The sequence below is a fragment of the Hyperolius riggenbachi genome, chromosome 5 (assembly GCF_040937935.1).
Source record: "Hyperolius riggenbachi isolate aHypRig1 chromosome 5, aHypRig1.pri, whole genome shotgun sequence".
NCBI classification, from domain to species: Eukaryota; Metazoa; Chordata; class Amphibia; order Anura; family Hyperoliidae; genus Hyperolius; species Hyperolius riggenbachi.
In genome coordinates this window covers 276,189,205-276,261,293 of record NC_090650.1, presented here as the reverse complement: position 1 = coordinate 276,261,293, position 72,089 = coordinate 276,189,205, and the positions used below count along the sequence as shown (strand labels likewise).

Here is a 72,089-nt window from a genome sequence, read left to right as displayed (position 1 = left end):
TGTTCCGGCTACGCTGGGCTCAGGCGGCTGGGGGGACCCTCTTTCGCCGCTGCATGCGGCGGATCGCCGCGCTGCAGCGGCGATCAGGTAGCACACGCGGCTGGCAAAGTGCTGGCTGCGTGTGCTGCTTTTTATTTGAGCCAAATCGGCCCAGCAGGGCCTGAGCGGCAGGCTCCGGCGGTACTGGACGAGCTGAGCTCGTCCAGACCGCCCAGCAGGTTAAAGGGAACCAGAGACGAACGATCTCTGAAAAAAAATGTTAGACATACCTGGGGCTTCCTCCAGCCCCATAAGCCTGGATTGTTCCCACGCCGCCGTCCTCCGCCTTTGTCGCCGGTACCGGGTCCCGTCACTACTGCCGGACGCGACCAGTCTTCCGCATGCACAGGGGCTCCCTCCAGCTCTGTACGCATGCACCTGCGCAGTACCGAGGGAGCGCACTGCACTTGCGTCGACTGGCCGAAATGATGGGACCCGGTACCGGCGGACAGAGGCAGCGGAGAAAGGCGGCGTGGGAGCGATCCAGGCTGATGGGGCTGGGGGAAGCCCCTGGTATTTTTTCTTTTGTCTCTGGTTCTCTTTACCATTACCATTGCCCCGGCTGCTGTGGGCTGTGGCATAAGATGTAATTCAGCTGCTAGCAATGCTGGCGGACTAATTACACTTTTTAGCATAATTTGGGCTCAGTCTCTTGACCGCACCATTACTGCCTGAGTGCCCCCTATAGCCGTAATTCCCATAACGACGCCTGGTGCGCCCAAATTTACTGTGCCATTTTTACTGGACTCGCACTGCAGAAACAAGAGGATTATAGGAACCTACAGTGTCTGTTCTTATTAGGCTGTATTCTGTGTACATTATTGCACTTCTGTTATCTTTTGTGTGGCTGGGGACAAGCAACGCAATACTGATGGGAGCTCTAGCATAAGTATGGAGCTTTCCATTGGATTGAAAGATTAGTAGAAATACTTTTCTAGGAAAAATTTTCAATGGTCCACCAGTCCGGCCTTTTGGAGGGAGGAAGCCTTCACCCCTTGCAGGGAATGTAAGTCTGGTAAGGGAGACCTATGGCCACAAGGTCACCACACCAAATGGAAATACATTTGAAGAACTTTTAGGACATCATCTTTACTACTGGAAGACATGGGGGAAAAAAGACAGCACTAACTGCCATTACTTATGTGAGGGCTGGTTCACACTGCGAGAGCTTTTTAAGCACAAGTGATTTGAAAAAAAATCTTGCTAATGTAACAATATGGGTGATTTCTATAAAATCACATGGCTCAAGTGAAAAAGCACACACACACCCAGTATTATATTAGCAAGAGCCTGCTAAAATTATCCTAACGTCACCCTGTGACGTTAGGATATGACCCCCCCCCCCCCCCCCCCGCATATGATCTATTTGAGAAACAGTAAAGATTTCTCATGGGAAGGGGGTTGGGGGGGTTCGGTATCAGCTACTGATTGGGATAAAGAACAATCCTGGGTTAAATATCCTCCTTAAAGTGCTTCCAAGATGAACTTTTACTCATTGCATAATTGTGTTCCTTTCTTATTGCCCTATTGTTTATAGGGCATTTCTTAAGCCAAATACTTTTGTTTTAATATTCTAATTCACTATAAACTAAACAAGCCACGCCCACAAATTTTCAGAGAGCCAAGGCACTTTCAGACAGTAGCAAGGGCTCATGGGAGCTCAGTCTGGGCAGGAGGTATTACTAGCCAGAGATTTCAGATGCAAGGGGGGGGGGGGGGGGGTAGAATTAGGTTTGTTTTGCTCAAGATGCAGACAAGCCTGCCTCTGTGTAATGTTTACAAACAACATAGCTGCTGTCGTATCACAGGAAGAAATAATCATACTCTATTAAAGCTGTTTGCAGCTAGATGTGCTGTGTAAACTATCTAACCTTCAGATAAGATATATAGACACATTACTTGTTACAGTTAGTTTTTCATCTCGGATCCGCTTTAAAGATAATCTGTATTGTTAAAATCGCACAAAAGTAAACATACCAGTGCGTTAGGGGACATCTATTACCCTCTGTCACAATTTCGCTGCTCCCCGCCGCATTAAAAGTATAAACAAACTTTTTAAAACTGTTTTTAACCAAACAAACAAAATGGCCACCAAAACAGGAAGTAGGTTGATGTACAGTATGTCCACACATAGAAAATACATCCATACACAAGCAGGCTGTATACAGCCTTCCTTTTTAATCTCAAGATATCATTTGTGTGTTTCTTTCCCTGTGCAGCTATCTTCCACTGAAGTGTCAGGCTGTTTCTTCCTGCAGAGTGCAGACAGCTGTGCCTGTATGTAATTCCTCAGTATGTGAAAGCCCAGCCAGCTCAGAGGAGGATTTATCCAGCTTGTAAAAGATAATAGAGCAGAGAGAAGCTGCACTAATCTAAATAACACACAGGCAGTGTGCATAGAGGGGCCTGGAGGGGGGAGATGCATCACAGAACACTGAAGAACTTGGCAGCCTTCCAGACACAGGCCGACAAGTCTGACAGGAGAGAGATAAGTTGATTTATTACAGAGATGGTGATAGTAGAACGTGCTGCAGTAAGCCAAAACACATTAGAATAGATTTTGGAACTTGTAGGATGGAAGAAAACCGGATGAAATTTTTGTTATGGAGTCTCTTTAAGATTAAGCAGACTATAAACTGTTGTGGCAAGGATGTGGAATGTAGTATGGGTAGGGCAACTAGATGCCTCAAGCTAAGAATAGAGGAGCAAGTTAGAAATCCTGCCAATGAACTCAAAGGCCACAATATATCAGAACACTTTTTGGAACCGTCGTAATTGTGACCCTCAGCAATTACATTTTTGTGCCTTGCAAAAGGTAAAACATCCATGGAGGAGTTGCAATAAGATCTGATATTTAAAGAGAATCTGAGGTGGGGTTCTAAGAATATCTGCACACAGAGGCTGGGTCTGCCTATACTGCCCAGCCTCTGTTGCTACATCAATCCCCCCTAAGTTCCCCATGCGCTCTGCTATGCTCTCAAATCACAGCTGCGCTGTAGACACACAGCGGGCTGTGTTTACCTCTGTACTGTCACTCTCGGCGCTCCCCTCACCTCCTGCATAGCTCTGGTCCCTGCCCACATCCCTTCCCTCCAATCAGCAGGGATGGAAGGGACCAGAGCTATGCAGGAGGCGGGGCTGCAGCGAGAGTAATAGTACATAAGTAAACAGCCCGCTGTGACACACTGCGTGTCGACAGCACGGCTGTGATTTATGGGGGACAGCAGAGCGCAATGGGAACTTAGGGGAGATTCAGATAGCAATAGAGGCTGGGTAATATAAGCAGACCCAGCCTCTGTGTGCAGATATACTTAGAACCCCACTTCGGGTTATCTTTAAGACTGAATTGATCTGTAATAGTACACTAAATCTAGGAATTTATTTTGAATGTTTGAAATAAGGGTCTTCCAGGGTGTGACTGCAATGTAGACAAGCAAGTAGCCCCCTGTGAGAACAAGCGTGCCCTTATAAGCAATGTATCTGATGTAAGTGCTGTGTGCATAACAAAAGCTACCCATCTATCCAGCTGAAGGTACGGAAGAACAGTTTACCCCCAACTACACCAACCCCCTCTGAAATACTCATCTAGCTTGCATTGTGGATGTGAACATATAGAATGGGGAGGAGTCTAGCTCCCGATCAAGAAACTAGGAAACAAGCCATAGTACCTGGAGGCGGGTGGATGGTTTTTGAGTATCCGCATGTATCCATCTGGGAGGCACATGGGAGAGGCAGTTGCCAAACTTTATGCATTTTATGAATAAATGTCATTTTTAAACTATTACACTATGAAAGGAATTCTTTTACCATTAGGTATTTGATATACTGGAAGCAGTCAGCTTAAAGAGGAACTTCAGCGTAAACAAACATACTGTCATTACGTTACATTAGTTATGCTAATTAAAATAGGTAATATAATCTCTTACCCACCCTGTTTTAAAAGAACAGGCAAAGGTTTGTGATTTCATGGAGCAGCCAGCTTTTTTGGTAGAAAGAAGGTGACAGGGAGCATGAGACAGTTCCAACTGTCATGTGTCCTGATCACCCCTCCCAGTTGCTAGGCAACATGAACAATATAGAAAATACCATCATGCTTTGCACAGCATCAGGGGAAAAAAGCCCAGGCAGTTTTCTTTGATGGGGCGGAGCTTAACTAAAAATGATGCTGTGGTAAGAAAAACAAAGTTTTGATGCTGTGAAACTGTTAAAGAAACACCAAGCCTTTTCAGTTCTGCTGAGTAGATTTTTAGTCTGAAGGTCCACTTTAAGCTTTTGACATGGTTGGGGATGCCTACAAGATCCCGCATACATTGTTTGACTGATGTCATACAGGTCAGATAAAGCAGAAGTCTCTTCCCTTAATTACCTGAAGATCGCCTAACACCAGCGGGCGTGACCGCAGCAGCAGCCCCAGGACTGCCTACCCCAATTGGTGTCAAGTCCTGGGGCGGGAAAGAAAATAGGGAAATTTAATAGAAAAATAATTTATAATAAACATTGGGGAGAGATCAGACCCCAACAGAGCTCCATTGGTGGGGAGAAAAGGGGGGGGGGGGTCACTTGTGTGCATAGTTGTGCGGCCCTGCAGCGAGGCCTTAGAGCTGCAGTGGCCCATTTTGTAAAAAGTGGCCTGGTCTTTAGGGAAGGGGAGGGGGGGGGGAGGGTTAAGCCTATTGTCCTCAAGTGGTAAAGGTAACCTTAACTGAGAGGGATATGGATGTTTCCTTTTAAACAATACCAGTTGCCTGGCTGTCCTGCTGATCTCTTTGCCAGCTGTGGTGGCTGGATCACAGACCTGAAACAAGCATGCAGCTAACCCAGTCTGACTTCAGTCAGAGCACCTGATCTGCATGCTTGTTGAGGGGCTGTGGCTAACAGTATTAGAGAGACACAGGATCAGCAGGAGAGAGTCAGGCAACTGGTATAATTGTAAGAGGAAAAATCCATATCCTTCTCAGTTTAGGTTCCCTTTAAGCCATGTATACTTGCTGGATTGAATTCAGCTGTGGCAGCCGATAAAGACCACCTTAGCAAAGAATAGAGTCCATCAAGTGTGTATAATGCCGCCAGTGATGCTCACCGGACGCTTTCACAAGTGATTATTCGTGCTTCAAATGAGGTTTAATTGGTGCAGGTGTGCGGCGAGGATACAAGGTATTACTGTATTTTTGGACTATAAGACTCACTTTTTCTCTCCCAAAAGTTGGGCAAAAAAAGTCACTGAGTATTACAGTCTAAATGTAAGGAGTTCTTGAATTATGAACGTCTGCTATGCAGGACGACACGGGGACAAACTGAGGACACATAGGGGCATAGAGGACACAAAGGGACACCGAAGGGGCATAGGAGGAGGATACATAGGGAGACAGATGAGACCACAAGATACAAGGGGGCATGAAGATTATAGGGGGCATAATCCACAAGATGCCCCTTCACCATAGCTGCAACAGGTTTAGCAAACATTTTTCCCCCTGGTTTTTGTCCTCTAAACCTAGGTGCATCTTATGGTCAGGAGCGTCTTACAGTCCGAAAAATACAGTATTTACCCATAATTCCACCATCTGCCCTGAGTTCCAAAGAGCTAGCAAGCGTCTTATTGGTCGTATTGCAAGCCTCACACCAGTGCACTTCCACCTTCAAACCCGTGTTAAACCAACCAGCATTATTGTGTGCATAAAAGCATTTATGTGTTTTTGCCTAGATTTGTATTAACTACAACTGCTTGGAAAATTTACAGGTACCACATTTTGAACACTCCTCACAAAGTGGACCTCAAAAAACCAAACAAATGCACCCTGTATGTATTTAAAGAGTTTAGCCTGTGTAATTCCCCCTCATTTGTGTAATCACTAGCTGTTTTTGATCTCCCCCTGTCACATGACTGCCTATGGCAGATAAGCCCATTTGAAAGTACAGGCTGTAAACAATAGGTCTGCTTCCATGAATCAGAGAGTAGAAACTGCAGATTTTAAGATTTGTATCAGCTGCACCAAATCAGCAGAATAACCTTTAACCACTTAAAGGGATATTGTAGGAGAGGGGGGGGGGGGGGAGGAAAATGAGTTGAACTTACCCGGGGCTTCTAATAGTCCCCCGCAGGCATCCTGTGCCTGCGCAGCCGCTCACTGATGCTCCGGCCCCACCTCCGGTTCACTTCTGTAATTTCTGACTTTAAAAGTCAGAAAACCCCTGCGCCTGCGTTGCCGTGTCCTCGCTTCCCCTGATGTCACCAGAAGCGTACTGCGCAGGCACAGACCATACTGGGCTTGTGCTATACACTCCTGGTGACATCAGCGGGAACGAGGACACAGCAACGCAGGCGCAGGGGTTTTCTGACTTTAAAGTCAGAAATTACAGAAGTGAACCGGAGGTGGGGCCGGAGCATCGGTGAGTGGCTGCGCGGGCACAGGATGTCTGCGGGGGACCATTACAAGCCACGGGTAAGTTCAACTCATTTTCCCCGACCCCCCTACAGTATTCCTTTAACCCTCCTGGCGGTATAAAAAATTCCGCCAGGAGACAGCGCAGCTGGTTTTTTTTTTTTTTTTTTTTTAAATCATGTAGCGAGCCCAGGGCTTGCTACATGATAGCCGCTGCTCAGCGGCATCCCCCCACCCTCTTCGATCGCCTTCGGCGATCTCCGATCAGGAAATCCCGTTCAAAGAACGGGACTTCCTAGAGGGCTTCCCCCGTCGCCATGGCGACGGGGCGGGATGACGTCACCGACGTCATTGGGAGTCCCGGCCCACCCCTCAGCGCTGCCTGGCACTGATTGGCCAGGCAGCGCAGGGGGTCTAGAGGGGGGCGGCACGACAGATAGCGGCGATCGAGCGCGGGGCGGCAGCGATCGGTATACTGATGCAGCTAGCAAAGTGCTAGCTGCGTCCAGCAAAAAAAAAATTACACGAATCAGCCCAGCAGGGCCTGAGAAAACCTCCTGCGCGCCAGGAAGGTTAAGGACCACAGTCTTTTCACCCCTTAGAGTGGATCAGAGGTGAACTTTTGCTCATTGCATAATTGTGTTCCTTTCTTATTGTTTATAGGGCATTCCTCAAGCCAAATACATTTTTGTTTTAATACTCTAATTTCCTATAAACTAAATAAACCACGCCCACAGGTTTTCAGAGAGCCTTGGAAGTAGCAAGGGCTAATGGGAGCGCAGTCTGGGCAAGAGGAGGTGTTACTAGTTATTGATTTCAGAGGCAGAGGGGAGGAGGGAGGATTAGTTTTTTTTTCACAGGCTTAGTGATTAACCTTTTCGGGACCATGTGAATGAGATCCTACGCCGCACTTGTGGCTGTTCTAGCCTGATGCGGCGTAGGATCTACGCCGGCCCGCAATTTCCGCTCCCGACGCGATCGTGCGCACCCGGAGGGGGGAGATTAAGCTGTCATATGACAGCCGACATCTCCCCCGAGTGATCAGCAGCCATCGCGTATGGCTGCTGATCACATGATCACTAAGATCGCCGTCGGATCGTAGTGATCTGTTTGACAGCTGCGGCGGCAGGGGGGGAAAGAAGAGGATCCACTCACCTCCCTGCCGTTCCAGCGACGATCGGCGCCCCCCTCCGCTCTGGCCGGCATCTCCGCTTCATCTGACGTCAGCGCCGGGTCCCGGCTTGATGACGTCATCAAGCCGCGACCCGGAACTGCTCGTCAGACAAAACGGAGATGCCGGCCGGAGAAGAGGGTACCGTGCGGCTCATCGCTGGAGCCTGGAAGGTAAGTGAAGGCTGCGGGCAGAAGGGGGAGGCACAGGCCACCATGGGGGACACCACTCTAGCCAGCCACACACGGGATCCGGCCGCCTGACCCCCCCAAACGCGCGCACCCCCTTCCCGCGCAAAATGCCTGGTCCTTAAGGGGGGGGGTAGGTGGCCGGTCCCGAAAAGGTTAAGATACAGATAAGCCTGCCTCTGTGTAATGTTTACAAACAACATGGCTGTTATTGTATCACAGGAAGCAATAATAATTTTCTATTAACCTTCCTGGTGTTATGGACGAGCACAGCTCGTCCATTACCGCCGGAGGCTGGCGCTCAGGCCCTGCTGGGCCGATTTACATGAATTAAAAAGCAGCACACGCAGCCGGCACTTTGCCAGCCGCGTGTGCTGCCTGATCGCGATCCGCCGCGTGCAGCAGTGAAAGAAGGTCCCCCCAGCCGCCTGAGCCCAGCGTAGCCAGAACAAACAGTTCCAGCCAGCGCTAAGGGCTGGATCGGAGGCGGCTGACATCCATGACGTCACTCCGCTCGTCGCCATGGCGACGAGGTAAGCGAAACAAGGAAGGCTGCTCATTGTAGCCTTCCTTGTTTCTTCTGGTCGCCGGAGGCAATCAGAAGAACGCATCCGGAGCACCCTCTAGTGGGCTTTCATGCAGCCAACTTTTAGTAGGCTGCATGAAATAGTTTTTTTTTATAAAAAAAAACCCTCCCGCAGCCGCCCTGGCGATCTTAATAGAATGCCAGGGTGGTTAAAGCTGTTTGCAGCTAGATTTGCTATGTAAACTATCTAAACTTTAGATCAGATATATAGACAAGTTACTTGTTATAGTTTATATCTCGGATCCTCTAAGGACCAGAGCTTTTATTTTTCCATTCAGACCACTGCAGCTTTAACGGTTTATTGCTCGGTCATACAACCTACCATCTAAATGAATTTTACCTCCTTTTATAGTCACTAATACAATTTTCTTTTGGTGCCATTTGATTGCTGCTGCGATTTTTATTATATTCATCAAAAAAGACGAACTTTGACAAAATTTTACTTTTCGTTATAAAGTTTGCCAAATAAAGTAAAATTTCTGTATACATTTGTCTAAATTTATTGTGCTACATGTCTTTGTAAACTCTATAACTTTTACCCAAACTAATAAATATACACGGCTTTTTTTATCAAACTATGGTGCAAAAAGTAAATTTTTCTATTTTGAAGCATCTCTGACTTTCTGACCACCTGTCATGTTTCATGAGGGGCTAGACTTCCAGGATAGTATAAATACCCCTTTTGGAAAGACAGCCTAAATTATTCACAAAGAGGCATGGTGAGTTCATAAAAGATTGTATTTATTGGCACAAGTTAACGGAAAATGACACTTTGTGACCAAAAAAAAAAAGTTTCCATTTCTGCTAACTTATGACAAAAAAAAAAAATGAAATCTGCCACAGACTCACCATACCCCTCTGAATACCTTGAAGTGTCTACTTTCCAAAATGGGGTCATTTGTGGGGTGTGTTTACTGTCCTGGCATTTTGAGGGGTGCTAAATTGCAAGCACCTCTGTAAAGCCTAAAGATAGAGATCAACCTACGAAAACAGTATTTTCCACAATAGATTTACATAATATGAGTCCCAAAAGTCCAGCTAGACCAGGAAAAATAAGATAAAGAAGAAGAAAACCACTCCGTGATATTAGTATTTATGTACTATGTCCACATAACCATCACATAGTCCGCGATCGTTTTACTGGATTCTTGATCCCAATTTGTATATTCATCACTCAAATGTATCAGCTGAAATACTCTTACCATCAGATGTGGCTGACTATCACAGATCAGCAAACAGGGCATACACGTACTAGTAGTTCCTTGGGGTCAAAACCACCTTCTTCCTGGGTAGTACTCAGAAAAACAGGGACAACATAGCGTAATCCAGTTTCAGATAGACCAATATATCACCATTAGTGCTCCCAGCGTGACTTACAAATTGTGCAACGCCACAGTGGTATATATAAGAGAAATGCATGCTCACCAACTACAGTGGCTGATCCTGCATTGACCAGCTATAATCGCTTCCTTGTATATTGAATCCTCAGAGGGAAGCCAAACCTTTAAAATCAAAAAGTCATGACGAAACCGGTGATAATGGTGATATATTGGTCTATCTGAAACTGGATTACGCTATGTTGTCCCTGTTTTTCTGAGTACTACCCAGGAAGAAGGTTGTTTTGACCACAAGAAACTACTAGTACGTGTATGCCCTGTTTGCTGATCTGTGATAGAGTCAGCCACATCTGATGGTAAGAGTATTTCAGCTGATACATTTGAGTGATGAATATACAAACTGGGATCAAAAATCCAGTAAACCGATCACGGACTATGTGATGGTTATGTGGACATAGTACATAAATACTAATATCACGGAGTGGTTTTCTTTTTTTCCTGGTCTAGCTGGACTTTTTGGACTCATTATGTAAATCTATTGTGGAAAATACTGTGTTTTTGTAGGTTGATGATCTCTACTTCAAATGTTGCACAATTCCTGTATTGCTGCATACAAGTGATGTTGTACAATTTATATATTGTTGCATGCAAGTGATTTAGAACGTGGATCTGCTGTTGAGCGCTTCACCTTTTCCATACATTTTTTTTTCAGGGTGGTGACACCCCCCATGGTGCAGCGATCCAGCATTTCATACGTTATAGCCTGAAGTACTTAAAGAGAACCAGAGATGAAGCACCCTCATGTATTTTACCTTATAAATCAGTGGGAACATGACAGTAAACACCTAATCTGCTCTTTGTTACATTGTTCTCTGTTTAATTTGCCTGTTATCACCTCTAAGATAAGAATCCCGACTAAGCAGTCGGCTGGCTTTGCTACAGAAAGATTATAGCTGAGACTGTGTTCTTTTGTGTCTTTTCAAGTCCAAGCCTGCCCCCTGCTGGCTTTGCTCAGAAATCATTATAGCTGAGTCATTATAGCAAAGCCAGACTCAATGCACAGTCCGGGATTCTTATCTCAGCTAGATAACAGACACTTTTAGCAGTGAGGATGAAACAGAGGGCAGGGTAGGTGTTTTCTCTAATGTTCCCACTGATTTCTATGGTAAAATACATGAGGGTGCTTCGTCTCTGGTTCACTTTAAGATTGGTGTAGTGAGGAAGGTGTTTAGTAGAGGAGCGCATTAGCCACTTAATTGTAAAGCCTAAAGATGCTCATTGGACTTTGGGCCCCTTAGCGCAGTTAGGCTGCAAAAAAGTGCCACACGTGGTATTGCCATACTCAGGAGAAGTAGTATAATGTGTTTTGGGGTGTATTTTTACACATACCCATGCTGGGTGGGAGAAAGCTTTGTAAATGACAATTTGATTTTTTTTTTTTTTTTTTTTACACACCATTGTCCATTTCCAGAGAGTTTTCTCCCACCCAGCATGGGTATGTGTAAAAATACACGCCAAAACACATACTACTTCTGAGTACAGCAATACTACACATGTGGCACTTTTGCAGCTTAACTGCGCTAAGGGGCCCAAAGTTCAATGAGTACCTTTAGGATTTCACAGGTCATTTTGACACATTTGGTTTCAAGACTACTCCTCACGGTTTAGGGCCCCTAAAATGCCAGAGCAGTATAGGAACCCCACAAGTGACCCCATTTTAGAAAGAAGACACCCCAAGGTATTCTGTTAGGAGTATGGCGAGTTCATAGATTTATTTCTGTCACAAGTTAGCGGAAATTGATTTGTATTTTTTTTTTCAGTGTCATTTTCCGCTAACTTGTGACAAAAAAAAAAATCTATAAACTCACCATACACCTAACAAAATACCTTGGGGTGTCTTCTTTCTAAAATGGGGTCATTTGTGGGGTTCCTATACTGCTCTGGCATTTTAGGGGCCCTAAACCGTGAGGAGTCGTCTTGAAACCAAATGTCTCAAAATGACCTGTAAAATCCTAAAGGTACTCATTGGACTTTGGGCCCCTTAGCGCAGTTAAGCTGCAAAAAAAGTGCCACATGTGTGGTACCGCCGTACTCAGGAGAAGTAGTATGTGTTTTGTGGTGTATTCTTACATATACCCATGCTGGGTGGGAGAAAGATCCCCAAATGGCTTTTTTTTAATTTATTTTATTTTTTTTTACACACAATTGTCCATTTATAGAAATAGGTCTCCCACCCAGCATGGGTATGGGTAAAAATACACGCCAAAACACATTATACTACTTCTGAGTACGGCAATACCATGTGTGGCACTTTTTTGCACCCTAACTGTGCTAAGGGGCCCAACGTCCTAAGAGTACCTTTAGGATTTCATGGGTCATTTTGAGGCATTTGGTTTCTAGACTACTCCTCACAGTTTTGGTCCCCTAAAATGCCAGGGCAGTATAGGAACCCCACAAGTGACCCCATTTTAGAAAGAAGACACCCCAAGGTATTCCGTTACGAGTATGGGGAGTTCATAGAAGATTTTATTTTGTCACAAGTTAGCGTAAATTTTTTTTTATTTTTTTTCAAAGTGTCATTTTCCACTAACTTGTGACAAAAAAAAAAAAAACAATGAACTCACCATACTCCTAACTAAATACCTTGGGGTGTTTGCTTTCTAAAATCGGGTCACTTGGTGGGGTTCCTATACTGCCCTGGCATTTTAGGGGCCCAAAACCGTGAGGAGTAGTCTGGAAACAAAATGCCTCAAAATGACTGTTCAGGGATATATGCATCTGCAAAAGTTGATGACAGGTGGTCTGAGGGGCCAAATTTTGTGGAACCGGTCATAAGTAGGGTGGCCTCTTAGATGACAGGTTGTATTGGCACTGAAGTGCAGGAAGCACAGGATGTTCTCAAATCGTGACCTGGACATGGCCGCAGAGAACATGGGCATGTGATGTATTGCGTAGACCAATAAGACCGCAATACATTCTTTTTGACTAGATCCATGTTGAGAAGGCCCCAAAAAAAAATGTTACGTTTGGAAACTTGGGAGTGGTTTCCACCGAAAAGGCTGGGCATGGTAGCTTCTTGGATTGGCGGTTGCGTATTATGTGGCATAACTGTTGGTCTCAGCCACAATTAAGTCATAGAGACTAGCAGTGATCAGGAAAAAAAAAAAATCTGTCACTGCGGTGGGCCGGGTGAGGGTTTGGCTGGGTGATCAGAAGCCCGCAGGGGGAAGATTAGGGCCTGATCTGATGGATAGGAGTGCTGGGGGGAGGAGGGGTGACAGGAAGTAATTGATGGGTGTCTAGGAGGGGAGAATAGATGAATCAATGCACTGGGGAGTTAATCGGAAGGGGGTCTGAGGGTTTGGCCGAGTGATCAGGAGCCCACACTGGGCAAATTAGGGCCTGATCTGATGGGTAGGTGTGCTAGGGGGTGATGGGTGGTGACAGGAGGCGATTGATGGGTGTCTCAAGGTGTGATTAGAAGGGGGAATAGATACAAGCAATGCACTGGCGAGGTGATCAGGGCTGGGGTCTGAGGGCATTCTGAGGGTGTGGGCGGGTGATTGGGTGCCCAAGGGGCAGTTTAGGGTCTAATCTGATGGGTAGCAGCAACAGGTGGCGACGGGGTGATAGATAGGTGATCAGGGTGTGATTAGAAGGGAGAACAGATGTAAATAATGCAGTTTGGAGGTGATCTGAGGGTGGGTCTGTTGGGCGATCTGATGGTGTGGGTGATCAGATGCCCATAAGAGGCAGGTTAGGGTCTGATCTGATGGGTGGCTGTGACAGGGGGTGATTGACAGGTGATCAGTGGGTGAGTACCGGGGAGGTTAGATGTATACAGTACACAGGGGAGGGGGGGGGTGTCTGGAGGATCTGAGGGTGTGGGCTGTGATCAGGAGCACCCAGGGGGCAGTTGAGGACCTGATCTGAAATATAGCATTGACAGCGACAGGGAGTGATAGGGTGCAAACTGGTCTGAGGGGAGGGCAGGGGGGGGGTGGGGGTCTGTGGGCGATCAGGGGGCAGGATCAGTGTGCTTGGGTGCATACTAGGGGGGCTGCAGCCTGCCCTGGTGGTCCCTCGATCACTGGGACCACCAGGGCAGGAGGCAGCCTGTGTAAAACGCTTTGTATACATTACAAAGCGTATTATACGCTTTACTTGCAGCGATCGAGGGGTTAACAACCCGCCGGTGCTTCCGAACGGCTGGCGAGTTAGAGCGTCAGGTGGGCAGAGCCTATTGGCGGCGGCAGATCGCGTCACCAGCGCCGCATAACCACGCCCCCTGCAGCCTCCGCCGATTGGCTGATGGCGGTCGTTTAGGCCCAGCCATTGCGTCCGCCCATCGGCTGTGGGCGGGCATTGTGGTTAAAGGACCACTATTGCAAAAATCAAAATTTAAAATGCATGTAAAAACAAACATTCAAATAAGTGCATTTCTTGCAGAGTAAAATGAGCTATAAATTACATTTGTCCTATGTTGCTGTGTCTTACAGTAGGTAGTAGAAATCTGACATTACCAACAGGTTTTGGGGTAGCCCATCTCCTCATCAAGGGGGGGGGGGGATTCTCAGGGGTTTCTTTATTTTCAAAAGCACTTAGCGAATGGTGGTTGCTCCGTCCAACCGGCAAAAAAAAGTTTGAAGCCAGCAGGGATGCTGGGTAGCATCTTTGTACAAGTCCTTTTCAGGTAGGGTCTTTATAAAATAAAGGTCATGCTGAGAATCCCACATGGAGATGGATTAGCCCAAAACCTGTCGATAATGTCAGATTTCTACTGCTTACTGTAAGTGACAGCAAAATAGGAAAAAGTAATTTATGGTTCATTTTACTCTGGAAGAAATGTTTTTATTTGTATTACATGCATTTTAAATTTTCCATTTTTCACGACAGTGGTCCTTTAAACAAAAATACATCTTTTAGAGCAGGGAGGATTTCTGAGTTCAGGTCCACTTTAAATGCAAACTTGCCATAGACTCTTGCCAATTGTGTATGTATGGGTGTGCACACAACATTTTAACAGATCACATTCAGGACTGGTTCACACTTGGGTGATTCTTAAGCTCTTTGGTGATCGCTGGCGATCAGCAAAGTGCTGCTACAATGCATCCCATGGAAACAGTCGCACTGCAGCGGTTGCAATTTCAATTAATCGCAAACACGCCGCATGCAGCATTTTGGGGCGATTACTGTGATTCTCGTTATATTGAACAAAAATCAAAAGCGCAAATTGCAGCAGAATCATGAGATTTTAGTTAAAAATTGCAATCAACTCCACGATCTGCTAAGCACAGAGTGTGAACTAGCCCTCAAACCTACTTACAGCACATTTCTCAACATGCAGCAAGCCAATGTACAGCAATTCATAATGGCACAGTCAGACATTTAAGCTCCTGTATATACTATGAAATTAGGCGGGGAATTAAAGGGAGTCTGAAGCAAAAACAGATACTCGCCTAAGGAGAGGGACGGTCCTATAGAGCCATCCCATTCTCAAAGGCTCCTGTTAGATCGGTTGTAGACAGCTCTCTTCCACTGGGCTTCGGAAGCACTCAGGCTCCCAAAGACCTGCTGCTCATTACTGGCGGGTGCACAGTACAGAGCCGCCAGTCTTCGGAAGCCCGAGTGCTTCCAAACTCTCCCACAGCGGGAGATTCAAATGGAGGAGCCTGCAGGGGAGGACACAGCGAGGAGAACATGAAGGCTCTATAGGACCCAAAGTCTTTCCTTTCAAAGCGGAATATAACCCAGCATTTCAACTTTGCTCTAAAACATTTACAGTATATTATATGCAACCAGCATTTTTTTTTTACTAGACCAGCATTGGAAGGGTTACACAGAGCTTTAAAGTTCTTGGAGAGAACTGCAGACGCATCCGAAGCTTACATAGATACATTTTGTTTACATAAATGTATCCAAGTGTGGAATGTGACTCACTCTCTGACTGAGAAGGAGCTGGAGGACAGCCAAAGAGTGTAACATTTCTCACTTGTTACATTCTATTTAGTTAAATGTGTCTATCTGAACTTCTGCACATCTCTCCACAGAACTTTAAACCTCTGTGTTTAACCCTTCCAATGCTGGTCTTAGTAAAAAAAGAATGCTGGTTGCATATAATATGCTGTAAATAAATGTTTTAGAGCAAAGTTGAAATGCAGGGATATATTCCGCTTTAAAGTGGACCCAAATTAAAAATACAAAATTTTAGAAATAAAATAGATTTTCTAATTTAAAAATAGCAGCCTTTTTTCAGCTGCATGATAAATATAACATTTTACATTTATTGGAGGAACCTCTCCCATCCTTTCATATTGCTGGGGCAGAATCTGGCAGACTGATGGAGATTAAAAAAAAAAAAACAGGCTGCTACTGATGTCACAGGGGAGGGGATCTCAGCTTGTGTGAGATTTCACATAGACGACCCTGTGAGGGAGGGTAGCTGATAAACACACCCATGATCTAAAATCTCCTACTAAGCTTAGAAGTAATGGCTGCCACCTGTATAACCCTAGTTATATAAAAGAGAAGGGTGAAAAGCAAGCACTGAAATGCTCATAGGCTTAAAGGAGTGTTTACCTTTTTATGTGTCAGAGTGGTGCAACTAAATATTTTTAATTAAAAAAAGTTTGGGTCCGCTTTAAGTATTGGTTCTTTGAATTTCGCTTCAGACTTACTTTATAAGACCGAGGCAATAACGGTCACCTTAATGATATAGCACTCATATGGAGGATCAGAACACACCATTATTACACAACTTAGAAATTAGAAAAAAAATTCATTTATTGATTTTACAAAAAAAAGCCTTTAAAGGACAAAAACTTCTAAATTACACTTCCTGTATTTACAAATCGCATTTAAAATAGGTTTTTGTTTTTTACATTTTTACAATCTAATACCACAAAACTCAAGTGTTTGTCCTTGCAAAAAGACCATCAGGAAAGGTTTCATTAAGTTCACACACATTTCCCCCCCATCCCTTCAAAAATAAGCCCCAAACAAAAATGTCAAGCTCACACACACAAACACACGTTTAGCTTAAGACCAAAGTTAAATAACATTAAGATTAATTTAATTCCTGCCCTTCCAATACAATAGAAATATGCCACCAAGCTTTTCTAGTTTTTCAAGTTTTCAAGTCGCATGACTGAAAAAATAAGGTTAAAATAAAATTAAAATAAAAACCAAAAACACACAATTACATATGCACATTTAACACTGTTATCACTCCACTATGTTCCCAAAAATTAAAGAAAATTTCTATTCCTGTAATTTTCCCTATAAGAACGCTTATATAGCAGCTCAAATGGTGGCAACCTTAAAAATAGGTTACAGGCAACCTATACCAAGGCCATTTACAAAATGCAGTAAAATCGCACACTCGATGGGGGACAATAGCATTAAAAAAAAAAAAAAAAAAAAATTTGAGCGAGCCAATGTCCACCAATTGTTATACATAAGCATTTAATAACTTACAAAAAGTTAAGAGCACTAGTGAGAAAGCAGCAGGATTCATTTCAGAGCATCAATAATGAATGATTAACCATTCACAAACAGCACATAGGGCTCCAAATATCACTCGTTTCTGAATCTACATTTTGTAAACTGTAGATGGATATCTATGAATTGCAAATATTTTCCCCATTTAGGCCTCATTCACACTTCGTGCACTTCTGTCCTTTTTTCAAGCACATAGTATTAACAGATACAGGTTGCTGAAAAAGGCGCACAGAAGCAGACATAAGCGCATTGGTGTGAATGAGCCCTTAAAGTAAATTTAGTTGCAAAGAGTCTTGGAAATTAGCCAAGAAAGAAATGTCTGACCCAACTGTAAACCTTTGGCACTTTATTCTTCTGCTAGCATGCCTTTCAAGCCAGGCTTTGAAGAAAGTACCGTATTTTTCGGACCATAAGACGCACCTAGATTTAGAGGGCAAAATCCAGGAAAAAAATATATACACTAAACCTGGTGCATCCATGGTGCAGGAGCCTCTTGTGGATCTTCTCCCTCCCCCAAATACTGTGTCCCCTTAGTTCTTTTTGTGTCTCCTTTGTGTCCTCTTCTGCCCTGCTTGTGTCCTCTGTCCTCAGAGTATGTGCTCCGTGTCTTTATCCCTGCCCCATGTGTCCTTATATATGCCCCATGTGTCCTTATCGCTGTCTCTTATGTCGGCTTTCCGAGCCCAGTTCCTAATCCCCTCTGTCCCGCCTGCCTCTTGAGTAGCGTGAGGCTTACCCCATAATGCCGCTAGGAGTAACGGTAATCGTAAAGCCGCTGAGGGGTTCGCGCTCGCAGGCAAAGTATTTCCCTCTTCACTTCCGCATACGTCACCAATGCGGAAGTGAAGAGGGACAGAGGGTGTTAGGAATGGGGCTCGGAAAGCCGACATGGACAGCGATAAGGACACCGGGGGCAACTATAAAGACAGGGGACAGCTATATGGACACCGGGGCAAATAAGAACACAGGACAGGATAAGGACACAGGTTTTACAATTAGGATTTACTGCTACTCCTATCCACATAAGCCACCAGGAGGACCCAGGGAAAGCAAAAGAAATGCCTGGGGACATTGCCCACAAGCAGATCGGAATGTTCCATTACCACTTATTTAGGGAAGGCAGGCGCAGCAACAGTCACGACAAATCAGATCTTTACGATTCCCGACGACTCTCCGCAAAGTACCACAATCGCTATAAGTCTCATTCGCGCCTGTCGTGCATACCCGCCACTAAGTAGATGGATCGGGGAGCAATCATGGGACATCGCTGGGATCCATATCTTTATAGGTCACGCGGAGAGTATGTAGCTTAAAGGACCACTGAAGTGAGAGGTATGTGGAGTCTGGTATTTCTTTAAAGGAAACAAACATGGCAGTTGCCTGGCTATCCTGCTGATCCTCTCCCTCGAATACTTTTAGCCCTAGACCTTGAACAAGCATGTGCTGATCAGGTGTCTGACATTGTCAGATCGGACAAGATTAGCTGCATGCTTGTTTCTGGTATTTTTCAAAAACAACTGAAGCTAAATGGATCAGCAAGGCTGCCAAGTCCGTGTGCATGGTTTAAAAGAAAATATGTCAGCCTCCATATCCCTCACATCAGTTGTCCATTAAGAAATGGTGAAAATCAAAAATGTAATCTACTGTAGTCTGTCCAATTCCATGTTGCATTAAAACTAACATTTACCTCAACTTGAAAATTATTGGCATTTTACTGACCATCTATTCAGCCATATATGGAGATCTTACAGGGTCAGGCTGCAGTTTTAGTACTGGTCACAGCATAACATTTGGATTATGAATTGAGACAAAAGCTTAAAGGACAACTGAAGTGAGGAGAATATGGAAGCTGCCATATTTATTTCCATTATGCAAGTTGCCTGCAGCCCTGCTGATGTATTTGGCTGCAGCAGTGTCTGAACACCAGGCAACTGGTATTGCTTACAAGGAAATTAATATGGCAGTCTCCATATCACTCATTTTAGTTGTCCTAACTTGGGGGAGAAAATGAGAATCTAGAAAACCCTGTTAAAAATGAGAACTGTCAGTGTTCCAATGCTTTAAAAGTTTAAGCACAGTTCAACAAGGTAATACTACTTTTATAAAACGTGTGTGTACTAAAGGTAAAGTAAGGAGAATAGTTTCATGTACAGCACTACCTGCTGGCAGGACCAATACATTTTGGCTAATGGGAAAGGATTTTTTGCTTTAGAACTATTATATAAATTTAGAGTGTAAGAAGACTAACAAGTATAATTATGAAGTTATGCTAAACCAAACTCCCCTCACACCAATACTGCAATTAATTATGTATTTTGCTCCACTGCACAGATCAGACATCCTTCTGGCCAGTTACGGTTTACAAGCAGTACCCTATTAGCAGCCATAGCACACCTGCTGCTGCCAGCTTATATTGCCCAACTCAAAACTTATTGTTGGAGTTTTAAGCGTGACTTCCTGCAAACTTAGGCAATCCTTGGTGAGGGTGGGTTCTCCCTCTGGTGTTGTGTGATCTGGTGACCAATTCCACACAGGTATGATCCTGCTGAAGATAGGACAAAAGGCAGCGCTCAGTGTGTACTAAAGGTGGCCAAATGGCCACATGGACAGGTCTCACCTGGTTTTGGTAAGCTGTTCGGTTAGTAATCAGCCATTTGTCACAAGGCTCCCTCTTGTGGCTGGGGACCTGGTGATTGCTGGTTTTTACTATTTGGTCCAAGAATAATCAAACAGAATCTTGCTTGTTGTGCACTGCACTTGCAGGTGGTGTGCATGCATGCGATTGCTGGTGCAGCGTGTAAGTATGCACGAGCCTGTAGGCTAATACTGAAATTTTGTCTAAATTACATGTTTTGCAAGGTTTTCTCTAGCTTTATCAGGTAATCTATTACCTGATGAAGCATATACACCACCTGCAAGTGCACTGCACAACAAGCAAGATTCTGTTTGCGGATTTTACCATTTGGTCAAAAGATCATCAAGCGCCAGGTCCTCGGCCACAAGAGGGTCGCATGTGACAAATGGCTGATTCCTAACCGACCAGCTCACCAAAACCAGGCGAGACCTGTCCATGCAGCCATTTGGCCACCTCTAGAACACAGTGAGCACCATTTCTTTTTTGTCTTCCTGCAAACTTAGGATCAATTACCAGCAAGTCATGTCTAATAAAAAAAAAAAAAAAAGTATAGACCGCACTAGTCAGGCTGATAAATATTGGATTCAGACCATAGGCAATCTGGGGAGCTGAGTGAAGCAGGGGAGGCTTGCAAAAGCCACAACCCCTCCTATAACAGTGTTCATGGTAGCATGGAAGTCTAAGCGGTGAAGGTATTCTCACAATCTTAGCAGGTGAGTAATATCCATAATGCACCATTACTACAGTGATCAGTGGGAACACTAGAGTTTGGTTAACATACATGTTACAAGTCAGATGCGGTCCACTTGTAGAAAAACAAATTCCCTCCAGTACCACTATGTACACTTGGTATTATTTAGACAGCTTATCTCTATTTTGCTGTGCATCAGTACACCAAGGCAGCCACCAGCACCGTTATGGCAAAGTGGTAACAACATGCCGTTCTGAAACTCTGCACAGATAAACCCGGTCATAAAAGGAGACTGGGAATGTGTGCAGACTGTATTGGTACCATGGCTGCAAGGAAGAGCACTTCTGAATATTCTGGAAGGTCTGGATCATTTGGTTTCAGTGAAGACTAACAAAATGAATATTTTAAATATCTACACAAGCAATCATTTGGTAAACAAAGTAGGAGCCGTCTAAGGGTCTATTTCCACTACACGCAGATTGGCTGCAGAATGGATGCAGAAAAACTCCAATGAATGCCTATGAGAAAATCTGCATCAGAAAAATTGCGTTTAGTGGAAACAGGCCCATAGGCTTTCATTGGAGTCAGTTTTTCTGCATCCAATCTGCGTGTAGTGGAAATAGGCCCTAATTGCCACTATTCCTCTAACCGTTAAGGCCACATCAACAGAATTTGCAACTGCACCGAACAGCAGCAGCAGTAGTTGCAGATAGTGGCAGGAACTGACACGTCATCTAGTTGCCGCTTCTGTAGTGCCAGTTCTTAGCACTTGTATTACAAAACATTTGCAGCCTCAAAAATTTTGGTAGCATCTGACTAGTAGCTGCCACTAAGTCTTTTCTTTACATTAGTAACCACGTCTCATTAAGGGAAGTGTTATCTATACAGTACTAGAGCAGTAAAGCAAGAATATTTATATCGGTACATCTGTAATATTTCTTCCTTCTGCAAAACTACTTTGCACCAACCCTGCCAGTTACTGGAAATTCCATTTTATCTGACCACATAGGCACTGGCCTAAAACATATTGAATTCCTTCAGATGATCTTAGAGTTGTCAGATACTCCAAACACACATTTAAAATGACAAATGTCTGCTTAAAAAAAAAAAAAAAAAAAAAAAAAATATTCTGCATCATTTTTGATAACACTTTCCACAATTCTATTCAGTTATACTGAAAACCTAAGTACATTAACCACTTCCACACCATGACATTTTATGCTGATCTGTGCAGCGTGGGCTCTCCAGCCCACAGCACAGATCAGCTAGCAGCCAGGGCGATCAGACTTCCCCCCTTTTTTCCCCACTAAGGGGATGTCCTGCTGGGGGGGTCTGATCGCCGCCGGCTGCTTGCGCTTGCGGGGGGCTCTTCAAAGCCCCCCTCCGCAGCGCTTCCTGGCCTCCTTCCCTCCCTCTCCCTCCCCCTGTGAGCGGCGCAGGACGGAGTTCCGTCCTGCGCCTGATGGGATAGGCTTTAGCCTATCAGGTGCCGGCGGTCCCCGGCCAATCAGAGGCCGGGGATCACCGATCTCCTCTACGGCGCTGCTGCGCAGCAGCGCCGTATACATGTAAACACCGGGGAAGATCTTCCCCGTGTGTTTACATTTACCCTGCGAGCCGCCGATCGGCTCGCAGGGTGTTCACGGAGACACCCTCCGTGAGCTGACATGGATCCATGGTATACACTTCTGGATTCAGGGGCGTGTATATACGTACCGAGAATCCGGAAGTGGTTAAAGGACATCTGAGGTGAAAATCTAATGATAAACAATTTTATCTATCCTAAAAATGACTTTAGCCATCCCACAGTTTTAATATTTGAAATAATTTTAACCACCTTATGACCGCCTAACGCTGATCGTCAGCAGCAAGGTGGCTCCCCAAGGACCGCGTAACGCCGATTGGCGTCAAGTTCTGGAGGCTGTGATTGCAGGGGATCGCTTGCACTGATGCGCGCGCATCCCCGCTTGAGTGACGGAGCTCGGCAACCACCGTTAGACGGCAACACTGCCATCTATTTACATTGTACAGCACTGCGATCTACAGCAACGCTGTACCAGGGACAGCCCCATCACTCGGCTGTCCCCTGAAGAGGCTCCAAACGCGATCCCCTCTCCAGGCTAATGCCTATGAGAGAGGATCACCCCGATTGGTTGTTGGGGGAAGAGGAAAAAAAAAAAGCCAGCAGCAATCAGAGCCAACCAACAGAAAGCTCTGTTGGTGGGCAGAAAAGGAGGTGTCATCTGTGTGCACAGTTGTATGGCTCTGCAGCGAGCTGATAAAGCTGCAGAGCACTGAATTGTAAAAAATAACAAAAAAAATAGCCTGGTCAATTGGGGGGGGTGTTAGGGTTGGGGGGGCTGCAATCCCTTATCACTAAGGGTTACGCTTTAGTCTTACCTGGTACCGACAAACTGTCACTTGCATACCTAATTTTCAAAAACTTTCAGGCTGAGGGAAAAAAAAAAAAAAAAAAAAAAAAAAAAGGAGCACACCATAGTCCTTTGTGTGCTTGGGTCTGTACATAAACATGTCTATCTCATGCCACCTCAGATGTCCTTTAACCAGGCAAATTGCAGGAAAATCATGCAATTATGTACAGAAACATTTTCTAGAACGTTCAGTCAACTCAACACCCTAATCAATGCATTAGGTGGGTTGTGTAAGGATTGCAAGATTCAGTTTCCTTCAGTGTTTTTTTTTTCTGCTGAGTACTCAAAAAGTAAAGAGACTTTGTCATGACAGTCTTGGTCTTAATACAGGACAGAAAAGGGGGAGTCTTAGGGTTAACTCCTTACCTGATTGGACATAATTCATTCAGGCAGGTGATCGCTCCACCCCTCTTGGAATTGCCGCGGCAGGTTTGTTTTCATATTTATGACGAGGCTCTGGCCAACCCCATCTGCGTTGCCACAACCCACCCCTCTGCTCAGCGGCCCCAACCTAATTAGTGGCTGCTAAGCTGGGTGCAGGCTGCTGAAACATAGGCAGATGTTTCCAAAAAGCTGTCAGACTTTGGAAACACGGCCTCAGAGCTGTGTTCCCGAGGAGGGGGCTGATCAGAGTCCTGATTATATCGGACTAAGCAAATGTTTAGTCCTGAGACCACCCCGATCCTGCTGCATTAAGGAAGAGCCCGTCATGACAGGCTGTCTTTTTATAGATTCTTTAACATTCAATTAGCATATAGGTTGAACACCTGGATTTTACTGCATGTAGCCAGCTTTACAGTTCTCAACTAATTGAGATATTCAGTGCCACAGATTATAATAAGCCCTGCACTTTGGAAGTTCCCTGGGTAGCAAGGAGCCACTCCATTTCCATTTGAGGAAGTATTTGTAGTACCGCTGGATAATATTTCCTTCATTCTACTTTTACATTACTTGTAAAAATCCAAATATGCCAGGCGCAATAACAGTACACTGGACTGACTGGAATAGGACTGGAGGCAGACATCCTATTGAGTACTACTACATTTTAACATGCAGCTGAACTGTCAACATTCCTGAATGGAGGATGCCTAGTTGACAAAAGCCAAATAAAAAATAAAAAAATTACACGCAATATGCAAAATGCTAGTTCATATTTATTGTGGACTTTCTCCACAAAGCTGGGGAGAAGGTGTTTCACAGGAAGGCACAGACTGAAGAAAAGAACTTAGAACGCTAAATTCAAAGTTACACATTTGTGCCTTCGCATATCCCAGTGCTGTGAATTTGCATAGCCTCAAGTATGAAAGAATAACTGCACTTTTACCAGCAACTGCTGCATTAGTAAAATCATGCCTTCTTTAAAGGGGGCAGGCTATTAAGGTGTCAAGTAACGTCGGCAAGTTGATCAGGCTCCACTTGGAATATAGAACAAAACCAGTCTTTATCACAAAAATCAGCTGCACATGAAATCTTCTAAAGATGGAAGTTTTTCTAATTCATATGCATCAAAAAGATCACTGATGCCCTCCTCCTCTCCCAGACTTAGTAAGTAATCCTCATGCATAAGGGGAGGGAGCAAGTTCACAAAAGGACTATCAAAGCTTAAAGGTATTTGATCTTCAGTTTGCTGGAGGAGGTTGGATGGTGAGGTCAAGGGAGAAATGGGTTCCTCGCAGGGTTCTATCTTGGGTTCTATCTTGGGTTCTATCTTGGGTGATAGTAAAGCTGCAAAACAAAAACATGTCATTCATATTTCCTAAGTGGCAAACAATACTGCATGCCAGTGTGAACAAACTAAAATACACACCTTCAGAGTTTGGCTTTGAGACATTCCCATTGTGGTCCTGAATATATGGTTTCACTGGACTACTAGATTCACTGTCTTCAGGGCATAAATATACTTCTATAGCGCCTTGAGTGCTGGACAAGTGTATCTGTAAACTCTAAAGAAAGAACAGGTTGAAGCTTTATTTCCTGCCTAGCTCTTATTCAATAATAGTCCATCTACCCTGTCCTTGCCCACAACGTAAAAAGGTTTCCATTTACTTTAAGATTCAAACTGTGACGGCTGCTCAAGCCACTTCTTCCCAGCACTGTATCCAACTCAAGATGTGTACATCTTTAACTTAAAGGAAAGCGGAGGTGACAGAAAAGAACGAAAAAATAAATAAAATTTACCTACTTGGCTCCATAAAGCTATCATTCTGTTCTGTCACCTCAGAATTCCTTTAAATACAAGAGTTCCAAAGAAGCACTGTGCATAATAAGTGGGAAGAATAGGTGTCACTCAATCGTAACCTTGTGTTTCCTTTAAGCCCAATTACTCCCAAACTATGCCCAAGTACACATGACCTGAGGAGGTAGGGTGGCTGCCATTAATTTCATTTCAGGTTAATTTCACACTTACTGTGGCCTGTCAGGTCACACAAAAACACTGCATCCTGTCACAGAAGTATTGTTAGTCCTATGGTGCAATCACATCGATTGCAGTGCAGTGGGTTCAAACACTAATGCAAATAAACCACCTACTTCAATGCCAATGAAGCAGCAATGCACACGTTTATAGCCCAATGGAAGCGGCTGATTTAAAAAAAGACACCTGAAATGAGGGAAATATGGAGTTTTCTTTTAAACAATGCAAATTGCCTGGCTGTCCTGCTGTTCCTCTGCCACTAACACATTTAGCCATAGACACTGAAGCAGCTTGCAGATCAGGTGCTCTGACTAAAGTCAGACTGGATTAGCGACATGCTTGTTTCAGGTGTGTGATGCAGGTACTACTGCAGCCAAAATAGATCAATGAGACTGGGAGGCAATCTAGTAATGCAAGGAAATAAATTTGCCAGAGCCATTTCCCTCAATGTATGTGTCCTTTATAGGGATTTTATTGTATATAAACTCTTGAATAGCCATTTTAAATTGTCCCATTAAAGTAAACTTCAAGGGACCTGGCCAAGTAGTTTACTATATCAGAAATGTACTATATAAGTATTGGTCATATATTGTATATTCATACAGATGCATGTTGGGACCTGGGGACTAAGTTTACTATAGCCAGAGGTTTACAATATCAAAGTTTACCATTAAGAGATTATACTGTATACTGCTTGTATTGCACAACCCTCAGAGAAAATAACTTATTTTTCTTGTTGAAAAATAACAGTACTACAGGCTCCATGCTGCAACCTGAAGCCTGGCCATCCAGCATTGCCCTCTTACCATAAAAGTGGTGGTTCAGTCTGAAGTAGGGACGGTCAATGAAATGCAAATAATTTTGAGTTCATGCAGCATTATGCAAATGTATGCAACTTGAAAATGAACCAATCAAATCCTGCTGAAGTAAAAATTCGACTGGTCCATTGTTAAGCTGCATATATTTACATAATCCTGCATCAACTTGAAATGCTCTGCATATTATTGACCATCCCCCCTAGTGTGAAGTCTCCCACTGCCCCTCAAAACAGGTGCACATGACTGGATGTGGGCCCTTGATACCTTTTACTTTTCCAGTTGTAATCAATTTATGATTAATTAAAACAAATTGTTTTTACTTCTAAAAACAGAAGTGCATTTACCATTTTAGCTACAACTTTGATAGGAGTGGGATAAAAAGGGTACTATTCCGTTAGCCGGGCGCAACCCCCAGTTGGCGTTAATTACTATTACCCCTCCAGGCCGCCATGGATAGTAGGGAAAGATGCAACTCTGGTGGAGTTTTACCACCACCTAGTGGATGCGCCCGGCTAACGAAAAAAAGAACCAAAAAAAAAAAAGAGCCTTAACTTATTACTAGATATACCTCATTAACCCCAGAGTAAATTCATACCTCAACTGGATCAGGCACTTCAAGTCTGGTTTCTGGAGGAGCTCTCACGACTATGACGGTCTGGTCCTTAAGGCCACTTATTTTCCTTATATCTTGATAAGTTACATAAGCTAACGTATTACAGTTAAGGAAAATGTCAACCAAAACAACTATTCCAGCAGTATGTATGTATGTATGTATGTATGTATGTATGTATGTATGTATGTATGTATGTATGTATGTATGTATGTATGTATGTATGTATGTATGCATGCATGCATGCATGCATGTATATCTAAAAATTCCATCATAAGCCCAGCACACTACTTCAGTACATAAATGCTGCTTAACACTTGTTTCCACATCAAGAGTCATATGAAGTATATCTGTGAAATTAAATAATGTGGTCAATGTAGAATGTTTTGAAGAACAGCCCCTTAGTTGTGCAAACAATAGGTTTGAGAGAATCAAAGACAGTAGGTATAGTAATAACCAAAGGAATAGACAAATAGGACATCCATTCAGGAGTGGTCACACCTACGTCTATGTACACAACCTAGGTTTTATGGGTAATAACCTACACCAAGATGTCCTGGACCTTTCTATTTCTGTTAAAGATGCTATTCCATTGCCCTAACAGCATCCAGAGATCTAAAAGTGAGAATTTCACCCACATTACAGGAGGGAAAACCAAGTGTTCCCACCCCCTCCTGAGAAAATGCAACCTTGCACATGTCTTAAAGGACTTACGAGGCCAAGTACAGTAAAAAAAAAAAAAAAAAGTTCGCTACCTGGATCAGCTTGTAAGGCACGGAGGACGCCGTCCGCGCCCTCCGTGCCGTTCTGCCTGGTCCCCGCCGCCGAACAGCCCCCCGAACGGTCCCCGACCGCGCGGCCCGGGTCGGGCTCCCTAGCTTGTACCAAGATGGCCGCCGGAGCTGGCCGCGGCTGCGCATTCCACATAGCCGCGAGTGCGGCTGCGCAGCTCTAAGGCCAACCCCCCGATCCACGCTACTGTTACGTGATCGGGGGGTTGGCCTTAGAACTGCGCAGCCGCGGGCAGCTCCGGCGGCCATCTTGGTACAGGCTGGGGAGCCTGACCCGGGCCACGCGGTCGGGGACCGTTGAGGGGCTGTCCGGCGGCGGGGACCAGGCGGAACGGCACGGAGGGCGCGGACGGCGTCCTCCGTGCCTTACAAGCTGATCCAGGTAGTAAACTTTACTGTACTTGGCCTCGTAAGTCCTTTAAAGGAGTACTTTTAAGATTGGGTCCTGTGCCACCACTCGCCGATGCACTTTCGGCATTTGCAACTTTAAAGTTGCAAACTCCGGAAGTGACTCGGAGCATAGGCGAGTGGCTGCGCAGGCACAGGACGTCTGCGGGGGACCGTTCGAAGCCCCAGGTAAATTTAACTTTTTCCCCCCCTAGCCCCTACAGTACTCCTTTAAGCCCCTTTTACACTTAATCAGTTGCTCTCAGTAATCACAAAGAAAACCGATTTTCAAAGTAATGCCCATGTTTTCCTAGGGCACAGTTCCCACTATACGCATTTTAACTTAAAGCTTTTCACAATGCACTGCTCCGAAGAAAAAAAAAAAAAGAAAAAAAAATACCAACGCATTAAAGAGAACCCGAGGTGTGTTTAAAGAATGTTATCTGCATACTGAGACTGGATCTGCCTATACAGCCCAGCCTCTGTTGCTATCCCAAACTCCACTAAGGTCCCCCTGCACTCTGCAATCCCTCATAAATCACAGTCGTGCTGTGAGGCTGTGTTTACATCTGTAGTGTCAGTCTCAGCTGCTCCCCCGCCTCCTGCATAGCTCCAGTCCCTGCCCCCGTCCCTTCCCTCCAATCAGCAGGGAGGGAAGGGATGCAGGCGGGGACTGGAGTTCTGCAGGAGGCGGGGAGAGAAGCAGACTGACACTATAGAGATAAACACAGCCAGCTCTGACAAGCTGTTTGTCAGCAGCGTGGCTGTGATTTATGAGGGATTGCAGAGTGCAGGGGGACCTTAGGGGGGTTTGGGATAGCAACAGAGGCTGGGCTCTATAGGCAGATCCAGCCTCTGTATGCAGATAATATTCTTCAAACCCACCTCGGGTTCTCTTTAAAGTGAACCAGAGATGAAGCACCCTCATGTATTTTACCATATCAGTGGGAACATTAGAGAAAACACCTACCCTGTTCTCGGTTTCATTCTTCACTGTTCAGCCTGCTTATCAGCCCTGATAAAATCCCAGACTGAGCAGTCTGGCTTTGCTATAAAATGACTCAACTATAATGATTCCTGAGCAGAGCCAGAAGGGGGCAGGCTTGGGCTTGAAAAGACATCAGAGAACACAGACTGCTATAATGATTCCTGAGCAAAGCCAGACTTAATGCTCAGTCAGGGATTTTATCAGGGCTGATAACAAGCAGGCTGAGCAATGGATGAAAGAGCAGGGTAGGAGTTTTCTCTAATGTTCCTACTGATAAACAGGTATATGGTAAAATACATGAGGGTACTTAGTTTGTGGTTCACTTTAAGTGTAAAAGAGCCCTTATCCTCTCCCAAGGATAGTATAAAACCTAATTTCAATGGCCCACTCAGTTTCTATTTATGTGAAGGGAAAGTGAAGCCATTCTATGAACTCATTTCCTCCCTCCCTGTGTTGCCCGATTTTTCATTCATCTGTTAACCTGCATAGGACTACACAAATCTCACACAAGGCCACTTTACTTAGTTCGGCTGCACCACATACACTTCATATGGCTCTGATTGTAGAAACAAATAAAACATGGTATTTAGAAGCACATTCACATACCAAACTGTATGTGCCTCTATTGACTGGTCACCACACCAGTGAGGTGTACCTCTCCCTAAAAAGTTCTTACTCTTCCAACTTAAGCATTCCATAGCAGCCCTAAATTGACTGCCACAAGGTGAATCCAGGGCAGGGCAATCAGGGACACGTTTGAACAGCAGTCCGCCCAATAAAATTGCACCATCTTAAAGGCACTCAAAACACCCACCATTTTTTATTTTTTTTTTATTTTTATAAGGGTCAGTTTGTAACAGCATGCTTACCTACAGGGTGCTGCTCATGTAGCCCTCCATCCATGTGAAGTGCACTACCACCATCCACAGTTCAAAGATTGTGCCTGTGGAGCACACTCGAGGCCGCAACACACGTCAGGAGATGCATGCAGAGAGCTGTAGTACATATATTTGAGTACATGTCCCACCATGGAGTTTTATATAGACTAAAGCACCTGCTGCTGGCGCTCCCCACGTGGATGGGGGGGGGCTACAGGAGCAGCCTTCCATGGGTAGACAATGGTGCTCCCCTAACCCCCAGGGGCATACTGTATTGCAAACCTTACGGGGAGGGAAGGTTAATTGTAAAAAATAAAGTGTGATGGGTGCTAAGTGCACTTTAATATGGTATGAGCTAAAAGTCAGGTTCCAGCCAGATACAGTAAATACATTTATAGCATCAAATACAGGCTTGCAGTGCACAACATTTTGTGCAATGGTAATGCAATTTTTTTTTTTTTTTTTTTTTTTTAAATGCATAAAATAAAAGGATTGGAGTCTGAACTAGGGCTTTTACTTCAATAGGAAGAGGTGGGCAGTCAGCATTTGGCGCTGTGATGGTAAATGCTGCTAACTAGTCAGGTTCACTCTTGTAGTATCTACTGGTTTTCCTGAAGGGATATCAGGTCGCATGGACATTTTCAATGGAAGTTTCTCTACAAATTGCTTCAAATAGGAAAACAAAATTGTTTTATTTGTGGGAGTCATCTTTACAAACAGATAAACCAGCAACTAGCATGCTAAGAGGCAAAATGGAAGAAGGTAGGCTAGCCACTAGGGTTATCACGGTATGCCGCGGTTTGATTATGCATGGTAATCATACCCTGTCCTTTTGTGACAAGCAGATAAGCATCCCTCAAGTAATCAGTGCCAGAGATCTTTTGCTTCGGTGTACTGCAGCTATAGGCAGAGCAGCTACACAGGGAGAAGCATCAGGCTTTCTTTCACCCCCCTTCTCTCCTGCCCTCCAATCAGTGACATTTTTTGTGCTGGTGCTTTCCTCCAGAGTCCAGCCAATAAGAGGCAGCCAGCCAACTGAGTCTGTCACCACAAACTCCGTGAAGACAAGGCAGTAAAAGCAGCAGCTAGGAGTCAGAGAGCTGCATTCATTGTTCAGGACAGCCAATCTTCTCTCCTAGCCATGTTAATAAATGTGCTTTACAGTGAGACTCATCTGCTCCAGGGACATATGACCTCTACAGCCAGGAACAGATGATAAAGAATTACCATGCTTATGGTACTGTGTGAGCACAGAGCCCTGACAGGCCAGAAAGGGCTGCATGTCACACAAACTGCTGACAACGTATAGAAATCTGACAAAAATCAAAGGAAACCTGTAATGGTAAACACTAACGAGCGGAGAACTTACTTCCTTGCGTCCCACCGCCACTTTCTGCAATGCCGTCCAATGAACAGAGGGCAGCATTGCAGGAAGTGAAGGTGAGCGGTGGGACGCAAGGAAGTACCTCGCTTTAGGGCTGCACGATTTTAGGTAAAAATTGAAATTGCGATTTTTCTCAAAAATTGCGATTTCGATTTTTGCACGATTTTTCTTCAAATCGAGCTTTGGCACTTAATTCATTATGCCCCCAGTATAGTTTAGCCAGATACTGCGGGCGGACTATTGCTTTAAGAGAAACTCAGACCAAGAAATGAACTTTATCCCAATCAGTAGCTGATACGCCATCACAAATGGATCATCAGGGGGCTCTATATGGCTGATATTGTGGTGAAACCCCTCCCACAAGAACAAGAAAATTAGTACTCTTGGCAGTTTCCGGTCTGTGAACCTTGCTGCATTGTGGGAAATAGCTGTTACAGCTGTTTCCAACTGTCAAAAACCATGCAGCAGCTACATCACCTGTCAGCAGTAAAACCATGCAGCAGCTACATCACCTGTCAGCAGTGTTCACTGGAGTTCCTTTTTAAGAGCCGGGCAGCGGGAGCGGTTCATGTGAGTGCAGCGGGGGTGGGGGTTGCGGTTCACGTGAAGACGATATAGTTATCGTCACTATCTGCAGTTTTCAGAGTGCCCGCCCGCCTTCCGCTGTGCGCCGATTGGCCAGAGCCGCCAGAAGCAGTGAATATATATTATGGTTAATGAGCGGGAGGGGGGGGGGGGGCGGGTCCACTCGAGCGAGCGGGACACAGCTTTACCAATCGCTGGATAGCGATGGAATGACGGCAGCGGTAGGTGGAGCTGTACAGAGCGTACAGCTCCGCCTACCGCTGCCGTCATTCCATCGCTATCCAGCGATTGGTAAAGCTGTGTCCCGCTCGCTCGAGTGGACCCGCCCCCCCCCTCCTGCTCATTAACCATAATACATATTCACTGCTTCTGGCGGCTCTGGCCAATGGGCGCACAGCGGAAGGCGGGCCAGACAAGCGTGCAGGCAGCGGGCGGGCACTCAGAAAAACCGAGGATACTGACAATCACCAGGTCGACACGAAGCACGGTTTCGGTTTTGAACCAAAAAACAGTGCAGCCCTACCTCGCTTGCTACATTACATTCATTTTAAAAAATTATTGAAACTAGCTGGAGGGGGAGCAGGGACAGGGGACCCAGGGCAACCCCCCCCCCTTCCCCCCTCATCTTGGTTGCTACCCCCTTCAGCATGGCAGCCCCTTCCCCCACTCCAAGACTGGCACAGAAAACAGATCCGATTCCGTGTTTAAAGCTGCCTGTGTAGAGGGGGGGGGGGGGGGGGAAATCAGTTTTCCTATTTCCTGCCACTACCCCTCCGTGTATACAGATCCATGTGCGGTCCGTGAAAATCCTGCAAATCTGGACCATCCGTTCAGGTTTTCAAAACAGATCCCCTGGAACACAGATACTTTTTTTTTTAAAGGGAACCAGAGAGGAACAAAAAAAAAAAAAAAAAAAAAAAAAAAAAAAAAGGAACAAAGCTTTTATACATACCTGGGGCTTCTTCCAGCCCCATAAGCCTGGATCTCTCCCACGCCGCCATCCTCCGCTTCCTGGATCAGCGGTACCGGGTCCCGTCACTTCCGGCGGACGCGGCCAATTGTCCGCATCACAGGGGCTCACTCCATACCCGTACGCATGAGGCTGCGCAGTAGGCAGCCTCATGCGTACGTATATGGAGGGAGCCCCGTGTGATGTGGACAATTGGCCGCGTCTGCCGGCCGACTGGCGGCCATGACGGGACTCGGTACCGGCGGATCCAGGCAGCAAAGGACGGCGGCGTGGGAGCTATCTGTGCGTATGGGGCTGGAGGAAGCCCCAGGTATGTATATAGTCTTTTTTTCTGGGGCCTCTGGTTCCCTTTAAGTGAAGATGGGTTCCATTTTTAACATTGGTAGCCGTGGCTCCGTTTTTGATCCAGGCCAGGTTTTTAATACAAGTGGGAACCTACTCTTAATGTAAGGGGGGCCCAGGTCTGCATAATTGTGTAATCCCGTGATACAGTCATACCGTGTTTTTTTGGAGACAGTTATACAGTGAATATTCATACAGTTGCAACCCTACTAGCCACTGCACTGGTTTAACGTGTACAAGTTCTCCAAGCTTACATGAATATAGTGCAAAGAATTGTGAACTTGAACATCAGGGACACATCTTGAAGTTCAGAATAACAGAAAGGATATCTTTGGTTCTCGGAGTCTTCAGTTAAAAGTTTCAAGTCTAGGGTACAGCTCTGTATCAACTCATCGAGTTTCTTCTCCTCTTGGCTCAGTTCTGAAAGCTCTCTGGAGAGTCCTCGACTTTTTGACATGCTACATCCATCATCAGGCAAAGGACATCCCCTAAAACGCAAGATTGACAATTGCCACTTATGAAAAGGTACATTGTTTTAAGACAAGGTCAACCTCTATTCATTGTAACAGTCAGTTAAAAGTAGTGGCAGAACTATAAAATGGCAGAAATCCAAGAATCCTGCCTTTACTACTTTTAGTTGGTGATCAGTTGTGTGTAAAGTTCCAACATTATAGCAGTCATAAGGAAAAACTAAAACTAGCCCTCGGTGGTGCAGCACGGAGGAGTGCATAGTGGCTTGACTGACATCTTTAGACTATCCATGGTGGAAGAGAGGGGGAAAAAAAACCTTACTCCAGGCCCATTCACTTTATATAAAGCATATAAAAATCAGAATAGATTTAAACTGTGGCAGCAGGGCTTCCTTTTTCTGGTAAACCCTTTAGAAGCCAAAAGCACAGAGCTGGCTTTCTCAATCCCTTGGGCAACAGTTTAGGGCCAAATGCCATACAGACACAGCGAGACTACAGCTTCAACACGTTCTGTTACCGTGACAGCACAGTGCAGAGGCTGGGAAGGGTAAGGAGGGTAATGCACTCTGCCAAGATAATCCAGCACTTCAGCTCTCCAGACTTTCATTTACTGCATCTACAAAGTATATACCCAGCATTGCACTATTGCATTACTAGCCCAAACCCCAGCACCAGAGGATGGTGGTCCATGAGATGCAATTCCAGCTTGTATACAAAAAAAAAAAAATGCAATACAATAACCTTCCTGCATACGATTAGCATTACATTTGCATGCAAGAAAATTTGCATCTACTCATTACATTTACCTTATATACAGGAATGCTTTTTTGAAGGATTTTAGTATTTGCATAGTGCTTATATTTCAGGTAGATTTACATAACAGCACTAGATGTAAACTAGCATCAAGGTTACTGTAGCAGAGCAAATGGTTTATCAAAACAGATATCAACCACTAGTGTAACCCAGAAATTGTTCTATATGCAGAATTTTGTGTTTGTTAGAAGGCAGGTCTGCTTCCTACTCATATAACAAAAAAACACCCACCACCCCAAAAATACAAACTCAACTTTGTTTTTAAGTCCAGAGGCTGTGGTTAGTGGACTACAATGTAGACTGCCCCATGCTGTCTCAGGGGGTCACTTAGGGCCAGCAACCTACCTACACTGAGCACTATACTCGGCACTACCTATACTGGACACTTTGCTAGCTATACTGAGGCACTACCTACCCATACTGGGCACTACATTAGCTATACTGGGACACACTGGGGGGGGGGGGGGGAAGATAGGGGGCTTCACGCGACCAGCATTTTCTACCCCCGGCTTACATGAGGGTCAATAATTTTTTCCTGGTTTGTCGGGTAAAAGTTGGGGCGTCGGCTTATATGCGGGTTGGCTTGCTTGCGAGTATTTACGGCAATTAAGAGTAATTCATATGTAAGGGTATGCAGTTTAGGAGTTTGTGCTTTCAGATCACCTGAACTTCTACATCTAAAGGATAATTATAGCCAGAAGATTTGCATTGCAATTATCTAGATCTCTCTCACCACTTGGTTACAGTACTTATGTACAAATGCTCAGGATTGCACAAAACCAAAGGAAGTTGGTACAATCCTTTATATTGTCAAAAAGATTCTAACCATGTTAGCTCTTCACAGCCTCCAGTATTCAAATATGAAGTGAAGCTCCTGTAAAAACAGCACGGGAGACTTGGGCGCAACTCACCACCATAGGCCATAATAGGAATTACAGCTATAGTGGCGCTCAGAGTTATTGGGGCGTTGTCAGATGACTGAGCACAAATTATGAAAAAAAACCAAAAAAACTTGAAATTCAGCTACCAGCTATTGCTGGCGGACGAATTAATCTTTCCCCACTATCCACAGCGACCGGGTGGGGGAATAGCAATTAACGCCGTCAGGATTTTTGCAGGACCAGGGTAAGCTTTACCCTGCGCCCATATCTCTAGGCGGCTTAATTATAAGCATCAGGTCTCCTTGGTGAAGTAATAGGGGATGAAGAGGTTGCGACCACACTGGGGCCCACAAGGGCCCTTCCTCAATCGCAGTATTAGTTCAATAGTGCTATGCTGGTCATGATGATCACTACTATACATGCTTTGAATAGTGGTAATCAATCTGTTCACCACCCCTCTGCTTGCACCTCATACTGTGGATGTCCTTGACTGGTTGTTACACCACGTGGATTGCTATGTATAGAATGATTGGGGAGGGGGGGGGGCGGGGATGGGGCCCAAATATTCTAGTTAATGCAATACTTACATCCACTGGATGTTATTTTTCGATTTCTTCGCTATGAGATGAATACCTTCCAAGACATTTGTGATATCGTAAATTCTTCTCTTCTGCACCTTAAGCACCTCCGCAGCTCTGTTGAGGTCGACAACTCCATCAGAGGATTGGCTGAGCAGCTGAATAAATTTCTTTGTCAAGAGTCCAAGTGAAGTGTCATAACGAGTCTTTTCCAAAGGAGATTTTGGAGCTAGACCAAAAATATAGCAAAAACATGACCAGTGTCAATATAAAGAAGCTGCTAGTCAATAAGAAATAATACAACTCTAAATGAAGTGAAAGCTCCAGTTTAAAAGCGATGAAAACCAGCAACTGTTAATCATGTTATCTGTTGTACTACACACTAGGTAATTAGGTCTCCACCTGTATATCTTATGCTATCCTGGGATTGTAGCGAATACAAAAATCATTTAATGCAGAATTGAAGGGTACCTGGGGAAAAAAAAAAAATTATGCGTTTCACTTACCTGTTCCGCCAGTCCCCTGCAGCCGACCTGTGCCCTCGCTGGTCCTAAACAAACCTCCGGTCCCCGCCGTGGCTCACTTTCACTTTACGACGTGAAGGCCGACTTTTAAGAAGTCTACTGCGCCCTGGCAATGCATATCCTCGTTCGTGTAGCCAGGAGCACCTGCGCAGTACGCTCCCCACGATGGGAGCGTGAGCGAGGTCGAGCGTGACGGAGTGGACACCCACTGCGCGAAGTTAAAGTGAGCCGTGGCAGGGAAACGGAGGAGCAGCGAGGGCACAGGTCGGCTGCAGGGGGCTGGCAGAAGTCCCAGGTAAGTGGAATCCACTATAGCAGGTTTTTTAGCGTTTCAGGAGCACTTTCAATCGCTCGGGATTTCCCTAAACGCTCTGCCAATGTAAATGGATGGGACCAATTCCACTAGAGTGATTGCAATTAAGGATACCGCAAATCCCAGAACTGCGATCACATTTTGCGCTTTCTAGTGGGTTCCGGGCCTGAGGAGGTAATCCAAATCCCACAGAGAGCATTTATTAAACACCGGAACAAGCCAACTTCAATAACCAATGGGTGGTAGTAGTATATAAAACTGCTAAACCAAACTAAAAGGCACATCATATTAACCAAATTATTTCTCAGGGAGAGAACAGAGTATCATGGCTGACATTACAGATTCAAACCAGAATAACTTACAATGTTTTGTGAATCGCATACCCCCTTTGCAAAGCCTGTGCCGTTCCATCTGCTGTCACCCAGTTGCCAGTAGAGTTCTGCGCATGCATAGTAGTACTGCACAAGCGGACCGCTCCCATCCGAGGCAGCGCACACGGCTGGGCATGCACGGCAAAGCGCAACTCGGCCAGGCTGCAGGAGCCACCCGGGGAGACAGCGAGGGACTGAGTGGCCTCAAGGAAGCCCCAAGTATGGTACCCGAGAGGTGTTTCATCTCAGGTACACTTTAAAAAAAGCACTGCAACTTCTCTTTTGCGGCTGATTACTGCATACTAAGGAGCTGGAGACATGAGGATTTATCTCTGCAATAAAAAAGTAAGATTGATTTTCAAGTTATGCATTGCCTTTTTAGCATTCCTTTAATGATCAACAGCTAGAAAAAAGGCTGCTATTTATTATAATTTAGAAAATAGATTTTATTTCTGAAATCTTGTATTTAATTTGGGTCCACTTTAAGTACTCCTGAACGGTTAATGAAGCCACAGCATAATTCCCCCATTTCATGACATGACAGAAAAGACAGTAGGGAGAACCCAGAGGTGACAAGTTATGTTGTCTTTAGGTTTTTAAACAGGTTCCTAGGAAAGGACAGGAGGAGAACAGCCACTTCCTCCCAGTCCATACGTCCCCATTTATAACATATCAAGCAGAGTAGTGTGGGGAAACCTGGGAGCACTGGATGGGGCTGCTACATGCTACAGCACACAAAGGTTAACATGCAAACCCTCCCTGTAATTTCAGGGGTACTTTACCTTTGTCAAGTCACTCAGCACTGCAGCTACCAATTCCCAGCGTACTGCAGATTACCCATCTTTCCAGCCACCTTACACAGTCCAGATTAAATTATTTGCCTGCCTATTCCCTTGAACTACTTAGAGAACAGAATTATGGCACACCATGCAATTTCTCAGATAGATGGTCCAATAGATAATTTCCGATAGGTCCAATCAGCTTTCCGATCGTTCTTGTATAGAAGTAATCGGAAAATCGATCAGAAAAACGATTGGAAATCATATCAGACATGTCGATAATTATCTATCAGACCATCTACCTGGTGAGAAATTACATGGTGTGTACCAGGCATAGGAGCCAAATATGAGTTAATTCCTTATCTGCTCGCAACTCTAGTAGGAGCCATTTTGCTGCACTTTGTTTAGATGTAGCATGTATGAAGAACTACATTGTATGTGCATGGTTTGTCAGCTTGGTTAAAGCACTGTTTTGACCATCTGCCCTACCCCTAAAATAACTTGACCATTCTTTTCATCTAACCATATACACCCCTCCCCCATATACCCATTTTAAAAGGAACCTTAAGTGAGGGATATGAAGGTTGACATTTAATTTAAAACAATACCAGTTGCCAGGCAGTCCTGATCCTCTGCTTTAACCCTGAACAAGCATGCAGATGTTTCTAACAAAATATAACATCAGCTGCATGCTTGTTTCAGGTGTGTGATTCAGACACTGCTGATGCCAAATTGATCAGCAGGCCTGCCAGGCAACTGGTATTGTTTAAAGAGACTCTTTAACATCAAAAACATCCCCTGGGGGGTTACTCACCTCGGGTGGGGGAAGCCTCCGGGTCCTAATGAGGCTTCCCATGCCGTCCTCTGTCCCACGGGGTCTCGCTGCAGCCCTCCGAACAGCCGGCGACAGACTGTCAGTTCAATATTTACCTTTGCTGGCTCCAGCGGGGGCGCTGTGGCTGCTTTCGGCTCAGATCTACACGGAAATACCCAATCTCAGTCGGGTCCGCTCTACTGCGCAGGCGCCGGAAGCTTGCGCCTGCGCAGTAGAGAAGACCCGACGGTAATCTGGTATTTCCGCCTACTTCGGAGCCGACAGAGCGCCTGCGCAGGAGCCGGGAAGGTAAATATTGACGTCATCTTTCACGGAGGGCTGCAGCGAAACCTCTGAGGGACGGAGGACGGCGTGGGAAGCCTCATTAGGATCCGGAGGCTTCCCCCACCCGAGGTGAGTACCCCCCAGGGGATGTTTTGATGTTACAAATCCTCTTTAAAAGAAAATAAATATGGCAGCTTACATATCCCACTCACTTTAGGTTCCCTTAAGTCTTCACACCCGTTGCTTATGCTGTGTTCACATAATACAACTTCCCATCTGCTCGATGGGATTATATCCGACATGTCTATCAGCTCCCGATCGATATGATATTGGAACGATCGATCCAGTTATCGATTGGGATCAATTTGGAGACAACGATGCAACTTCCTGTCAGATTACCCATCGATCTGACAGGATCTCCAAACTAGCTACCGTTTACATGGTGCACTCAGTTTCTTTACCTTAGGCTGTGTTCCCACTACAGCAGAAAACTGAGGCCCAGTGCACACCAAAAACCTTTAGCAGATCTGCAAACCGCTAAAGGTTTTTGAAGCAGATTTCAGAGCAATTCTAGGCATGTTTAGAGAAGTTTTCTAAACATGCCTAGAGCTTGTTTTTTTTGGGAGTGTTTTTGTGTAACAGATTACAAATATTGTTACAGTAAAAGCTGTTACTTAACAGCTTCTGCAACAAAAATGCCTGGAAAACCACTCTGATCTAGCGTTTTTCCAGAGGTTTTCCACGTTCCTATACTCAATATTGAGGCAGAAACTCCTCAGAATTCTAAAAAAAAAAAAAAAATAAAAAAAAAAAAAGTCTCATTCACTTTCATTAGCCAAGCGTTTTTCTCCCTGCAAGTGTTTTAAAAACGCTCCAGAACCGCTCTGGTGTGCACCAGCCCTTAGCCCATTTACCGCATTGCAAAACTGACAATAAATTGACTCAATTATAGAAATAGGATCTGTTCACACTTAGTCTTCAGAGGATCCATTGTGGTAAGTAGATCACACTTCTGTGCCATCCACAATTTGTCAAGAACAGCAGATGCATTTCCCATATATCCATATGGTTGAAATGCATCAGCCTCAAGCTACAGCCAGACCACAACGGACTAGCGAAGGGGACACCACATCGTCCGCTCCCACTGGCCATTCATAGTATGGCGTAAGTGGGAACCCAGCATTATACCATACTAGTGTCAATTATAGCTGTCAGGGACAAGGAGAAGCCGACAGCTTACTTTTTGGACTCTCAGGACAGAGTGCAGATGCTCTTCCTTTGCCTTTTGGAGTTTTCAGCCCTTCTGAGAGAAATTGTTGACTTCCATCTCCAAGTTCTAACCGCCTCTTGGCCTGAGGAAAATTAACACAAGATAAAGACTATTAAAGGACTATCAGGGTGAAAAACTGATAAGCAAATTGCATCTATCCTAAAAGCTCATACACACGTCCAACATGTGCACAACCACATGACCTATACGTACACACGTCTAGACTGCTAATCAACCAACTCAAACTGCACACGCAAGAGGACTGACGGAATACACATTCAAAAAAGTACAAGTCTTTCAAACAACTTGTACACACGCAAAAACTGCATGATATCAGACCAGCAGAGATCCAACAATTGATCAAACTGCCAGTTATCAGTTGCTCATCAAGTTGTTTGCATGTGTACATGTGTCCGATTGTCATCCAACAGACTTAAGTCAGGCTGCAGGTTGGTCCGTGTGTACTTAGATTCAGACGTGTTTACGGGGTGGGAGGAAGCCCCAGGTAAGTATCAAATCTTTAGTTTACAAGATTCTCTGGTTTGCTTTAAATATAAAACTGGGATGTCGCTACTTACAGGTAGCTGCAAGCGGGATATGGACTGTCTGGCTGAACTGTTACACAGTGGGAGGGAGATTGTCAGAAAGTGCCGCTTTGACGATCACAGAATAGTTTCCGTGATTGCGATTTTGGTCTGAAAACGATAAATCGTTCAGGCCTACTGCTCAGTTTCACATTTATTAAAGGACAACTGAAGTGAGAGGGATATGGAGGCTGCCATATTTATTTCCATCTAAGCATTGCCAGTCTCTCCTGCTGATCCTCTGCCTCTAATACCATTAGCCATAGCCCCTGAACAAGCATATAGCAGATCAGGTGTTTGACATTATGTCAGATCTGACAAGACTATCTGCTTGCTTGTTTCTGGTGTTATTCAGATACTACTGCAGCCAAACAGACCAGCAGGGCTGCCAGACAACTGGTATTGATTAAAAGGAAATAAATATGGCAGCCTCCGTATAACTTTTACTTCAGTTCCCCTTTAAAGTATGCCAGAGATAAAAATTGTATCAACTATTGGCCCTTTTTATCTCTTTCCTGCTCTTAGAAGCCATTTTCTGATGGAAAGTGTTAAGGCTGCAATTATAAACAAGGGTTATACTATAGTTTAAGTCAAAACTGGACATCAACTGTCACTTTTCTTTATGTTTAACTCCTTCAGTCTATACATGCACAGCCTGTACATACATGTCATGCAAATACTTCAGAGAAAGCAGGCAAGCCAAGCACAGATCGTATGCACAGGGTCAGTACCAGCAGATCCGTGTGTTCACCAGTCATCGTGTACCACAGAGTTTAGGCATATCCATACGCCATGGACAGCTGAAGGCATTTTAGTACAAAATGTTTGCCTGCCAGTGGTCTTTTGGAGTTTGTTTCCACCATGTTCCTGTGCCATGAACATCTAGAGGCATTTAGCACAACGTTTAGGCTCTGTGCCAATTTTCTACTTGGCCTGAAATATATAAAATAATTCTAAGGGCTCGTTCACACTGCACGGATGAAAAACTGATCAGTGTAAAAATATGTAAAATAGATCAGTTTTTATTGGTCATCTGTTTTTGATCCGTGACCCTCCATTCCATTAGCGTGTAGTGAACACAAAACATCGGTCTATCAAAAAATAAAAAATTCACTGCCTCCCAAAATTTATGGTCCATTGCAAAATGGATCCATTCACATACAGTGGTTTGCAAAAGTATTTGGCCCCCTTGTAGTTTTCCACATTTTGATATATTACTGCCACAAACATGAATTTTATTGGAATTCCACGTGAAAGACCAATACAAAGTGGTGTACATGTGAGAAGTGGAACGAGAATTATACATGATTCCAACCATTTTTTACAAATCAATAACTTCAAAGTGGGGTGTGCGTAATTATTCAGCCCCCTTTGGTCTGAGTGCAGTCAGTTGCCCATAGACATTGCCTGATGAGTGCTAATAACCAAATAGAGTGCACCTGTGTGTAATCTAATGTCCGTACACGTTGTCTAAGAGAATATTGGGAGCAACAACACCATGAAGTCCAAAGAACACACCAGACAAGTCAGGGGATAAAGTTATTGAGAAATTTACAGCAGGCTTAGGCTACAGAGATTTCTAAAGCCTTGAACATCCCACGGAGCACTGTTCAAGCGATCATTCAGAAATGGGAGTATGGCACAACTGTAAACCTACCAAGACAAGGCCGTCCACCTAAACTCACAGGCCGAACAAGGAGAGCGCTGATCAGAAATGCAGTCAAGAGGCCCATGGTGACTCTGGACGAGCTGCAGAGATCTACAGCTCAGGTTGGGGAATCTGTCCATAGGACAACTATTAGTCGTGCACTGTACAAAGTTGGCCTTTATGGAAGAGTGGCAAGAAGAAAGCCATTGTTAACAGAAAAGCATAAGTCGTCCAGTTTGCAGTTTGCCACAAGCCATGTGGGGGACACAGCAAACATGGAAGAAGGTGCTCTGGTCAGATGAGACCAAAATGGAACTTTTTGGCCAAAATGCAAAACACTATGTGTGGCGGGAAACTAACTGCACATCACTGAACACACTATCCCCACTGTCAAATATGCTGGTGGCAGTATCATGCTCTGGAGGTGTCTTCTCTTCAGCAGGGACAGGGAAGCTGGTCAGAGTTGATGGGAAGATGGATGGAGCCAAATACAGGGCAATCTTGGCAGAAAACCTCTTGGAGTCTGCAAAAGACTTGAGCCTGGGGCAGAGGTTCACCTTCCAACAGGACAACGACCCTAAACATAAAACCAGGGCAACAATGGAATGGTTTAAAACAAAACATATCCATGTGTTAGAATGGCCCAGTCAGTCCAGATCTAAATCCAAATCGAGAATCTGTGGCAAGATCTGAACACTGCTGTTCACAAAAGCTGTCCATCTAATCTGAGCTGGAACGGTTTCGCAAAGAATGGGCAAGGATTTCAGTCTCTAGATGAGCAAAGCTGGTAGAGACATACCCTAAAAGACTGGCAGCTGTAATTGCAGCAAAAGGTGGTTCTACAAAGTATTGACTCAGGGGGCTGAATAATTACGCACACCCCACTTTGCAGTTTTTTTTTTAATGTTTGGAATCATGTATGATTTTCATTCCACTTCTCATGTGTACACCACTTTGTATTGGTCTTTCACGTGGAATTCCAATAAAATTGATTCATGTTTGTGGCAGTAATATGACAAAATGTGGAAAACTTCAAGGGGGCTAAATACTTTTGCAAACCACTGTATTTATTATCAGATGAGTTACAGTCTACTAAACAGACAATATTTATGGACAGTATGAACCTGCTCTTAGTTTATGAAAATAATGCAAATCTATACAACATGAAAAGGCACCACAAATTCTTATCCGGCAAGATTTGATTAGTTCATTAACATTTTAGGTAGATTTGGGAATGCTGTGCTGGTGCCTCTACTCATTGTGACAATGCCAGACGATATGGCAGTCCTCCTGTAGGTTCAGCCATATTGTCCTCAACACTAATACAACATTGCCACATTTTCCTTACTTACAGAAACCAGGGACAGTTGCATTCATTTTCTATTACCGTATATACTCGCATACAAGCCGAATTTTTGACCCCCAAAAAGGGGGTCAAAAGTTGGGGGGTCGGCTTGTATGAGAGTCTTCCCTGGTGGTCTAGTGGTGGGTGGTCCACGCCCCCCCCCTCTGCTATTACCTGCTTAGGAAGCGGCCGCTTCCTAATCCGCGTTCCTCTTCTGAACTTTCAGCGTGTATGCTGCTGCTCTAACGATGCAGGGGCAGGAAAGAGCGGGTGCCTTGGTAACGGCGATACAGATCGCCGCTATAGGGAGCCGCGCTCTTTCCTGCACTCTGCATCGTCACAGCAGCAGCGCCGGGCGCGCTGCTGTGATACACGCTGAAAGTTCAGAAGAGGAACGCGGATTAGGAAGCGGCCGCTGCCTAAGCAGGTAATAGCAGCGGCGGCCGCGGGGGGAGCGGGGAGCACTACCTACCTATGCTGGGCACTATACTGGCTAAACTGGGCACTATACTGGCTAAACTGGGCACTATACTGGCTAAACCGGGCACTATACTGGCTAAACCGGGCACTATACTAGCCATACTGGGGCACTATACTAGCCATACTGGGGCACTGTAATAGCTAAACTGGGCACTATACTAGCTAAACTGAGGCATTACCTACCCATACTGGGCGCTATACTGAGCACTATACTAGCTATACTGGGACACACTGGGGGGCTGCACCAATCCAGCATTTCCTACCCCCAGCTTATATGGGGGTCAATCATTTTTCCCTGGTTTTTCAGGGAAAAGTGGGGGGGGGGGGGGTCGGCTTATATGCGGGTCGGCTTATATGCGAGTATATACGGTAGCCCTCAAAATTGCTTGCGCAGTTTAAAAAAAAAAAAAAAAAGCGCAGTAAAATCTTCAAAGCTCCCAATTTACAGTAAAAATTGGCCCTAAAACTAAAAATGTTTACCATGTGTAAAGCAGTGCTCTTATATGGAGGTGTTTGACAAGATTGGGTTGCATGCTTGTGTGCTTAATGCTGGGAATACACAATGAAATTTTTCAGCAGATTTACCGATCGTTTTTAATTCACTTCTATAAGAAATTGATCAGAAAACAATCGAAAATCAGATCAAACCATCTATCTACCACAATATATCATGGTGTATTCCCAGTATTAGACCTCTTTTCCATGAGCAGTTGATAGGCTGTGAAATGCCTTTCAAAGCTTCACAACTGCTTGCTGTTGCCTGGTAACTACTCACTGCTGCCTAGTAACTGCATGCTGCGCACACAGTTAAACTACTTATGGAAAAGAGGCCTTAAAGAGGAACTGTCGCGAAAATCTTAAAACATACAAATAAAAAGTACATTTCTTCCAGAGTAAAATGAGCCATACATTACTTTTCTCCTATGTTGCCGTCACTTACAGTAGGAAGGAGAAAGCGGACATTACCGATAGGTTTTGGGTTAGTCCATCTCTTCATGGGGGATTCTCAGCACTATTCTTTATAAAGACACTCCCTGAAAGAGAATTATACAAAGATGCTAGCCAGCCTCCCTGCACACTTTTTTGGCAGTTGGACGGAGCAAATGCCATTCACTAAGTGCTTTTAAAAATAAAGAAAACCCCCGATAAGAAGATGGGCTAGTCCAAAATCTGTCAGTAATGTCAGATTTCTACTACTTACTGTAAGTGACAGCAACATAGGAGAAAAGTTACGGCTCATTTAACTCCGGAAGAAACGTACTTATTAGTACATGTTAACATTTTAAAATTTAATATTTCCGCGACAGAGGTCCTTTAACCTCCCTGGCGTTCAATTTCCCCAGGACATCTGTGCAAAAAGTGATTGAATACATTTTCATAACTTTTTTTGCTGTAGCTTGCCAAAATATGTCAAGCAAGGGTCTAGTATACAGTGCAGGAGTGTATGACTTGTATGCACGTCAATACTGTTTACAGCATGTTTTGTATTAGTGTATAACAGTCAATACTGCCAGGGAGGTTAAGTATCAGCCTTTTTTTGATGGTGTAGATAGTGAAGTATATTTTATGCAGCTTAAAGGAGAACTTCAGCCTAAACAAACATACTATTATTAAGTTACATTAGTTATGTTAATTAGAATAGATAGGTAATATAATCTTTTACTAACCCTGTTTTAAAAGAACAGGCAAATGTTTGTGATTCATGGGGGCTGCCATCTTTGTCATGGGGGCAGCCATCTTTTTGGTTGAAAGGAGGTGACAAGGAGCAGGAGACACAGTTCCAACTGTCCTGTGTCCTGATAACCCCTCCCAGCTGCACACACTAGGCTTCAAATGTCAAATTCAAAATGTAAAAAACAAAATAATTGCACCAAAACAGCAGAACGAGAACAACATCATCAGAAATCCCATCATGCTTTGCACAGCATAAGGGGAAAACTGCCCGGGCAGTTTTCTTCTGTGCAGCTAAAAATGAGGCTTGTATAAGAGAAACAAGGTTCTGATGCTGTGAAACTGTTAAAGAAACACCAAGCCTTTTCAGTGCTGCTGAGTCGATTTTTAGTCTGGAGGTTCACTTTAAGGTAGCCATACACTGGTCGATTTGCCATCAGATTCGACCAACAGATAGATCCCTCTCTGATCGAATCTGATCAGAGAGGGATCGTATGGTTGCCTTTACTGCAAACAGATTGTGAATCGATTTCAGCCTGAAACCGATCACAATCTGCTGAGCTGCCGCTGTCACCCCCCCCCCCCCCCCCCCCCCGGCATACATTACCTGAAGCCTGGTCCCGGGCATCTTCACATCAGCTTCCGCATCCCGGCTTCCGGCATAACTTTGTCACTCCAGTGACAACTAAAGTTCCCCAAATCCCCTCCGTGGTGTCCGGGGATCGCTTCCTGTTGAGGCAGGGCCAATGACCGCAGCCCTGCCTCTCAGCGCGTCCATCACCGCTGATCGCCGCCTCTCCCCGTCTTCCTTCACTGAGAGGGGCGGGGAGAGGCAGAGTTCCGCCGCCGATAGATGCGCATGGAGGCAGAGCTACAGCCATTAGCTCTGCCTCCAGGAAGAGCAAAATCTACGACCAAGTTGGTTGCGGATTTTGCAGGGGGGGGGGGGGGATTAGGGGGGTAAATACCCCTCGTTCTGCCGCGGGATAGTGGCGTTTCAGCTGGGGCAAACATGCCCATGTTAAATATAAGGTAAAAAGCGAGTTTTAATCTCACTTCAGAATCTCTTTAAAAGGCATTTTATTTACAATATGAACATATCACCTAGGGAAAAACAGTGCATTCTATCAGGCCCCTTGACAGAAAAACTAAACTACATAGTGATTTATCTAAATAAGCTAACGGGTCCTTGTCCAAGTAGTGCAGATGTTCTTACTACATGCACACTAGGGCTATCAGGTTGCATCAGTCAGGGTCTTCTGCGCATGCTCGGGAGGTCCACGCATACACAGAAGACCCTGACTGAACCAGTTACCTGGGCTGATTGCAGGACGACGACGAGGGACTCAGACGTGCTTTCTATCATTTGGTCTCTGGCACATTTTAAAGGGAACCTGAGAAGTCTCTAGTTCCATACTTACCTAGGGCTTACTTAAGCCCCCCTTAAGTCCGCTCATCCCTCGCCATCCCCCCTCTTGAAGGAGGAAGTATTGGAGAGGTGGAACGCCAGTGTTCTCCCCAGAATTTTTTTCCAGCCGGGTGGCATGAAATAGTAGCCGGGTGGCATGAAAAAGCAGCCGGGTGGGACGAGATGAAAATGCAGGGCAACTCTGCTTACAGCATAGGAGGTGGTGAGGAGGTTAGCCGATGACAGCCGGGTGGTCACCATATCTAGCCGGGTGGAGCACCCGGCTAAAAGAGCCTGGGGAGAACACTGAGTTACGCGATGTTGAGCACATCGGCTATAAGAAGGAGTTAAAGAGACACTGAAGCGAAAAAAAATGATATTATGATTTGTATGTGTAGTACTGCTAAGAAATAAAACATTAAGATCAGATACATCAGACTAATTGTTTCCAGTACAGGAAGAGTTGAGAAACTCCAGTTATCTCTATGCAAACAAGCCATTAAGCTCTCGACTAAGTTATGCCGGGAATACACGATGCGTTTTTGCGTTCGTTTTTGCTTTCGATAGATTCTACTCTCGATTCACTGCTCGATTCCCCTCTCGATTCCTTATCTTTTCTTATCAATTACATTCACTTGAATGAGGAGAATCGAAACAAAAGTAGAATCGACCAGATCCGACAGGTTGGAATTTATCGAACCCATCTATCTAAAGTAAAAACTTAACGTGTATTCCCAGCATTAGTTTTGGAGAGGGCTGTTATCTGACTTCTCTCAACTGTTCCTGGACTATTTACTTTTCCTCTGCCAGAGGAGATGTCATTACTTCACAGACTGCTCTGAAAGAATCATTTTGAATGCTGAGTGTTGTGTAATCTGCACATATTATAGAATGATGCAATGTTAGAAAAAACACTATATACCTGAAAAGAAAAGTATGAGAATATTTTCTTTGCTGCTAATCTAGTAATTATTCATAGTACACAACCAATTCATTATATCATTTTTTTTTTCACTTCAGTGTCTCTTTAAAGGGAACCAGAGATGAACGTTTCACACAAAATAAACATATCAGTCGATAGCTTGTAAAGAATAAATGCTCTACCTGATAATTTCGCTGCTCTGGTGTGCCTTTTTTCATGTTTTTTTATCCATTATTGCTCCAGGAAAAATCAAATATGGCCGCCGGCTCATATCCCTTGTGCTTCCGGGTTATGAATTGTTCTGGATGTGCTGTCTAGGCTATATGAGACTAAGCTGCTATCTAGGCTAAATGAGAAAGGCTGCTGCAGCCTTTCATCTGTGTGCTTTCATTTTGGTATGATGTGCAGCTGCCTGTAGGAAGTGTCTCTCATAGGAATGAAACTGCAGTCATCATCTATGGAGAGTGCACAGAGTGTGTGCTCTGTGTGCACAATTATATCTGTGTGAATCGTATTGCAGCTAAACTTGTCTGTTTCAGAGATTCTCTCTCAGCAGGAGCAGCCCCTCCCATGTCATCACAGCTCTTAGTATGCAAAGCAGGAAATCTGAGCCAGGAGGTGGCAGGCTTGGGCTTGAAAAGACTCCACAGAAGAGTGACTCAGCTATAATGATTCCAGGTCAAACCTAGACTGAGCCAGTCGGGGATTCTTATCACAGCTGATAGACTAATTAAGCAGATAAGAATGAAACTAAAAGCAGGGTAGGTGTTTACTGTCATGTTCCCACTGATAAATGTAATAAAATACATGAGGGTGCTTAGTCTCTGGTTCTCTTTAACCACTTCACCACTGAGGGGTTTTACCCCTTGACCACCAGAGCAATGTTCACCTTTCAGGGCTCCTTCCATTCATTCGTCTATAACTTTATTATTACATATCACAATGAAATGAACTATATCTTGTTTTCGCCACCAATTAGGCTTTCTTTAGGTGGGACATTATGCCCAAAACATTTTTTTTTCTAAATGTGTTTTAATGGGAAAATAGGAAAGATGTGGGAAACATTTCAGTTTTTGGCCTTTATAGTTTTTAAATAATGCATGCTACTGTAATTAAAATCCATGAAATGTATTTGCCCTTTTGTCCTGGTTATAAAACAGTTTAAATTATGTCCCTATCACAATGTTTGGCGCCAATATTTTGATTGGAAATAAAGGTGCATTTTTCAGTTTTGCGTCCATCCCTAATTACAAGCCCATAGTTTATAAAGTAACAGTGTTATACCCTCTTGACATAAATATTTAAAAAGTTCAGTCCCTAAGGTAACTATGGATTTTTTTGTTTAATTACAAAAAAATAAATAAACTGGGGAGTGTGGGAGGTAAGGGGTTAATTGTGTGTAAAACTAATTTATTTGTATGTGAAAAATGCTTTAGGGTGTAGTTTTACTATTTGGTAACATTTTGTTTAAGGTTTGTTTAATCTGGAAGGACGCTTGCAGGAAGTACAAAGAGGCTGGGAACTTTTTTTTCCTTCACAATGATCGCACTGCTTATCGGAGAAGCAGCGGATCATTGCGGGGCTTAGATCAACAAACGGGAATGGATTTTCCCGTTCATTGATCTCCGGGCGAGCGGCCGGCGGCGTGTTTATGAGCGGGAGTGCGGAAAGTACGCATTTCTCCGTTCCTGGTGGTGAAAGGATGAAAAAAGGGACGGAGAAATGCGTACGCGTGGGGGGGGGGGGGTAAAGTGGTTAAACGCCCTCCACAAGTTAAAAGATTTTATTCCCACCAAATGCATAGTTTCCACCGAATTGGCCTTAAACTGTAAAGCAATTTAAACACTTGGCTGAGACCGCTATTAAAAGGAAATGTGAGAGATATGGTGGCTGTTGCCTGGCAGTCCTGCTGATCTATTTAGTCAGTAGTGTCCTCACCACATGTCTAAAACAAGCATGTAGCTAAAATTGTCAGAAACATTGGATCTGCATGCTTGTTCAGGGTCTACGGCTTAAAAGACAACTAGTGAGAGGTCTACGGAGGCTGCCATTTTTCCCTTTAAACAATACCAGTCGCAAGGCAGCCTTCCTGGTCTATTATGCTGCAGTGTTGTCTGAATCACACCAAAAACAAGCATGGAACACATCTTGTCAGATCTGATTGTCAGGAACACCTGATCTGCTGTATGCTTGTTCAGGGTCTATGTCTAAAAGTATTAGAAGCAGAGGATCAACAGGACTGCCCAGCAACTGGTATTGCTTAAAAGGCAATAAATATATGGCAGCCTCCATATACCTCTGATTTCAGTTGTCCTTTAAGGGATATCCGATTTCTAAATATACTGTATATACAAACTGACACCCAGTGTGCATGTGGGGAGTTGTGCACAAGTATACCACACCTCCCGTGCCCCATCATCTTCCTCCGGTTTCCCATAATCCTGTCCGTTCTATGGGTCCTGGTCGGTGACCTCCAACCCAGACACTGCATGTGCAGTATGTCCGGGACCTATAGAACGGACAGAATTATGGGAAACCGGAAGACGCTAGGCCACGAGGTGCGGTAACCCTATGCACACTTAACCACACAGGGTGTCAATTTGCGGATAGATTTATATTTAACGTACCTTTTAAAGTATTAGCGAAAGATGATCAGCAGGACATGCACAGCAGATGCACATAATGTATCGATAGGGTACATCTACATTTGGGGGAAGTGACCAGGGGGTATGGTCATGCAAAGTTGGTCACATCGCCCACTGGGCATGCTTTTGACAGCAGATTTTCATCTGATACAAAAATTATCCAATCAGATTGTTGATTGGCCGCTAAATCTATAGATGTATAGCCACCTTGAGTCTCCCAGCTGGCCAGCTCCAAAATGTTGAGAAGCACTATGATATTCACCTGATCCAGGCATGGCCTCGGGTCTCCTCTTCCTCCCTATAGCAGAGAATATGCTGACAACATCCTCTGGGTCCTATTCATGTGATCAGTGCCCTGAGGAGGTGGTCAGCATACAGGGAAGCTCCCTGGAAGAGGAGGAGACAGGATACATCATCCGGATGAAGACCATATCAAAGCCTTCTCTGCACTACTTTGCATTTGGGAGTTGGCCGGCTAGGGGAGATAAAGCCCCCTAAGGTGCCGCAGCATTAAAGGAAAAAAATGACAGCAAAAAGTAAACAGCAAGTTACTGTTCTAGCATTTGAGGTAATGAACATATGACAGACATGCCATTTGACTGTAGCCAAGAGGTGTGTACTCAGTGGAGAGGGGAGGATGGACTTCAATTGTTTCTGTGCTGCAGGACACTGCTCAGAGCAAGATAATGTGCTCATTAGCCACTTGTGATTTAGAGATCCAGTGGGATGGATCATTAACCTCCTGGGCGATAATCCCGAGCTGAGCTCGGGGTATATCGCGCAGGAGGATTTCTCAGGCCCTGGTGGGCTGATTTGCATAATTTTTTTTTGTTACACGCAGCTAGCACTTTGCTAGCTGCGTGTAACTTCCGATCGCCTCCGCCGCTCGCCGCCAATATCCGCCGTGCCGCGCAGCCCCCCCCCCCAGACCCCTTGCGCAGCCTGGCCAATCAGTGCCAGGCAGCGCTGAGGGGTGAATCGTGACTCCCTCTAACATCACGATGTCCATGACGTCATCCCGCCCCGTCGCCATGGCGACCGGGGAAGCCCAGCAGGAAATCCCATTCTGAATGGGATTTCCTGCTTACTCTGATCGCCGAAGGCGATCGGAGTGGGTGGGGGGATGCCGCTGCGCAGCAGCTATTATGTAGCGAGCCCAGGGCTTGCTACATGATTTAAAAAAGAAAAAAAAAATTTTTTAAAAGTGCTGCGCCCCCTCCTGGGCGATGCAATTGCATCGCCCAGCGGGTTAAACAATGTTGTGGAATAGCCGTAAAACCTCATCTACACGCGTAGATGAGGCTCCAATGTGTGTTACCGAGCCGCTGATGCGGCTCGATTGATAAGATCCGACAGGCCGGATCTTGCTACCGCCGATTCCCTGCTCATTCCCCGCGAGGGGACAATGGCAGGGAATAGAGCGGAAGATTAGCGGCGCGGGGACGAGCGGGTATCGAATCCGGCGCGGCCGAGCGGGGACGCGGAAGAGGCGATCCGGCACCTAATCGAGCCGCCGGATCGGAGCCTCATCTACGTGTGTAGATGAGGCTTAAAGACTGTGCCAAACAATTACCCTGGCTGAGTTCTCACTAGAATGTGTACAAGGCTTTGCGGTAAAAGCAATTTGGGCATTCTTCAGCAATAATTTACTACTTTTAAGAGACTAAAGTAGTAAAGCTTTCATTTTTGGGAGCTATCTAGACTTTAGGGGAAGAGAAAGAAAAACCCACCAGTAATAGTAATTCTTGCCACCACACAAGACAAAGGACTTGCTCTGCCTTCACAGGGAATCAGGAAGAGAAGACCATTAAAAGCCCCGCCTCCACTTCAATGCTACAACCAAGTAGGACACCAGCCAGCACACTAAGGGAAGGTAATAGAAAAACCATGAGCTCCCCAAACCTGCTCCAACATTAACACACAAAAGAGTCCGGGAAGGATTATAGTGGTTGTCCCATGTGATACGTAAGGTGGCCATATAACTCAACTTGGGGGCGAAATTGGATGAAAATGCTTCCGAAGATGCATGAGCGTGCACAACCAAATTATGGAGTGCCTGTCTTAGGAAGCACTTGGGAACACACCAGGAGGGTTCCCGAAGGTAGCACATTTGAATAGGGACTTCAGTTCCCAAAGCTCGGTGCTTGGGGGTGATATTCGACTCATCTCTCTTATTCCACACATGTTCACTCCATAACCAGCACCTGCCATTCCAACTCAAAAACATATCTCGCATCCGTCCCTTTCTCACTCAAGACACAACTAAAATGTTAATACATGCTCTCATAATTTCTCGTCTGGACTACTGCAACGTACTACTATGTGGACTACCGTCAAACAAAAACTGGCCCTGTTCCAGTCGGTACTGAACTCAGCTGCTCGTCTCATTCATCTTTTTTCTCGATCTTCCTCTGCCGACCCTCTTTGTCAAGCTCTTCACTGGCTGCAAATTAACCAGAGGATTCAGTTCAAACTCCTAACCCTAACATACAAAGCTCTCCACAATTTCTCTCCCCGGTACATATCCTCACTAATCTCCAGATACAAACCCAATCGCAATCTCAGATCGGCACATGATCTGTTGTCCTCTAGTATCAACTCCTCACATTCACGATACTTCGCACGCGCTTCACCCCTCCTCTGGAATGCCCTCCCACAGCACATCCGTCACTCGCCAACTTTTGAACGCTCTCTAAAAACACTTGTTTCGACAAGCATATGCGCTACCTTATGCCACTTCCCTTTGTACTAAGACCAAATTGCACTCCTACTAGGTATCCTAAAACACAAAGCCTCTATATTTGATGCATACTACCCCTCCTGTTTCCCCTCATTCCCTTTAGATTGTAAACTCGCAAGGGCAGGGCTCTCTCCCCCTTTTGTGTCTTGGTAACCATACATTTTATTCATCATGTTAATTTTATCACTGTCATTACCAATTCAATAAGTTGTATTTTGTATCATCCTTTGTATTTTGTCACTAATTCTGTATCTTGTATATTGGTGTACACCATTGTCTATTATTATGTACCCCATGTTTGTTTCTTACTTTGTACAGCGCCATGGAATATGTTGGCGCTTTATAATTCAAAATAATAATAATAATAATAATAATAATAATAATAATAATAATAATAATAATAATAATAATAATAATAATAATAATGGCGCTGGGAGGATTCCACTGAGAGGACAGGGAAGGCTCTATAGCCAGGGTACTCAATAGGTCAATCGCGATCTACCGGTAGATATTGTCCACCTGTTTAGTAGATCGTGGCCATATGGCCACGTCATTAAATTTTGCGGCTGGCATCAAATTCTGATCTCCCGGACCCCACAAATTTTAAAGTAGCTCACAAGCTAAAAAAGTGTGGGTACCCCTGCACTATAGGATCTTAAGAATCAGACTTTTTATTGTCCCTATAGATTTTTATTGCCCACACAACAGAGTAGCTGGGCTTTAACTTAGAAGCAGGAGGCTATGGAGGTAGTGGCAACTGCTCACATTATGCAGGGATGACCACTAGGAAATGGAGCCTGGGGTACAATACCCCGCATGCACCCTTAGTCCTCCAAAACTACTACCTCTTAAAATAGGATTACCTTATACAACAACATGCCTTCCTAAATGCCCTGGCAGTTGAGATTACCTGAATAGAGAAATGGCACTGTTTTGTTTAACCCAGTGGTGGGTGAACTCGAGGGCCACAATGGGTTCTTAAATTTGACAGAGAAGACAAGGAAAATAATGCAAAACGAATGTTTAAAGTCAACCTGAGGTGACCCGGAAGACAAATCTGGACACCCAAATCATTTCAGTGGCCCCAAATATACCTGAACCTCCCCGCTTCAGGTATTAACAGCAGCTCAACCGAGTCACTGGTGCCGATTCCGTAAGAGGTCCGGCATATTCTCTCTCCTCACAGTTCATTGGTTGGTGTAATGAGCACGCACAGCAAGATATGGATGATTGGAAGCATGGCCAGACTGGGAAGCATGCGCCAAGCATCTTCCAGAGGGATGCCAGCAACTCTGCTGAGTCACTAACTACCGCAGCCTGGAGGGGGGAGACGAGGATCGTGAATGGTAATAGAGAAATTTAAGTGTTTGAGGTCGCAACTGAAATGGATTTAGCCATCAGCTGACTAGATAAAAAAAACAAAAAAAAAAACAAAAAAAAACACTAAATCGGCTGCATAAGGCACGCAAGCTAGTTTTCCCATGCCTGGTTTAGCATCACCCTTCCCTGCCTCCAGACAACTAGTATGATCCAACCTTAGTGGCTGGATAGTGTAATGGTTAAGGGCTCTGCCTCTGACAGAGGAGACCTGGGTTCAAATCTCGGCTCTGCCTGTTCAGTAAGCCAGCACCTATTCAGTAAGGAGTTTCTTGGGCAAGTCTCCTTAACACTGCTACTGCCTACTGAGTGCGCTCTAGTGGCTGTCTCGCAAGCGCTTTGAGTCCGACAGGAGAAAGGCGCAATACTGCAATTATTATCCACTGTTGTGAATGGCAAACGTACTAAACATCTGTTTGAGGGCAAAGCTTTCAACCAGATTAGAGGTTTGTGCTCAGCTTTGAGAATTCAGGTGCACGCAATGAAACATACAGGAACTTCTAACACCTACTATAAAACAAGCAAACATGGGCAAACATACATTTCCTGTTTGGTCAGAAACTGCTACCCATGGATGGTCAATATGGTGCAAATAGTTCTTTATTTAAAAACTAATACAAATGTATGCAGCTTAGAAATGGACCAGATTCCACCTATGCACTTCCAAGATGCATACATTTGCAAAAACCCTGCATTAACTCAGACTTATTTGCATCTAATGGATCAGTCCTACTGACTATGGCCACACAAAGCAAAGCTCTCCTGACCGAGCCTTTGATTAGAGTGATTGTTCACACCACTAGCACTCACAGACATGGCAAAACCTTTTAAAATCACATGGGTCTAGAAAAAGCTCTTGCAGTGTAAAGGTGTGTAACTGTGCTGCATGCATTGATTGGTTTATAGTACATGTAAACTGTAAATGTGGCCATACATTAACTTGGCAGCTAATGGACCATCCGATTCAATAATTAGGGAATCTGATGAAAATCGGTGCCGCCAAGAGAATGCACAAGTGACGGTATTGCCAATTTCAGGCCAAAATTTATAGCTTGTATCAATCGGACATGCTCAAACATTAATGGCGAGTGATATCAGGACAAGCAACAAACGTGACAAAATCCCTGGCACTGCCCCAGATGTCAAATTTGCCTCCCCCTACTATACTTTACCTGTCAGTATCCACCACTGGCTCCATCTGCAAACATGCGGACCCATGTAGTTGCCGGAGTGACGTGGGGGCGTGTGCGACATCACACACATGCCCACATATAGGCCAGCAAACCACGTGGGGCGCATGTATGCGGATGGAGACAGTGGTGGACACCCATTGTTCTCCCGGACATCTTTTTCCAGCTGGGTGGCATGAAAAAGTAGCCGGGTTGGGTTTGACGGGAGAATGCAGGGTCGGCGCTTCTCTTTGCAACTCTTACCGCACAAGTTAGCCTGGTGGAGCACCCAGCTGAAAGAGCCTGGGAAACACTGGACACAGACAGGTAAAATATAGTGCACTGGGCAGGCACATTTGACATTCTGGAGGACAGCATTGGTCCAGCAAAGCAGCAATTCCGTACCGGCCTGCAGTGTATGGGCAGCTGACAGATCTTGCGCTAATCGGATTCGATTAGATATATCTCTGGGTCAAATCTGCACATCATTGCTAGATGCATAACTACCTTAAAGAGAACCCGAGGTGGGTTTGAAGATTATTATCTGCATACAGAGGCTGGATCTGCCTATACAGCCCAGCCTCTGTTGCTATCCCAAACCCCCCTAAGGTCCCCCTGCACTCTGCAATTCCTCCATAAATCACAGCCACGCTGCTGACAAACAGCTTGTCAGAGCTGGCTGTGTTTATCTCTAGTGTCACTCTGCTGCTCTCCCCGCCTCCTGCAGAACTCGTCCCCGCCTGCATCCCTTCCCTCCCTGCTGATTGGAGGGAAGGGATGGGGGCAGGGACTGGAGCTATGCAGGAGGCGGGGAGAGCAGCAGACTGACACTACAGATGTAAACACAGCCTCACAGCACGGCTGTGATTTATGAGGGATTGCAGAGTGCAGGGGGACCTTAGTGGGGTTTGCGATAGCAACAGAGGCTGGGCTGTATAGGCAGATCCAGCCTCTGTATGCAGATAACATTCTTTAAACACACCTCGGGTTCTCTTTAAAAGGGAAGGTCTAAGGTGATTTAAAAATAAAATATATCTACTTACCTGGGGCTTCCTCCAGCCCCTGGCACCCATCCTGTGTCCTTGCTGCAGCTCTGGTGGCTCCTGGTCCCCTCCAGTGCACATGCAGACCTCGCCAGGTCAGCATCTACTGCGCTTCAGCATGCGGCTCATGGAGTCGCACTGACACATCCGGACTGTATTGCACAGGCGCAGTACAGTCCGAATTAAGTCAGCGCGACTCCGTGAGCCGCTCACACGTGCAGTGGGCATCTTGCACCAGAGGGGGCCACCGGTTGGAGCGGACCTGCAACGAGGACGGACGGCTGCAAGGGGCCGGAGGAAGCTCCAGGTAAGTAGGTTTTTGTTTTTTTATCACCTCAGACCTTCAAGACATGTGCAAACAACATTTGATCTTGAAGCCTCAGCTTTGCTAGGAACCAAGGGAAAGCCCTCAATGCACAAACCAGTTAATCTGTGACTTGAATTTCAGAGTTGCAAAACACCAGTCTTATGAGATCATCATCTTGCGGGTTTCCTCATTGACTGGTGGTCATAAAGGAAAAGGCCCAGTCTGCTTTTGAAAAAAATGTGTTATCCTGCTTAGTTTAACCACTTTCAGACTAGATTACTCTGGCCCCCAGAGCCATCCTTTCCCTATTTTGTGCTGTGATTTCTGCAATTAGATCAAAGCAATAATGAGGTCAATAGCCAATGAAATTGACAGATCCACAAGCTTAGCTGTCAGCGTGACAGACACACAAACGGCGGGAGCGACTAGACAGTGCAGCGAAGCCGATTGAAATCTACTCCCTGGCAGGAATAAGCAGCCACAAACAGGACAGATTTTAATCACGAAGGTTCGGAAGCAGTAACAGTAACAGATTGAAAACTCACCTGATCACTGTCCAGCATTTCGTCTCCATGGCAACACATGACAGGACTTTGGGACGATCCAGCGTATGACACGCTGGATTCCAGCATTCAATATGCTGGCACACCCAACGTCATGTCACGTGACATTCTGTTGCCATGGAGATGCGATGCTGGACAGCGATTAGGTGAGTTTTCAGTCTTCCCCCCCCCGTTACCACCCGTAACTCTGCAGGGAGGGAGGGGAAAGGAGGGGGAGAATGTAAGGAATGTGGCCCAGGACGCTCGTAGTTTGCCCAGCCCTGGTCTAAACTATATCCCAATTTACATGTAAAGTACCCACAGAAAAAGCAGCCTGATGCCGGGTACACACAATGCGTTTTCCCGCTCGATCGGAATCGATTCGGGCTTCGATCGTTCCTGCTGCCTATTTTGCATACTTAACATGCAAATGGACGGCAGGAATGCTCGAAGCCCGAATCGTTGGAAAAAGTCGAATTTATCCTGATCGACCCGCAGATCGAGCAGGAAAACGCATGGTGTGTACCCAGCATTAAAGTGGGGAAATTAGTTAATTACCTTAGCTGGAGGCCTCTATAGTCCACGGGCTTCCCAGATCCTTGTAGAGCCCTATCGTTCCAGCATAGTGTCCATCTTCTTGCCGCACTCCCAGCTGTGGATGAGCGCATCCAGGCTGGGCATGGTGAGTAAGGTCCACACATGCCCAGTAGTAGCCTTTTCCTCTGTGCACAAGCACTTTGCTCTATGGGGCATGAGCAGACCTTACTAGCCAGAACAGTCGAATAGGTACAGACAGCCTGCGCCAGAACGGTGGACTGTAGGAGAATCCAAGAAGCCCATTTCCACTATTAAGGCAGCTAAAAATAAATCACTTCAAGTACCCTTTAAACTACACGTTGAGTAAAATCTTCATTCACGGCAACCTACCAGTATACACAAGAATGGCTGGATAGTTTGGGAGTGGTTAATACACTACAACCAGTAGCTAGGAAGCAACATGTGAACAGGAAATGTGCAAATGCAGCTAAAACTCACTATGCACATGTACACCCACACAAACTGTTTAGTTGCCAGGCAGAGATCATTAATTTCTTGGGCAACAGTGCTGTGCCGATGCATCACTAGCCTCCAGGCTACCGATGTGTCTGTTAGCTAAAGGGGGGGGGGGGGGGTGAGCAGAGGCATGAGCAACAAGCAATGGAGCACATTCCCACACAAAAAAAAAAAAAAAGTTTTACTCACCTGGGGCTTCTACCAGCCCCCTGCAGCAGTCCTGTGCCCTCGCAGCCACTCACTAATCCTCTGGTCCCCCGCTGCCAGCTAGTTTCGTTTTTGCCAACAGGCCCGCCAGGACTGGCCACGCGTAGCTTTTTCCGCATTCCCAACTGTAATTAGCGCCATTGCGGGCCACAACGCGTACAAAAATACGCATTGCCGCATATCTCTGCGTGCGTAATGCGCCAATTGCGGTCGGGAATGCGGAAAAAGCTACGAGTGGCCAGTCTTGACGGGCCTGTTGACAAAAACGAAACTAGCTGGCAGTGGGGGACCAGAGGATTAGTGAGTGGCTGCGAGGGCACAGGACTGCTGCAGGGGGTTGGTAGAAGCCCCAGGTGGGTAAAACTTTTTTCCTGGCTTAGGGCCCGTTCAGATCACAAATGCGGATGGCCACGTGTGCGGACCGCAACGCGTACGAACGCATGGCCATCCGCGTTTGTGTGCGTTGCGTGGCTGATCCCATCACTGAAAAGTGAATGGGACAGCCACGCGTTTTAGCAAAATCTGCGTGCAGCATGCGTTCCCGGACCGCACGGGTCCGGAACGCATGCAGTGTGAACATCAGACATTGCACTCTATGCAATGTCTGATGTTGTGCGTATCGGCCACCTGCACGCGTTTCCAAAACGCGGCTGGAAAAGCGTGCAGTGTGAACGGGCCCTTAAGTGTCTCTTTAAGCTTAAGCCACAAGGCACGCGCGTGTTGCGGCAACAGGTCCCCCGAGTGTATAACGCGCGTGCCACAAACCATCGCCAGTTAGAGCTGCCGCCAGACAATTGACGTGGCCAATCGCCAGCAACAGCTGTCGCCGCAACTGTCACTAGTTCGCGGTGTGTATGCGGGCTAGCAACAGCAACCCACTTACCATGGACGGAGCTTCCGGCAGGGGGGGGGGGGGCACACCTTTGGCGACAGCTTCCGCCGCATCTCTGTCCCTCTGTGTGTACGGCTGCTGCAGATGGACCTGGCGACGAGCTGTCGCTCTTTTTTTGGTCTCTTGCTACATTTGCGCCTCATGTATACGAGGCTTTAAGCCAAGTACCCACAGAAAAATGAATAGTGTGAAATCCCTGGAACAATCTTTCCATGATTCATCTTTCAAGATCTTGCGATGTGATGCAGACATGTTGCACACTGAAGGTCAATACAGATAGTTAAAGGATGGTGAAGGTCCACTGACTGATCATGCTGAGAACACACGGAGCGATAGCTCCGTATCAAATCGAGCCACTGATGGCTCGATAATATCCGACAGGTCCGATTCCCTGCTCGATACCCGCGAGTGGACAATAGCGGGGGAATCGAGTGGAAGATAAGGAAGCGCCCGCAGGGACAAGTGGGAATCGATCCAGGCGGCCGCGGTGGGAGTCGATCCGGCGGCTAATCGAGCCACCGGATCACTCCGTGTATTCCCTGCATAGGCACATTTAATCATAGTTATTTACACACTGCTGCTATGAACAATTATCTGCAAATGTGATCTGTCACAACCAACGCCTGAGAATCTTCACGAATCCTTCGTCGGTAGCCATCATGTTTCAGAATTTTCATTAAGGTATATGAACGACATATCCATTCATCTTGCATAATTGCTTTCTCCAATTGTAGATAGGCATGTGGGGGGGGGCACAGAGTAAAACACATATGCACTTCTCCAGGCATTTACATGGATTTGTATTCTGACAGACTATTTTACATCAATGCCGCTAATCTTCAACTTTATCCAAAAACATACACAAAATATTTTTTGTAATACACACTAATTCCATGTTCCATTTGTTCACACATACGTTTTATGCAGTTTTTTTGCTGCTTCCCATTACATTTTTAAATCATCCTACCTTTAAAAAGCTACTATGGTAAGGTCATATTTCAGGCACATTTAGTCAGCTTATACATTTCAGTCCCATCCATACAACAAAAAGGTAAGCTGGTGGGTTAATTAAAATTGCAGATAGATGGGTTAAAAAAAAAAAATTGCATTAATACCAGTTAATTATCAGCTTACATACGGTGTTACATCACACAATTCCCACCCATGTGACATATTTTGATATAGAGAGGAACAAATTCACTAGATAGCTTTATTGCATGGCAGCTCCCCCACCTCCTCCCCATAGTGACAGATGCAAAAACAGCTAATGCACAGGTGACCTTTCCCCCTACCCCCTCCATCCGGGGCGGGAACTGCCTCCTGTACAAGAAAGCCCCTGTGCATAGCCACTTCTATAAACCCAGCTATGTCATCTTCAATCTACACAAGTATATCAACACTGTTGAAATGGATTAAAACAAGTTATTCTGTCTCTATGAATGCATCAAAATCCCACATACATAGCACACCACCGACTAATGACGGTCTGAACGTATAACGATATTACAACGTAAAACTAATTCAGGGGCTACACATATGTAAATCTGGGGTACTCGTGTACTGTACAGTGGGGGATGGGTGGGGAGGGTGTCACTGCTTATTACCGGAGGGCGCCCCAGCGTTGGCTGAAGTAGGCCGGCTCTGCCTGCTGGTCCGTGCGGGGTAGAGTAGATGAAGCTGGCTGCCGTCGGGTGCTGCTGTTGCTCAGGCGCACACAGTCCGTGCTGGGGATGGTGCAGCGGGCCGGGTGAGGACAAGATCTGCAGGTATCCCCCACCTCCTCCTGCAGCCACCATACTGGCAGCACCTCCCCCAACCACGAACCCCCCAGACAGACCGGAGCCCTTCTCCGAGCCCTGCAGCCCGGTAACCAACAGCCTCTCGTGCCCGGGCTGGATTCCTTTCCTCATCATAGTGCAAGCTGCCTCCCCTGCTCGCCTACTCCTCCGGCCGCTCCGATCCCGGGCTCACTCGGGCTCCTCCTTGCGACCCCTACAATCCGCACGGCCCCTGCCTCTCGGATGGAAATAGTCGGGGATGTAGTTAGAGGGGACCCCCTCGGTGCATGGGGTGAGCTCACAGGAGGGAGATGGGGCGCCGGGACGACCAGATGGAGGTGGATTGTGCAGCTGTAAGTGATAGGGCCCCACTCCGACCTCCCCGCCACAGCCGCGGCTGAAAAATGGCTCCAGGAAGCTGACAATGAATGAAGGGATGCGGTTTACGCGCGAAGGTCCTCCCGCGAAACTCAGATTTCCCGCCGTCTTTTTCAAACTGGATTTGCATGACCACGCCCGGAACCTTTTCCGCCGAGGTGATTGGACAAAAGAACGCTCGAAATCAGGAAGCCAGCTGGTCTGTTTTTCCCGCCTGCGATAGGCTGTCACATTTCTTGGCGATTCATTGGCTGTTAGAACGAAGCGTAGTCGACTGGGAGAGGTTTGAAGAGAGAATGTCACGTGGTCGTAGTAGAAGTAGAACAGAATTACAAGTGTCTGTTACAAGTTGAATTCTAAATGACATTGGAAACTTCTAGGCTGCATTCTATTAACATGCGCTCTATATATATCCGGTTATATATTAATTAATATTTGCTGAATCGTGACGTAGCTGTAGAGTGTAAAATAGTAACCGTGCAGTTATATAGCTAAATATGAAAGGAGATTCTGTTACATCCCTGTGTTTGTTGCCATAGGAGGTAGATGCTTACTTCTTGCTGGAACAATGGAGTCTGAAGTATAGATCTACCGTATGAGCTGAAGATCAAGGGTAGTGCTGCACTGCTGTCTTCACTTAGTTCTTTGGGTAATACGGTATTAATTATTGTTGGTGGCAGTGTTAATAAAGATCACTGTGTTACTTGACTGCTGCTGTGGGAAGAGCAGAGGTTGAGCAGGAAATTCTCTGCTGCAGTTACAATAGCTTCCAGGGCAGAGTTCATGCATTATCAGTGCGGGCCATTTCGGCACAGGGTGAAGCCAAAAATGTCTTAAGGCCCGATACACGCTTGAGCGGGAATCGCGTGATTCCCGCTCAGCGCAAAAGGCTAGCGGTTTTTAAAACCCACTAGCCCATGTAAGCCTATGGCAGTGTTCTCACTGCCACGTTTGCAGTAAGCGTTAACTGCAGACGCGTAACATGCAGCGTTTGCCGGCGATTAGCGATCGCGATTAGCATGCATAGCACCACTAATCACGATTGCTCCCAAAACGCTGCAGTGTCCAGTGATTTTTCCGTGTTAAACGCAGAAAAATGACTCCTGCAAAACGCTGGCAGTAAACGCCTGAATGGGGCCTTAACCTGCACAAACTCCAGGCCTGCCTAGATTACTATTCCCAGGGAAACTATAATCGACACTTCCCTTACACTCAAGCACGCTGTTGTGATGTGGTAGCCAGAGGTGCCCCCCAGTATTAGGTAGCCAGATATACCTCTCCTTCTCAGTATAGCTAGCTAGATTCCCCTGCCCCAGTAGTGATAGCCATATGGCCCCTGCAGTATAGGTAGCCCACTTTCCCAAGTATAGGTAGCTAGATGTTCCCTTAGTATAGGCAGCCAGTTGCTGTTCTAATCCCCCTACGTTACATTATAAAAAACCTAGCACCACTGGCCATGCTGCTTACCCTTACTGCACTGCATGCTAGGTGATCACTTGACTTGCCTGCCCTTAGAAACGGACCTGGTGTCAGTGTCACCAATGGTTCTCCAGCTTTTCATCCTTATCCAAAATGATCAAGAATTATTGTTTCAGGCACTGGTTGCTCCAGAGTAATTTGAGAAGGGAATCTATTCTTCGTACATTCAAAGTTCCACTGACACAGCAGTGGAACTAATGCTCAATACACACCATGCGTTTCCGCGTCGAATGCGTCCGTCGATACGCATCGATTTGATTATTTCCAAGCATTTCCGAACGCATTTCAATGACTTTTAGGTCGATTGCCATGTAAAGTATGGCAAATTGACCTAACGATCCATCGAAGCTTGAATCGGACATGGCGGAAATAATCGAATCGATGCGTATCGACGGACGCATCGAACACGGAAACGCATGGTGTGTATCCAGCATAAGGCCCGGTTCACACTGCGCTCAGCTAACTGCCAACAGTGGTAAACGCAGTCCGTCTGAATCGGCCTTCCATCCATGCAGGAAAAAAATAGCCATTATGGACGTCACTGGAGACCAGTCTGCAACTGATTATCTTTGCAAGCAAATATCCAAACTAGAGATCTCAGACAGTTCATATGTTTCAAAAGAAAGGGATACTCTCAGCTCTAAGGGCAGCTTCAGGAGTTGCCACTGGCCCTCTGGCTCCATTATTTACTACCAGTAAATAATGGAGCCAGAGATTCTTTCATGCCCACCTCACATGCTCCAACACACACATACACTCCCCTCCATTACACAGGCAGTGTAAAATGCAGGCGCAGAACTGCATTCACGCTGTGCATATTACAACTGCCTTTTAGATATATAGATGACTACACCTAATCCTGAACCTAAGTTACTTCTTTCTGATTGATTCTTCAGAGATCTCAGCCAATTCAAGGTATTCAAAAGTGCTTATCTACTCTTTTCTCTCTTCAACTCTTAACCAGTGTTGAAGAATGACTGAAAGTCGACACTATTATATAATCCGAATAATCCGAACATTTATATAGCGCTTTTCTACTGTCGGACTCAAAGCGCTCAAGAGCTGCAGCCACTGGGACGCGCTCAGGAGGCCACCCTGCAGTGTTAGGGAGTCTTGCCTTGAACTCCTTACTGAATAGGTACTGACCCTAGCCAGGATTCGAACCCTGGTCTCCCATGTCAAAGGCAGAGCCCTTAACCAGTACTCTATTCAGCCACTTAGTTCCACTATTATATCATTACTTCAGGAGGATCCTCAGATGTCTGGGCCCTTCAGCTAATGAAACAACAACTTGAATCCTTCAGTAGGGTAACTTCTCTGTTCAAAGTGCTTTCACACCTTCTTAAACTATGGAGAGTTGCTTTGGCTGAATCTGCTCTCTGCACCCCCAGGAAGGCAAACATTCTGTAGACGTGTATGTCACTGTATATCATCCATGGAGAGGAGAAGCATTCTTGAATGATGCATCTCTCAAGTATCAATTTCGATCTGCTTGACTTATTAAAGAGTGAACTGCCTCATGTTGTTATGATCGCTTCTGCAGCGTTTACTGCTGACTGCAGTGGTATTGCAACCCAAGCAGTTCTGATGTCATTACATGCATTTGCTTGCATAGTTTGGTTTGCACTTAAACTAGTTGCTGATTCCATCTGCAGTCGCTCTGAAGTTAATGACAGTTTAATATGCTTTTGTGTAAACAAACATTGTCTGCTGCAATGGAGGGGCAATCCCTTTCCTGCAGGCTGCATATCATTGTCTGCCTTTTCCTGCTGTCAGCCTGTGATTAATTACCATTCACTTGTGTGGGAATCTGCAGGTCTGCTCCCATTGGATGACCTCAGTATAAAGAACTGCTTCCTGCAATGCTTGATGGGCTACCATAGTCTCAGATTCTGTCTGTTACTCTGCTCGTGCCCCACCTCGTTCCTAGTCCGTGTGGACTGCGCTGACTCCTGCGAAGGGGTCAGCGAGTCCTCCTAGTTCTGCTCTTGTTTCTAGAAGTTGTTACTTTGCTTGTCTTGTGTCATATATTGGTTCATCGCCAATATATACGCATACTTGCACGTTTATTATTTTCCTTGTATTCGTGTTACGTTGATACATCAGTGACGCTGATATATACGTACACGAACTGTTTATATCCTGTGTTCAGTTAGTCAGTTCCAGCACATTTTGGTGGTTGCGCGTATCGTGATCACCCGTGCTGAGCTAGTTATCCTGTTCCTGGTCCTGTTTGTGGATTGCGTTCATCTCTGCGAGGAGATAACGAATCCTTCTGAATCCTGTCCTGTTACCGTTTGTGGATTGCGTTCATCTCTGCGAAGAGATAGCGAATCCTTCTGAGTCCTGTTCCCTGTATTGCTCCAGTGCTAGTCAGTGTTCCTGCTTATGTCATATATCGGTTCATTGCCGATATATACATATGTTAGTCAGACGTTACAAATAGTTTCATTGATAGCTGTAATTGTAATACGCTAGGAAAACTACTTATTGTATATTTGTCTGTGTTACGTTCATCTATCTTGATCCTGCTATTTCCTGACTATCCTGTCCTGTCTTTGTGAGGCACGCCATCGCTGCAAACGCATTGGCTGCCTCATTCCAGTCTGTCTTGTTGTGGACGCTTGCTGTCACTAAGTAGTGGCTAGTTAAGCAAGCGTTCATTCTGTCTACCTGCCCTGATCTCCTCAGTTCTGGTTTATGCGCTCAGCGCTACTTTGCGCTGAGACGTTATCACGAAAGTATTGTTTGTGGCTGTTCGGATCTGCACCGGCTCTGTGCGCCACAATCTCCTATCGGAGTCAGTCCTCTCCTCCACTAAACTGGGGATATCCTGATTCCTTGTGCTGGTGTGTGTACCTCCTTCCTGTCAGCTTATGCATCACGTGCTGACCGTGGAGAATACACCCCCAAGCTTAACATTATGGTAGCCCCATTACCAATCCCCATTGTGGGGGTGGGGGGGGGGTTTCCAGCAAAAATGACACTGTTTGTTATGGTTCCTGTTCCTTTAAGAAATTTGAGAAACTTAATTCTGAAACAGAAAATGAGTTTTTTTCTGAATGTACCAGGTTTTTGGCCAATCCCGAGCTCCAGGCTACTCCTGTTTCAACGTGGGCCCCCCAGTTAATTTATGTTTTGTTTAAGGGAAATTTGTTCCAGTGGGCGTACGATGTCTTGGATCATACGAATTTGAAAGAAAGACCGCTGGAATTTCTAGCGTTTGTGATCCATAACTGGCTGCGCAAAACCGATTTGCCTAGCCCTTTTGATAAGCTCCTGGCAGCTTGTCAATCAGCTGCTCCTTCTACTGCCTACAAAAATAATCAGCAAGCAGATAATTGTTCTGATAACTTTTCTTCTGCTTTGAATAAATCACCTAAGGCAGCAGGGTCTAAAGCCAAACGTAAACGCTCCAAAAGAAAAGCGTTACAATCAGCGGAGTCGTTGCCCTTAGCGACTGCGCATCAGATTTGTAATGAGACTCCGCCATTAGCAGATAATGAAATTCAGTCACCATTCAGGGGAGTCAAATGGACCTATGAAACTACTAATGAACTTTCATTGCTAGCCAGGGAAAATAAAAGTTCTTGTTTAAATGAATTATCTGAATATGATTATGAAGATATATTACAGAGTATTGAACAGATCAATTTATTCGTGCAGCAAGGGAAATTTGCATACACTACAGTTCAACACTTGCTACAGGTATTGGAGATCCTTAGGAATAAGAAATCGGCCAATCGCCTGCTAAATAACCCAATGTATGTTTCTGCCACAAACACATTTGCAAACTGTGATCAACCTGAATGCTCAGCTGTTAAATATGCATGGGATCTTCCATTTGAGAAAGGAGAGATGGAAGCCCTGGTCTATGAATGGAAGAAAGATGCAAGTTCATTTTGTCAGTTTTACAGTGCAAAAAGTGAATTAGTATTGAATGCATGCATTAAGTCGGCTTATAACCTAATAAAGACTGGTGTGTGTGGGTATGACTTTGTGGCTCCATTGATCGATGTGTGGAGAATGATTTTGGACGATTTTTATGCGATTCAATCAGTTGATACCAGGGAAGACACACTGTCAATTGGAGATTGTTCCACTTCCTCAGTTGCTGATGACTCACCTGCTTCAGCACCTTTGGCTGATTCAGCGAGTGATTCAGAGCTTCTTTTGTGTGAAATTGGAGTTCCTGTAATTCCACCCTGTACCATGGATAACTCAGTGTTACTTCCCAGTAAGACAGAAATTACTAATACTTCCTTAACCTTGCCCTGCACAAATTTCTCAGCAGAGGACCCAGAGGTCTTGCTGACTTCTGAGTCCAGCCTAGCCAGTACTCATGAGTCTTTGTTCAGTGAAACAGACATTAGAAAATCTTTGCCTGCCTCTGCAAACACTTCTGTAGAATTTACCTGTGTTAATAAAGTTCAACTCCTGTCTGATCCAGCAGATGCCAATAGATGCACTACATTAGTTTCTGAGTCCCAGCAATCCTGTCTAGAAACCTCAGAACCCCAGCATCTGAATTTTCCAATTTTACAATTGAATAGTGCTTCAGATGCACAAACTTTGTGTCTTGATCTTCCTGTCTCTACACCTCGCTCTAGTTTCGTGAATAGCTCAGAGCATCTGCTATGTGAACCTGAAATCGTAGAATTATTACCTTGTTCAGAAAATGTTCCAGTAAATTTGCCCTGTACCATGAATTGTGCAGTAGATCTTCCCAATGAAGCTCAGGTCACAGAATCATTATGCTGTCCAGCAGGTGCTTCCATGGTTTTGCCCGGCGATATGGCCTGTTCAGTGATCCTGTCCAGTGAAGCTGTGGTCGCAGAGTCTTATGCTTCACCCAGTACTTTGGATACTTCAGATCCTCTAGTAGAGGAGTCTGAGGCACTGCTTACTTCAGTGGGTGTTGCAGTAGTATTCACTTGTTTAGCAGCTGTTTTGGAATTACAGTCTGCTCTAATAAAACTTGATGAATCTCTGCCCAGTGAAGCAGAAGCTATTGAAACATTGTCTCTGTCAGCAAGCGTTTTTGATACCTTGCCCTGTACACAGTCTGATTTAGCTAAAGATGTTGAGTCCCTCTCTGATCTCACAGTAGTCAGGGAACTTCAGCCCTGTCCTCTGAATGTTTCAGAAGTATTGCCCTGTAACATGGATAATTCTGACTCGCTGGAAAAAATAATAGAAATCTCAGAATTTCAGTCCGGGTTAATGAGTGTTTCTGAAACCCAGCCCTGTATCCTGGAGAATTCTGGTTTTCTGCCCAGTGTGGCAGTAGTTCCAGAGTCCCCTTCATGTCCAGTGAGTTTCTCAGTTTTGCCTAGTTCAGTGGGGATTGCTGCAATATTGACTTGTTTTGCAGCCCTTCATGAGCTCCAATCCAGTTTATTTGATGAGTCTCTGTCTAGTCCAGAAGAAGCTATGGGAACCCTGTCTAGTTCAGTGCATACATCAGAAGATTTGCCCTGTCTTGTAAATGCCCCTGAACATGATTTGTTAATAACCTTGCTGGAATCAGCAACATCTAAGTCTGATCCTGCAGTTTTTAGTGAGAATCCAGTAACTGTGAAGTCTAGTCATGATTAATTTTTTTTGCCCAGTTCTGGTTTCGGTCCTGTCTTGACTGACTTTGAGGTTCGCAGTTCCTTGACATGCCCAGAGGTTTCTCTTGTGCCGGTGTGCCCAGATGTGCTTCGTATGCCAGAGTGCCCAGATGTGTCTGTGTTAGCATGCTCACGTGCTTCCCTAGTGGAGACATGTTCTGATGTTGCCGGTTGGCCTGCATGCCCGGAGATGGTTCTGGTCCCTAAAAGCCCTGATCTTGATGTTTGTCCTTGTGACCCTGACTCTGGAGTTGCCCTGGGTTCCATAGGGGTTCTTGATAGTTCTCCATGTGAGCCTAAGGGGCGTTCTGACCTGTGGGGATCTCTTTGGAGCTTCCAAATGTTCTAGGAGATCTCTGAGGAAACTTGTCCTGGTACCTTGGACTGGTTCAACAGTGGGTTTTGTGTTGGTAAGGACAGTTCCGGTGGGCATTGCAAAGGCTTTGGCGTTTTTGGACAGTCCCTGGAAGGCGGTGGGTATCGCTCAGAGAGTTTCTTGGGGTTTTTTTCTGGAAGTCGTGGTTCTGATGGGTATCACACTGAGGCTTGTAGTGCTGAAGGGCATGGTTCAGTAGGTTCTGGTTCCAATTGGTCTAGTTTTGGTGAGACTGATTCAGGAATTTGGTTTTGTCGGGCTGATCCGACCTTCATGAATTTTCAGTCAGATCAGTTTGCTCGATTTTCCACTTCTGATTTTTTGGTTTGGGTGGTTCAGGAGAAATATGTCAGTTTTTATAGGCGTCCAGAGGCCGCGTTTAAGGGGGGGGGGGGTACTGTTATGATCGCTTCTGCAGCGTTTACTGCTGACTGCAGTGGTATTGCAACCCAAGCAGTTCTGATGTCATTACATGCATTTGCTTACATAGTTTGGTTTGCACTTAAACTAGTTGCTGATTCCATCTGCAGTCGCTCTGAAGTTAATGACAGTTTAATATGCTTTTGTGTAAACAAACATTGTCTGCTGCAATGGAGGGGCAATCCCTTTCCTGCAGGCTGCATATCATTGTCTGCCTTTTCCTGCTGTCAGCCTGTGATTAATTACCATTCACTTGTGTGGGAATCTGCAGGTCTGCTCCCATTGGATGAGTATAAAGAACTGCTTCCTGCAATGCTTGATGGGCTACCATAGTCTCAGATTCTGTCTGTTACTCTGCTTGTGCCCCACCTCGTTCCTAGTCCGTGTGGACTGCGCTGACTCCTGCGAAGGGGTCAGCGAGTCCTCCTAGTTCTGCTCTTGTTTCTAGAAGTTGTTACTTTGCTTGTCTTGTGTCATATATTGGTTCATCGCCAATATATACGCATACTTGCACGTTTATTATTTTCCTTGTATTCGTGTTACGTTGATACATCAGTGACGCTGATATATACGTACACGAACTGTTTATATCCTGTGTTCAGTTAGTCAGTTCCAGCACGTTTTGGTGGTTGCGCGTATCGTGATCACCCGTGCTGAGCTAGTTATCCTGTTCCTGGTCCTGTTTGTGGATTGCGTTCATCTCTGCGAGGAGATAACGAATCCTTCTGAATCCTGTCCTGTTACTGTTTGTGGATTGCGTTCATCTCTGCGAAGAGATAGCGAATCCTTCTGAGTCCTGTTCCCTGTATTGCTCCAGTGCTAGTCAGTGTTCCTGCTTATGTCATATATCGGTTCATTGCCGATATATACATATGTTAGTCAGACGTTACAAATAGTTTCATTGATAGCTGTAATTGTAATACGCTAGGAAAACATACTTATTGTATATTTGTCTGTGTTACGTTCATCTATCTTGATCCTGCTATTTCCTGACTATCCTGTCCTGTCTTTGTGAGGCACGCCATCGCTGCAAACGCATTGGCTGCCTCATTCCAGTCTGTCTTGTTGTGGACGCTTGCTGTCACTAAGTAGTGGCTAGTTAAGCAAGCGTTCATTCTGTCTACCTGCCCTGATCTCCTCAGTTCTGGTTTATGCGCTCAGCGCTACTTTGCGCTGAGACGTTATCACGAAAGTATTGTTTGTGGCTGTTCGGATCTGCACCGGCTCTGTGCGCCACAATCTCCTATCGGAGTCAGTCCTCTCCTCCACTAAACTGGGGATATCCTGATTCCTTGTGCTGGTGTGTGTACCTCCTTCCTGTCAGCTTATGCATCACGTGCTGACCGTGGAGAATACACCCCCAAGCTTAACACATGTAGACCTACTGGAGAACTTGAATGAAACTGTCCATCCAAATATATTGCCACTTAAGGGAAAGAAGATTGAATAACATGAAAGCATCGCATCCCCCACTGGGCCCTACAAATCCCTGTCTACTTACAACTAACCCCAGCTCATGCAGCAGGGCCTGGCCCAATCATCCTTATCCCCAAAAGAATGGCAGCACCAACGATGATCAAATCTGTGTCCATACTGTGGTGCCTTCCTACATTTCTGCTCCTATAAATCTTTGGAAGCACTTACGGATGTGCAGAGGAATGAAATTGAGATCTGAACTTACCTGGGGCTTTCTCCAGCCCTCCATATCCCTCGGCATCCTCTGGGTCCCCTCCGTTGTCTAACTGGCAGCACCACTAAAGGGACCCTAAGCACTTGTTAAAAATAAA

At 45.3% G+C, this 72,089-nt stretch overlaps 1 protein-coding gene across 1 annotated transcript; it reads right to left on the bottom strand.

The window, feature by feature from the left end:
* Positions 1 to 24,095: 24,095 nt before the first annotated feature.
* On the bottom strand, positions 24,096 to 62,534 carry E2F3 (E2F transcription factor 3). Its single transcript, XM_068236966.1, has 7 exons — positions 61,861 to 62,534; positions 40,194 to 40,305; positions 35,877 to 36,096; positions 33,455 to 33,613; positions 26,786 to 26,900; positions 24,767 to 24,902; positions 24,096 to 24,684 (listed from the first exon to the last, which is right to left on the bottom strand). The coding sequence occupies exons 1-7, from the start codon at positions 62,167 to 62,169 to the stop codon at positions 24,413 to 24,415; spliced, it is 1,323 nt and encodes a 440-aa protein (XP_068093067.1). The 5' UTR covers positions 62,170 to 62,534; the 3' UTR covers positions 24,096 to 24,412.
* Positions 62,535 to 72,089: the final 9,555 nt, after the last annotated feature.

What these genes read in the sequence shown, in the direction of transcription:
- E2F3 (XM_068236966.1), bottom strand. Translation starts at nt 62,169, where the DNA reads ATGATGAGGAAAGGAATCCAGCCCGGGCACGAGAGGCTGTTGGTTACC. An exon ending in CAACGCTGGGGCGCCCTCCG is followed by an intron (nt 40,306 to 61,860) that starts GTAATAAGCAGT and finishes AATTTTCCTCAG; the next exon opens with GCCAAGAGGCGGTTAGAACT. An exon ending in CTGTCCTGAGAGTCCAAAAA is followed by an intron (nt 36,097 to 40,193) that starts GTAAGCTGTCGG and finishes TTTTTGGTCTAG; the next exon opens with CTCCAAAATCTCCTTTGGAA.